Raw genomic sequence first — 72089 nt, 5'->3', positions numbered from 1 at the left:
ATTTGATCAGTAGCCTATAAATGTATTACTAACTTTATCCACTGTGGTACCGAAGCTTGGATCACCGCCAAAGACATGGCCGAGGGCAGCTGGCAGCTTTCAATATTTTTCATGTGCGATTCTAACGCTTTCAGAAAGTGAAACATACAGCATCATTTGAGAAAAATAAATCAAAATAAGCGTTATAAATGAACCCTACTTTTGTTTAGGACTCACTGTATTTTGCTACTCTCTAGGTCTGTGGGCCAAATCCAGATATGGGGGGGGGGGGGTTCTGTTAGAAGGTGCGACGGGGGAGGGGGGAGAGAGTTAGACGCTCGTGAATTGTCAACGGGGGGGGGCCTCTCTGCACGGAGGAGCCTCGGAGAAGTGAATCACAGTGATCTCATAAACATATGACCAATGTGCGAGGGTGATGACATCAGAGCATCGTCCTATGGGCTTAGCCCCGGACAGGTACAACAGGTATTCACTCAGAGGGGGGTAGTTACCCATTTACATGTCAAAAAGCAACAAACAGTGGGCGGGTGGGGGAAGTATACTGAGAAGTATATAATGAGAACTGCTACCAATGGTGGCCTATTTAGTTTATTAAGAAATACATATTTGTAGCTTTTTTTTTATCTGCAGTAGGAAATGCAGAGAGTAGCGACAGGGTTGGTCCAACCTGATCTGTAAAGTGATCTAACTAAGTGCTATTCATTTTCTTGACGGGGAAGTGCAGTGTAAATGCGGGGCTTATATGCATTTGAAAAGCAATATAAATCACACAGTTCGTATACAATAGGCATTAAAAGCACCGTCGATAACCATTGCCCTTCTCCTATTCAAACCAAAAGAGAAAATGCAGATATTACACTCTGAAAAGAAAGGGTAGACATATCTGTACTCTTAGTGCCAAGTAGCTAAATAAATTCTCCAAATCAAACCAAATCAAACCAAGATATCTTGGGTATTCACTCAGAGGGGGGTCGGTGAACCGGGCAGAGTTTTTCGCCGGTCAACGTGTGTGAAAGTTTAAAGTTTATCATCTAAATTTGCCGAAACAAGTTTAATATTCTGAAAGCCAAGACTTTGTTTATTTGAAATCAGATGAAAACAAACTGTAACGGACCCATTTTATTCATATTCCGAGTCATAAAGACTTTATTTAAAATAAACATTTATAACTAGTTTAGGTTGTTTGAGAGGTACAGCTACCATTCTTTAATTAGATGTTTGATAAGTGCATGCAGATCACATAAAACACGTACACAGATACATTATTTTGTATTTTTATTAAATTTGACAATCTCAATTTCACTTTCCACTATGTCCACCGTTGTTTTTCACAACCAATGGCAGAACTTTATTGAGGCCTGTAATTAGTCAACTACAGGTCTCTTGAAGTCTTTTTCTTCCAAAAAGCTTGTGACAAGATGTTATTGCTCTTGGGGCATTAAAAACAAGATTTTAACTTTAGTTTTTTATATAATATCTGCATTGTCTCTTGTGAAAAACTAAGTCTTACTTTGGCCATAGTTATTTAATATATAGCGCCATCTCCTGGTTAAACCCTGAAATTGGAGAATAGTGGGAGGGCCTAACATTCCTGAATACTGGTCTTTGGCAGGTCTTAGGCAGGTAACTGGCTGGCAGTAGGCAGGAAGCTGTATGCTGGGGTCCAAAATAAGAGGCTCCATCTGTAGTGCTAAATGCTGTCGGGAGTGCACCGGAACGAACGACATTATCATAATATCTTCTGAAAACAAATGCCAGGTTCACACACACACACACACACACACACACACACACACACACACACACACACACACACACACACACACACACACACACACACACACACACACACACACACACACACACACACACACACACACACACACACACACACACACACACACACACACACACACACACACACACACACACACACACACACACACACACACACACACACACACACACACACACACACACACACACACACACACACACACACACACACACACACACACACCCCTCCTTCATAATGCGCCTTCTCCTCGTTTTCCCAGCATTCACTGGATTATCCGTAAATCATACAAACAAAACCAAAACGTTGATTTATCTGTTTTCCCGTTTTGGTTTAAAAACTGAATAACGTCATTTTTTTGGTTTTCCGAAAAACCAAAAAACAACACCGGTTCTTTTTTAAACTTTGTTAATATGTTTTGGATGCATATTGTTCTAGTATTTGTTCAGGCTGTTACATACAATTAGCCTCTGTTGCTACCTGCTGGTGGTGAGTAAATATTAAAATCAGTTAAAATTGACAACCGGTCCGCGATTTTTTTTTAATGTATCTACCGGTCCTTGGCACAATAAAGGTTGGGAACCCCTGCTCTAAGGTACATTTAGAACAGATAAAAAATTAATCGCGATTAACTATGGACAATCATGCGATTAATCGCGATGAAATATTTTAATCGACTGACAGCCCTAATCTTGTTGTTTTCATGTTACTAAAATGTGTAATAAAATGTTATTTTAGAAAAAATTCAACAACTTCTAAAACATAATTGAACCATAATTTAGCGGCCCCTTTACAGTAACTCTAAGGTCCCACTAGGGGTCACAGACCCGCTGTTGTAGACCCGTGGTGTGAAGTGAAGCAAAGGAGACTTCCACAGTTTAAAAGCCTTAGCCTACATTCGCTCTTATTTAAAGTGGACCTATCATGCTATATTTAAATGATATATTGTAGGGCCATACCTATATAAGGTATATTTATACGTTTCTGTTTTCAAAATACCAAACAGATCATGCATTTTAGCCATGCCTCATTTCGCTCTATGTGCTGTTTGCTGTCTACGGGTCTGATTCTGCTGACCACGCCCCCCTGCAGGAGAGGTGAGCCGTGCTCTGATCAGCTGCTGGGCTGTCAGAAGAGGGGGAGAAAAAGAGATCTCCGTCCTCCGTGTTTTATTATATAGAGTCGTTATTCATTTGTTTTAAAGCTCAATAAATAACAAAGAAGACCTTTGACCGGCACTTTTCTAATTTTGTCCGGAAGATTTAAACTTTAACGGACATCTTGACCGGCGAAACAAACTGAAACTGAAACTCTGCCGCACGGTCCCCTCGTTCCTTGGAAGAGGCGGAGAGGTGGGTGTTTGTCATCTGCTGGTGGACTAACCGGAGAGAATTACAGTGCTTGCCTCGACGGGGAGGGATAGCATTGCAGCAGGAGCAAACGCTTGCCTCGGGGAGGGAGAAAAAAAAGCCACAGCAGAGAATAAACAGAAGGGTAACCATGGTAACTATGGGCGGGAAGTCTTCTTCGCTGCTTTTGTGGCAGACTACAGCGCCACTTATGGCGCATTTCCACTACACAGCCTCGCTCGGCCTCGCTTGGCCTCGTTAGGACCAGCTCACTTTATGGCGCGTTTCCATTACAGTTTAGGAACTGGGGTAGTATCTATAGTAACGCAGTGTAGGCGGAGCGACGCTGCTTAAAACTGCCGTGACGTCATCTTCAATGCGACACGACACACAACAATGGAGGATGTGGAGATGTGGAAGCGATCGTTTGCTTGTTTCTTGCTGTGTGGTTTATTATCACAAGAAATAGGCAAGAGTTGTTTCGAAAGAGGCGACTTATAGCAAGACGAGGTATAGAAGAAGCTGGCGCGAGAGTTCGGGCAGTCCTACGCCGCAGAGACTACAGGACGACTCGAATCACTACTACTAACTACAATGCTACTTGGTAAGCTAACGTTCGCTAACTAGCAATGTGTTTAGGCTCACGCTCCCTATACGACCAAAGTATTTCAAGTATTTAATTAATTGTAGCTACCACTTTTACGTATTAAAATATGTATGCTTTTGTTTGTGTATATCAGAAGTTGCGTGTATTTCAGAAGTTACGTCGCCGCCTTAGACCATGTGTTTGGATGCTCGACCGAGCTACCGAGTGGTGGAATGTGATTGTTCCATCTTTCACACACACTCAGTGGGTGGAGAACTTCAGGATGCCTGAGGAAACCTACGTCTACCAGGGGTAGCAGTGGCACAAGGTGCAGAGGAGGGCAGGGACATACGAGAGGGTCTGATGCGCTACCTGAATACCTAGAATGTATAATGTAATACCTAAATATTCATTTTATTGTATTGAACATTGTTACGCCCCCACTAAGGTCTAGGGGACCTGGAGACAATAACACACAACAACCAATAAAATGAGAGTCAGCGTAAAGGTTTGACAAAAAGTTTATTCTTGTAAACCTAGAAAACTGAACAGAAAACCTTACAGAAATACTCTGTGTGTGAGGAGGAGGAGTCGAAGGATTGTGCCAAACAAAAGAAACAAGCATAACAAAACCAGGCCTATCTCTAAGTCTATCCTTTGAAACCAAAACTCAAACAAAAACCCTCACTACCTAAACTACTCAGAATTGGACAAAAACAGAATACAGGGGTGGCAACAATCCGCTAACCTAGTGTGTCTTAACATTAGTTATCTACGTGATGAGAAGTGTACAGGGTACCCCAGACTTACCTAACTACTCCACCTCTCAACACACACACTTTCAACAAAGGTCATACAAAATAAAGAGAAATGTTTTCTCTACAAGGCAGTCAATTTCAGGCTCCTCCATCAGCAATCTACCCAGAGTGAGAGAGAGAGAAGACTTCCTGGGTGCCTCCTTTATGGTCGGCCCTGGCTGCTGATAGGCCAGCTTAGGGTGAGAGGATCCAATCAGCCATCAGACTCTGGTGCACAGGCAGGTCCTGATCAGCTGCTGATTAGCTGTGCAGAAGACAGGAGCCTCGTCTCAATACCCCTCCTCGACTCCTCCTTTCCCTTACTCGCGTCCCTTCCTTGCGTCTTAGCTCCGCCTCCGTAAGATGCGAGCGAGAGACACGAGGAGGTGACGCGAGGACAGAGGAGTCCTCAGGTATTAATTGGGATGTCCTCGTTCACTCAAACGTCACTCTTAAACGACGTCTGTTAATGATGACATGTGCACAGCTGTATCCCCTCTCATTGGGTTTAACTGAATAACCTTTAGAACCGGCCCATTTGTTGTTAAATATGTATTTAAATGATGAATCTTTCTCTTTTTAGTCAAGGAATTCAATGTATGATGGTTGGTCCTGCTTTTGTGCTCCGTTTTGGTGTAAAATGTACATTTCAATAAAATTATAATTATAATAATGTGAAAGCCTTTACTCTGAAAATGTGTGTCCTGTAGATCCCCACATTCACCAGAAACCCACATTCAGGACTGTGCATTTTAAATAATTTAACTCCTGAATATCTTAACACAAAACAAAACAAATAATTGTTATTTATCAAGATCTAGCCATTTATGAAATAGCTTTCTTAATAGCTATGTTTTAGTGACATTCAAGATCATTAAACATGACTTAAATTGTTAGTATAACCTTAAGAAATGAATTGCACATAATAATTCCCACGGAGCTGTGAGCACTTATACATTTATGTGACGCTTTCCCACTCATTCTTCCAGTTCTCCGTTTTCCTGTGTTGAAATCGACCAGTTGTGAAGGTGGGGGCGGGGCTTTTATACGCGAGTAGTGAAAACACTTCCGCGTAGTCTGCTCTCGTGTATCCTCCCTTTCGTCTCCTCCTGCACCCCTCCTCCCTCACCCCTCCTCGACTCCTCCGTGTGCATTTCAGCTATTGGGACGTCCTTCAAAATGGCGTGTCTTGATCGATTTCCGGGTCAAGTCCCGGAGGAGGGGAAGAGAGGAGTCGAGGAGGGGTATTGGGATGAGGCTAGGGAGAAGAGAAAAACAGGAGGGAAGGAGAACCACACAAGTACAGCCTGCCTGGCACGTAACAAACATAAATAAATCTTTTTTTTTTCACATACATGTGTTTGTCAAATTATTTAAACCAAATTTTTTTTATCAGAATTGACTATTTAGTAAATATTTGAATTTCAAGCACCAGTACTTACTGCCCCATAATAATAATAATCTAATAAATTAAGCAAATATCAAAGCAAACTATAAACATAAATACAAAAGTGTAAAACACAGCAGAACTATATTTATAAATGCAATTGTAAAAAATTGTTAACATGGATGGAGGCTAAAGTATCCACAGCATAAAATAATATGATTATGATGGTTTGTCTGAAAGACACAGCCTCAAGGTTCAAGGTTTTTTATTTTGTCATACGAACATAGCTAGTGTAGTTATGACAATGAAAATCTTAGGTCACAGGCTCCTCCAACAGTGCAACACAATAACCCAGATAAACAGAAATATAGTGCAAGTAAATATTAAGCGCTGTGCACCGCTCTCTTTGTATAGGTGTTTTCTTTTGTTCTCTTCTCTTTGAAATATATAAGCAATGTGTTTGAGTCTAGCACAACGAGGGTATTACAATTGAGTAACTTTTACTACATGTATTTATTTATCATGTATTCTTAATACCATTACAAAATATGTAATGTTATGTTTTAGAGGACCTCAAGCGAGCAAACTCAATTTCAAACAGTATGCAGAGTTGTCCTGCTAAAGACTTAAAATGTATTATTTAACCAAGTATTTATTCTCTTATTTGCTTTAATTGCAACAGATGATAAAGGTTTCACTGTGATAAGTATTCTCTTAAATCCATAAACCCCTGTACAGTGCTTTGTGGACGATGATGGTGTTTATGATATTTCTGACTGCAGAGGGACGCCTAGATGATGCCATCTTTCTGTGTGATCGCTGTTGGGTGCAATTATTTATCAACAAGCAATAAGATAAGTCAAAGAAGTACTTTATTTAACACAATTTGGGAAGTGTTTTCTTGCAGCAGCATAAAAAAGGCATGGCATTGTAACTTACAAATAAAAAAATAAGAAATGTTGGTTGCAGCTGTTGGAGCAGAACACCTATTGTGGTGGCTGATAGCCACCCCCTCTGCTACGCGCCGTTCGTTGGATGAGGCTGAAATCTCTATTAAATAAAGAAAGGAATTGAAAACACCGGAATCAAAAGTTATAACAATTATCTGAGTTTACTTCTGGTAGGAAACCAAACACATATACAAGTTTTACAGAGTACTCCGGGCTTCAGGCTTGTGATGCGGTTTTACAGGTAGACAGACCAGCTTTCAGAAAACGAGAAGTATGGACTCCAGGTTTGTGATGCGGTTTACCGTCTTCTAGCACCAGCTTTCAACAAACCAGAAGCATTTTTACATACAAAAACACCAGTATTCATACTCATATTTTGGGGCGGAGATGTGTTGACTTTTCCCTTCCCCTTTTACTCCAAAGCGAATGAGAGAGTCCGTGAGGAGGAGCTGTATGAGCTGCTCACCTCCCCCAAGTGTTTTTACTGGCTGGATTCACTTCTGGTCGGGTTCAATAGTTCTGACCAGAACGTGAGATTCCAAAGTTTCACAAGGTCAAAAGTCAATCCTTATCTCTGCACCGGTATTCACTCCCTTACTTTGCCATGGGAGTTTTTCACATAAACTATTCCTTCTCAGACATTTAAACCTTTGTGCACAAATTTAATGATGTCTTTAACGACCTTAAAAAGAACATCTGTGTGTAGGGGTGATAAGGAGAGGTGTGTGTGTGAAACAGGATCCCTGGGTCGGTGAGTTGTAAGAGAGAATATCATTTCTATATATGTGATTACCCAAAACCGTTGTGATTACTTAAAACAGTTCAAACAATACATGTTCACTAAAATACAATTCAAAATAATACATGTTTACTTCAATACAGTGTAGAATCATATCTTTTTACTTCACAGCGCAGCAGCATAAAAAAGGCATGGCATTGTACAATACAAATAAAGAAAAATGTTTGTATTGCAGCAGCATAAAAAGACATGGCATTGATTGTAAAAAATAAACATTTTAAAGATAAAAAATAAACATTTTAAAGATAAAAAATAAACAAGAAAGTACAAATGTAAATAAACAATATAATCTCAGCCAGAGGTTATTTGTTCGATCACAGGCGGAGGAGACGGGGCACGTCGGCTGCCCGTTCCCCCTAGCACCTGGCCAAGACAACCTGAGGCCTGTACTACGAAGCTGGTTCAACCTAACCTGGATATGTTTGAGTTAGCCGGTTGGCCCAATCCAAAACATACGTGCTCTGGCTAAACTGTACTACGACGCTGGTTATCAACTCGATCGCTCAAGCCAGCCGTGTCCTATCTAGTTAGGTGCGCGTTCACATGAAAGGGGTGGTATTTGGAGCATTCGACCAATCTCAAACACGGACAAGCGTACTGACAGCGCAGCATCATACTTCCTGAATGAAAAGTGAACTTTAATATTAGTCAAATATGAAGAAGTTGAACTTTAAACATCCATGACTTAAACACTTTATCCAGGATAAAAGCCACATAGCTGCACCTGCAATGTGAATACAGCTGGTAACAGAAAAAGTGTTTGAATGCGTACATTAACAGGTTTATGATATCACTGCCCCGTCCAAGACACGAGTGGATCTGACTTTAATTAGGAGAATTTGACTCGAGTGTTTCGTCAACTTAATGTGTTGCTTAAAATAATACTTCTGCATACAGTATGTGACACTGTGAGTGTTGCACGGCCAGATACGGCTCAAGAAGCTGACTCAAATAAGGAAATATATGATACATTATGATGTGATATGATATGAATGATAATGGGACACATCGACGTCTGCACTCACAGTGCCGTGGACTGTACTTAATGTTACTCTGATCCGGTTACTTATGTCGTGGCAGATATTTAAGTAAGCTTTCTTAACGCTAATATTATAATAGTCAGATTGCTCTGAAGATGGGAGGGGATATTCTATTAATTTTCACGTTCACACAGTCAGTTGATTTTGGCCGGCCGTCTTTCCTGCAACGGCAGTTTTTCTGTATTTCCTCTATCCTGTAATATGAATTGATCGCTTTAAACTCCGCACACGGAGCTCTGATTGGTCAGCAGGCAGTGCTTTCACTGAGTTGATCTCTTAGCCTGCCACCTAACCTGCTCCGGAGCAGGTTTGCCGCTCAGCATAAGTTACCATGGAAATCTAGCCTGCTAAAAAGAGAACCAGCGTCGTAGGACCGGAAAGCCCGAGATTTCCCTGAAGTTAGCCGGCTAAGCGAAAATCCAGCTTCGTAGTACAGGCCTCTGGTCTCACCAGAATGCGTGACTCCACCATGACTCCTTAACACCGCATTGCGTGGTGGAGTCACGAACTTTGCTACATTTACGTGTCTGCACCACGCAAACAACCCCAATGTAAAGTGAATGAGGCTCCTTTGTCGTGGTGCACACACGCATTTCTACAACGTCCCGCAGTGATTCTGTTATTCTATAAAACGTTTTTAAAATCTACTTCATAGCTTGTAGTAACTCACGGGAGGCTTCTTTTATTTTATTTGTATTCATAATCATTTTTATTTTTCGTCAGAATGTATTATGGTGCATTAGTTACGATTTTTTGTTCTCAAAAAACAGTGCATTGTGTGTAATACAACTGTGATTTTTATTAAATGAGTTAGTTTTTAAGGAAGGCCAGAGCTTCAGCTGTGTCAAATAGATTGTTCCCTTTAGTTAACGTTATTTAAAAGATAATTATATTCCTATTTGATCATGTCCCCTTTATTGTATTACGGACCCAAAGAGCGATGAGCGTCCATTCCCATTGGATAACAGAGGATTTTACACCCGGAAGTAAGTATTCTCCTTACTGTCGATTGATTTTATTTACAGTGATATCTGCACTACTCATCAACTCAAAAACACCAGATTATCCTTGTTAATTACACAACATTGATTGGTTTAAATTGTGTGCAATGCTTTTGTATTTTCCCCTTTCGATTCGGAGAAACAAATATTTGTTCGTCGTGTGTGGATGGCAGAAGACACTACACTACCCAGAATCCTCAGCTATGGGACTACACCATGTGCTTCGAACGTGTCCCCCCTTAGGTCACAGGCTCCTCCAACAGTGCAACACAATAAAACAGATACACAGACAAAATAGTGCAGTAAATACAAAAATAAAAATAGTAAAAAGTGAAATAGTGCAATAAGAGTCTATATACAAGTGATTGGAATATGATATATTAGATAAATAATTTCTAAGTAGCAGCCAGATGAATGTTATGGATGTTGTTTCTAAGTTCAGGTGTTTAATAGTCTTCTGGCCTGTGGGATGAAACTGTCCCTGAGTCTGGTGGTTTTAGTCCGGATGCTGCGGTACCGCCTGCCAGACGGCAGCAGACAGAACAGTTTGTGGCTGGGGTGATGGGGGTCTTTTATAATCCTGAGGGCTTTCTTTAAGGTTAACCTGGTATTTTTACTCCACTACATTTATTTTAGTTACTTTACAGATTTGGATTAATGATGTGAAATATAAACAACCCTTAAATCAGACTTTAGTTACACCTGAGTAAAATTCAGTGAAGGTGATTGTCAAGTGCCAACAATCAGGCGAGATATTTGGTAGTGGGTGCTTGAGAAGGCTAAATATTTATCTGCAGATCCCTATAAAGTATATTCATTACTCGTTATTCTCTACTTATAGTTAATTAAAAACTGTATATAATGGCTATTTTGCACATCCCTTTAAAGATTTCAAGATTTTCTAAGGTTCATTGACATATCATATACACAACTACGGTGTAGTTATGCAATGAATGAAAAACTTGGGTCACAGGTTCATCAACAGTGCATTACAAGACATCTATCGATATCTGTGTACCTCCACCATTAAACATATTCTGCACATTTCTTATACTATCTACATACATCTTATAAGAGTATAATTAATATGTATAATATCAGTTAAAATAAGTGCTTCAACATAGTTAACATTGCAGGAAAGTTGATTGTCAAGTTCCAAAACAAACCATGCAATATATTAGACGTTAAGTACTTTGTCAGGCTTAATATCTGTAGATACCCCCAAAGCTTTTTTCTTATTTAAAAGAAGACCTTAACCTAAAGTATTCTTTAATGTTTAAATAAAGCCTTATTAGTTTGTCTGTTTTGCAAATCCTCCTATCAGGCACTAAACTGTTTTATTGTAGAGATCACTTACAGTATCTTCTTGATATTTTCTATTCTATGTTATTTATATCATTGACCTTCCACTTTCCCACTATATTAAGAGTATGTACTCTTAATATTTAAATGTTTTCATCAAATATAACACATTCAAAAGTGCTTTACAAAAATGAAAGACATTAAGAAAAAGGCATTTTAAAACAGTCATTAAAAAGCAACACAATCTACCTGCATTGCAATTACTCTAAACGTGTAATAACGTGCTTTAACCAGTAGGAGGTGCGGGTTAAAAAGCTGTCAAGTTTACAGTGTTAACAAAATAAAATATACTGCTGTTTCTGGTTTAGTTTACGACGGATATATTCTGTTATTGTTTTGATATTTGTAACACAAAAGCGATGTAAAAAACCCACAGCAACACAGAAAAGATGGTCTTAACATGACCCAGCGGTCTAGTAGTTAATAAAAAACAATAATATCAAAACAAATTATTACTCAGTGGCGAGCCGTCAGGGCCCTCTAGGCCCTCTGTGAGGGCCTAAGATATTCCAAAAAATAATATTTAAAAACATTAAAAAAAAATATATTTTTTTTAAATATATATTTTTTTAATATTATTTTTGTTATATTTTTCATTAGTTTTACCGAAAAAAAACTTGATTTAATAAAATAACATTTCCAAAGAAATAAATCCTTCGAATCTGCCTGTTCAGTCTCTGTTTGAATGTCAGTTACTATAGCGGGCCTCTCTGCGATTCACAGAGGGCCCGCTATAGTAACTGAACGAGAGAGTAATGTCAAATGACAGTACAATTGACCAATCATATCTTCCCTCTAAATGGGTGGGTTTTATTGTCGCGGACTTTATGACGAGTTCCGCCCGCTGTGAAACTTTTCTTGTTTCCATAGCAACAACAACTTCCTGTCAACAGCGTGAACTCGCCTTCAAAATAAAAGCATGCCAAATTACACTTAAGACATACAACTGCAATGAAAGTAACAAACACAATGCAATATCATTTTCAATGTCAAAGAACACAAATTGGGTTCACAGGTGTTGTTTTGTGTGGTAGAGGGTCGCTGTCATTGATGCGTTTTGCACCCTGGGCCGTTGTATTGATATTCCGCTGAAGTATACGCTGTGACGTAATAACGTCTTTTTTTCGAGGGAAGGGGTGGGGGTCAGAGGGCCTAGGTATAAAGCTCACGGCTCGCCACTGTTATTACTACTAACTTTATTGTGAAATTAAAACCGAACGGTAAAAGAATAGTTTCCGGTCTATTCTGAGGCCCGATCTCTGTAGATAAATAAAGAACTACGACAGATGTGTAATGTTTAATGCAGCCAAACCATTCATTACAATGCATTCATGTGATGACTTTCAAAGAGTAAACCAAGCACTGCTGAATAAAGTATGATTTTATCTTTTACGAAACTTTTTTTTCCATATGGAATGCAGTTGAAGGTCAACCAATCACAGAGCTTGAGGCAAAGCGGAAAAATAGCTGAGGATTCTGGGTAGTGTAGTGTCTTCGGCCATCCTAAACTCTGAACACATATTTGTTTCTCCGAATCGAAGGGGAAAATTACAAAAGCATTGCACACAATTTAAACCAATCAATGTTGTGTAATTAACAAGGATAATCTGGTGTTTTTGGGTTGATGAGTAGTGCAGATATCACTGTAAAATCAATCGACAGTAAGGAGAATACTTACTTCCGGGTGTAAAATGAATGGGAATGGACGCTCACATTGCTCTCTGTGTCCGTAATACAATAAAGGGGACATGATCAAATAGGAATATAATTATCTTTTAAATAACGTTAACTAAAGGGAACAATCTATTTGACACAGCTGAAGCTCTGGCCTTCCTTAAAAACTAACTCATTTAATAAAAATCACAGTTGTATTACACACAATGCACTGTTTTTTGAGAACAAAAATTGGTAAATAATGCACCATAATACATTCTGACGAAAAATAAAAATGATTATGAATACAAATAAAATAAAAGAAGCCTCCCGTGAGTTACTACAAGCTATAAAGTAGATTTTAAAAACGTTTTATAGAATAAAAGCTCACTGCGGGACGTTGTAGAAACGCGTGTGTGCACCACGACAAAGGAGCCTCAATCACTTTACATTGGGGTTGTTTGCGTGGTGCAGTCACGTAAATGTAGCAAAGTTCGTGACTCCACCACGCACTGCGGTGTTAAGGAGTCGTGGTGGAGTCACGCATTCTGGTGAGACCAGGTTGAGATCTATACTTATACCACCTCTGTTTATAGCCTATGAAAAAAACTATTAGAAAACGAAGGCTAAAGCTAACGTTAGCAGATAGTGACAATGTATGCTAGTTAGCTAGCTCAACGATAATATTGCGACAGAAAATCTTTTCAGTGCACATCACGCTCTGCCGCTCCGACAGGGAGCTCTGCTCTGAACACCTGAACGGCCCGTTCTAACAGCTGTTCACCAGCTGTTCACCAGCTGTTCACCAGCGGTCCAGTCTGTGCCACAGTGACTCCAGACCGCACAGTTAATATTAACGAACGCACCCGTAGGTAATGTAGCTGCTGAAGCTAGACCATCATCAGCAGCAGAGCCTTATTATACATCCATGAGCAGAGCCGACAGGCAGGAAGCCTCGAGCACATTACAATATATACAAAAAGAACACCATGCGTGTCATGATGGCACATAACAGCTCGCGGCCGCAGATTACTCCGGGTCCCAGACCCCCCCCATACCCCCAAAATATTTTTATTGCAGATCTACATGAATCACACAAACGACCTATTTTGGATTCAAAACGGCGAATTTCGCCGAAAGGTGACAAGTTTGCATCCCTGACTAGCCAATCAGAAGCAAGGAGGCGCTGGAGACACACCCACTTATGGAAACGAAACATTGAGTGGTATACTTGTTTTAACAGTAAGAACAGAAAAACGAAAAAACAAGCTGAATTTCCGTTTTTTTGTTTTGGGGCAAAATTGAAAAACAAAAAAATTACCCGTTTCTGCTCTTTTTTTAGTTTCAATTTGAACTAAAAAACAAACGTTTAAAACGGACTCGACACCCTCCAAAAAAACGGGAAACCAAAGCCGTTTTCCCTTTGTTGTTGTCTGAATAAAAAAACGGATAACAAGAAGACCTAATTAAAAAAACGGTCCGATTTTGGTTTTTGATAACAACTTCATTCAATTTTCCGTTTTGTATTGAAGAATGAAGAAAAGCCGGAAGTTAAAGAACATATTTCAAAATAAAAGACACAAGGATATAATGGCAATGCTGTAAAAGTTCAATCCTGGAAGGTTAAGGTTAAGTTTATTTCTGCATTCACATGCAGATATGCGTTTATAGAGATTAATACAAGTATGCAACCTCTTTGCATAACTTTATTTAGCTGACTTCCGGTTTGTACGACTTCCGGTTTGTATTGTGTCGGCAAATCTAGTGTCCAGCTTGTCGCTGTGTGACAACCATAGACTGGTGACAACGTCATGTTTATTGCATACCTGCAAGATTTACCTGTGACAAATGTCAGCGATGTGAACAGAACTGTCGCCCTACTTTCACCTGCACCCAGCAGCAAGCGGGAGAAATGTTTCAAGTTGTACTTATGAAGTTACGTCTACAATTAGGAGGGTGAGTAATTAAGCTTTTATTTCTGTAACATTAAACTTATTGTTTTTCTTCAACAAGGGCCTAGGTATAAAAGTCACGGCTCGCCACTGGTATGGGCGGTTCATCCACACGAGGCCGTAACGGAACTGCGGAAACGGAGCCCTCAAACGATAACGGCTCCCAAGGTGGGTAGATCTGCGGACGAAACGCTCTGGGGGGGCAAGCGGCTATGTGTGTACGTTAGGGCTGTGCGATTATGGCAAAAATCATAATCACGATTATTTGGGTCAATAATTGATATCACGATTATTAAATACGATTATTCATTGACTTTGAAAAAATCAATTTATTGAACTTTAAAACAAATAATAATTTGAACAGTATCTTTTTAACTGTTGATTACCCTGAACGTATAATTCAACTGAAAAACCAATACAAAAATAAATAAAATAAATTATACATTTAAATAAATAATATTAAAATAATAAATACCAATAAACAAGATCAACAAATATTTTGGAGCGCACTTCCACAAGCTACTAAACATATATAAATATGATAAATACAAATAAATTAGACTAAAATTAATTAGATCAAATATGTTGCACTGTCACAACCAAGCAAAGCAAAATAATTGTTTTTTTCGATTATGTTGTTTTCGTAATTGTGGCAGGCCAAAATCGTAATTGCGATTAAAATACGATTAATTGCACAGCCCTAGTGTACGTCCTATACGATCATTTCCTGATAACGATGACGCCATAGCCCCACCTCTGCTGCTCACCCCCGCGTCACCCGCGTCATTGCTGATGTGTTTCGCCAACAACGACAGCAATGGCGGATCACAGCGTTGCTTTCGTGCTCCAGACGCTACTGACCATGCTACAGATGTTAGTGCAAAATCTACAGCTCCTCTACCACAACCATCAGCAACAAGTGGACATGGAGAACTACATGAACTACATGTTGCTAAATCCACCACGGAGAATAAACAGAAGGGCAACCAGGCAACCATGGCAACCATGCTCGGGGGGTCTTCTTCGCTTCTTTTGGTGTATTTTGTGGCGGAAGTACAGCGCCACTTACAGGCCTGGCATATGTACTACAGCTTCTCCAGCGGGTCGAGCGGTCTCGTGTGGACGGACACGTTTCATGAGCCGATTCCGTGTGGACCAGGGGTGCCCAACCAGTCGATCGCGATCGACCGGAGATTCCCAGTCGATCGCAAGATGTGTCTAAAAATAGAACAACAATATTCTGTTTTATCGTTAATGTCCTATAACATAATCTTCCTGTGCCAGAATAATGCACTTGAACGCATCAAAGCTTTGTGATTGGCGTGACCCCATGTGTCGGGGCGTGGCTGGTGGGCAGTGGGCACTAGTTCGCTGACATTGTCCGTGGCAACAGGGGTGACAGTCCGCACACACACAAGACCACAATTATGGCCAACCCTGTCTCCTAAAAATTACGTTCCCACAGAACTAAACTGCATTCTCAATTACGTTTAGCTAGAAACGTATTTTCTCCCACGGTACGTTTGTTATGAACGTATCTCAAATACGTTTATTTTCTACATATCTTCTAGAAACATATTTTCTCCCACGTTACGTTTGTTATGAACGTAATCTCAAATACGTTTATTTTCTACATATTGTAGCGACCCTGCATAGGGTGCTGGGTGTGTCACTCAAGCGTCCCCCGTCTCTCTGCCAATCACAGAGCTGCACAGTAATGCTGGTCAGTGTGCGGGCCTGTGGTTGGGGGAGCAGAGGGGGAGGGCTGGGGAGTCGTGACGTTGACCCTGTTTGTGTCTGGGAGTGAGGGAGTAGAGCTCAGAGTGATGATGAACCTGCAACCTGTAACATGTAACATGTGACCGTGTGCGAACAAAGGAGCTATTAAACACCAAGAACTTGAAGCCTGTTTCCGACTCCCTAGGTCGAACGTTACAATATCTTCTAGAAACATATTTTCTCCCACGTTACGTTTGTTATGAATGTATCTCAAATACGGTTATTTTCTACATATCTTTGCCATTTATTGTCTTGCTTATAATAATGATAATAGTCATTTATAAATATCATTTTAGAGCACACATTTGAAATCGACGATCGGGCTCGATATATGGTTAAATTAAAATCAGTAGGCGAGGCTGTAATTTCGCCAGCTGTTACTCTCATGAGCGAGGCAGAAAATAATAGTTTTAACATGCCAAAAAGCTGCTGTGTCGTTTATTGCACCTCAAACACCTCAAACTTCCTCTAAGAAGAAAGGACAGTAACAGAAGAGCTCTGTGGCTTCAGGCTTGATCGCCGTTCAAATGACACCGTTGGTTTCCCCAAAAGTGGGCGGGGCTGTAAAGTGACGTAGATTTTACTCTCATCTATTATTCAAAACCATTCTATTTATTCTAACGTAAATTACATGCCAGTGTTTTATCTTTTTATTTAGCGATTTGTTTTTGCACTGGGAATGTTTTCATGTGGAACCGGAAGTACGTCACTTCACTTTGTCTTCTTCGTCTCTTTTACGTTCCAGACAATGCATGGCTCAGCGTAACAGACTGAACAGCGACCCCAGGTGTGTCTACATTGGAATTACATCTTCATTACTGAAGGAAAAATACTTTACCTAGTGTTTGTTAACTGGGTTTTTAATGCAGTTGGCTTTTCTTAATGGTTACAATATTGCTATGAGTTATATCTGAAGCAAATTATGTTTCTGAAGATGTGTAGTCAATTCCACCCTTCAATGTAGCATAAATGTGAACTCTCATTACAGGAACAATACCGGAAACAGATGTAGGAAAGATCCTCAGCTCGCTGATTGGATGTTTTAGCCGCAATGCACGTTTGGATATGGTGTTTATGCGATGTGAAATCCGAAAACATTTAAAAATAAAATAATACTTTATTCCGAGTGTTCTTGCTTTTCTTTTTGGAAGTCATCACATAGCGGCATTGTAATACACGGTTCGGCTGCATTACATATTGCACATCTGCCGTAGTTCTTTATTTATAGAGCCCTGATGAGAAGACTTCTGGACAAACAGGAAGAAGTGCCGCTGAAACTGAATATGTGACGTGGATCATAAATATATCAACAATTAAACAACATCTTACATTTATTTTCACAAAATACGTCTCCTTGCAGTATCAATAGTAATTCGGCTGACTTTTATATTTGATCCAATTGGTAGATAGGTTATATTTACACCATAACGGTGCACAGCTGATTGAAAAGGACTTGTCGTTTTTAAAGATATTACTGATTTCCTTTGAATATAAGAACGTAAATACTGAGTTGAGAGAATAGTCAGGGGATTTGGGTGATGGTAGACACATCTATGGAATCACAATTTCAATAGCTTACCATTAAATGACGGATATACCTTTCTGTCTGTGATGTTTTACAAATCAGATATTAATGTGTAGAAGTAAAACATGAGAAATAGTATAGCAATATCCTGTAAAATTATGTAAAAACATGAATAAAACTACACATCTTCAGATGTTATACATACATAAGTGTCCTACACTAATAATACAAAGTTATTATTAGTATGCTGTGTGTACCTTGTGTGCACCGCCTAGTGGTTAAAGCACGTTATTGAATTATTTTTGTTGAATAATGTTATTTTTGTTGAATAATGTTATTTGATGAAAAAAATATTAAGAGTACATACTTTCATAGGGTGAAAGTAGAAGGTCAATGATAGAAATATAGAATATAAAAAATCAAGAAGATACTGTAAGTGATCTCTACAATAAAACAGTTTAGTGCCGGATGTACAAAGATATTAATATGAGGATGTGCAAAACAGACTAACTAATTAACCTTTATTAACACATTAAAGAATACTTTAGGTTAAGGTCTTCTTTCAAATAAGAAAAAAGCTTTGGGAGTATTTACAGATAAATATTAAGCCTGACAAAGTACTTCACGTCTAATATATTGCTTTCCTGCAATGTTAACTATGTTGAAGCACTTATTTTAACTGATATTATACACATTAATTATACTCTTATGTATGTAGATAGTATAAGAAATGTGCAGAATTTGACAGTTTAATGGTGGAAGTATACACACATATTGATAGATGTCTTGTAATGCACTGTTGAGGAACCTGTGACCCAAGTTTTTCATTCATTGCATAACTACACCGGAGTTGTGTATATGATATGTCAATAAACCTTAGAAAATCATGAAATCTTGAAAGGGATGTGCAAAATAGCCATTATATACAGTCTTTAATTAACTATTAGTAGAGAATAACGAGTAATGAATATGCTTTATAGGGATCTGCAGATAAATGTTTAGTCTTCTCAAGCACCAACTACCAAATATCTCGCCTGATTGTTGGCACTTGACAATCACCTTCACTGAATTTTACTCAGGTGTAACTAAAGTCTGATTTAAGGGTTGTTTATATTTCACATCATTAATCAGAATCTGCAAAGTAACTAAAATAAATGTAGTGGAGTAAAAATACCAGGTTAACCTTAAAGAAAGCCCTCAGGATTATAAAAGACCCCCATCACTCCAGCCACAAACTGTTCTGTCTGCTGCCGTCTGGCAGGCGGTACCGCAGCATCCGGACTAAAACCACCAGACTCACGGTACGTCCACACAGCAGCGTTAAAAAAATCTTGGAGGTGGGCGTATCTGAAGCTTGGGGATTTTTTGCGAGCAAGGCACCAACAACCAATCACCCAGGGTGCAAAACGCATCAATGACCCTCTACCCGGTAGAGGGTCGCTGGGTTCACAGGTGTTGTTTTGCAAAACAACACCTGTGAACTCAATTTGTGTTCTTTGACATTGAAAATGATATTGCATTGTGTTTGTTACTTTCGTTGCAGTTGTATGTCTTAAGTGTAATTTGGCATGCTTTTATTTTGAAGGCGAGTTCACGCTGTTGACAGTAAGTTGTTGTTGCTATGGAAACAAGAAAAGTTTCACAGCGGGCGGAACTTGTCATAAAGTCCGCGATAATAAAACCCACCCATTTAGAGGGAAGATATGATTGGTCAATTGTACTGTCATTTGACATTACTCTCTCGTTCAGTTACTATAGCGGGCCCTCTGTGAATCGCAGAGAGGGCCAGACGAGCTTCTTTCGTAACCCTTCACATTCAACAGAGACTGAACAGGCAGATTCGAAGGATTTATTTCTTTGGAAATGTTATTTTAAATACAATTAAATCAAGTTTTTTTTTCTGTAAAACTAATGAAAAATATAACAAAAATAATATTTAAAAAATATATATTTAAAAAAGAATATATTTTTTTTAAATGTTTTTAAATATTATTTTTTAGAATATCTTAGGCCCTCCCAGAGGGCCTAGAGGGCCCTGACGGCTCGCCACTGGTCTCTCCCAGCATACACGCGGTTTGATTGGCTAGCGCTTGAACTGTCAGATTTGCATACACAGGATTTGATTGGCTGACTCTTCCACCTCAGCTTCAAAAGTTGAACATTGCTCAACTTTGAATCCTGAAAATCCTGAAAATCTCCGCTCTGCTTCCCACAATGCAGTTCGGCGAAAAGTGAGGCAAAGTGACGTCACCAATATATCATATTCCAATCACTTGTATATAGACTCTTATTGCACTATTTCACTTTTTACTATTTTACTATTTTTCTTTTTGTATTTACTTGCACTATTTTTCTGTGTATCTGTTTTATGGTGTTGCACTGTTGGAGGAGCCTGTGACCTAAGGGGGGGGGGGTATGACACGTTCGATTCCTGTTTTGAATAGTGTGCCATCGATGGGTTTCATTCCATTTCAAACTGCTGTTTGACGCTCGGTGTAAACTTCGCGCACTGCACAGAGCTTGAAGATAGAGATGGGCGAGTCCTGATTCATCCGGATCATTAACCCGGATCCTAGAAATGAGCTGGTCGTGACGAGTCTCCCCTCTCCATTAACCCGAGTCCTTGAGTCCCACACTTGGTGTGACGTACAAATTAAAACTATAAATTGCGTCACTCGCTACTCTCTTTATAACATGTAAAATCACATTACAACGTACCCCAGTCCATCTGCCTACCCTTTAGCAAGTATACAGGATAGCTGCCTGCCAGAAGTTATCGTTTGGCTCAGGGGAGGGGACGCGGATCAGTGAAACTTCCTGCAGACTCGTGGGGACTCAGAGGAGCCGACGGCTCCTAACCGTAATAGCATAGCAGATCCAGAGATCCATACTCGTCATGTGCACGAGCATAGCCCCTCCTCCAGCACCCGGCTCCCGCGCTATCAACAGCAGACTCGCAGATTCGCAAATCCTGACTCGCTGTGCAACACACAGCAGAGCAGACTCGTGCGGACTCGGAGCCGTAACCATATAGCAGCAGATCCAGAGATCCAGCAGACTCGTCCTCATGTACGAGTCAACAGCAGACTCAGATTCGCAAATCCTGACTCACTGTTCTGCAACACACAGCAGAGCGGACTCGGAGCCGTATATAGCAGCAGATCCAGAGATCCAGCAGACTCGTCCTCATGCACGAGTCAACAGCAGACTCAGATTTGCCAAATCGCAAAATAACCCTTTTTTTTGTGATCAACATTTTTTATTAAAGCAAAATACACTGTGTAGCGGAGGTTAATATAACGTCAGTTTAATAGATAGATAGATAGATAGTACTTTATTGATCCCAAATTGGGAAATTGTTGTTGTTACAGCAGCATAAGGCATTTTACAATAAAACAAAACTACAAAATATACAAGAATAGAAAGAAAAATAAAATAAAATATAAAATATATATGTCGAAATAGAAAATATACATGCAGATATTACATATATACAAATATATATATATTCAAAATATATGGAATAATAATATGCTCGTGAAATGCAACAACTTTTCGGTTTCACCGATAGGATTTCTACGGTCTTGGTGATGCTGACTCATATGACTCAAATGACTCGTATGATCCGGATCTCTTCAATGACTGACTCAGAAGACCCTGAGTCCGTAAAAGGATCCGGATTTGCCATCTCTACTTGAAGACTAATCACAGGGTTTGTCAAGCAAAGCACATGGTGTAGTCCCAAACGATAGCTGAGGATTCTGGGTAGTGTAGTGTCTTCTGCCATCCTAAACTCCGAACAAATATTTGTTTCTCCGAATCGAAGGGGAAAAATACAAAAGTATTGAACACAATTTAAACCAATCAATGTTGTGTAATTAACAAGGATAATCTGGTGTTTTTGAGTTGATGAGTAGTGCAGATATCACTGTAAAATCAATCGACAGTAAAGAGAATACTTACTTCCGGGTGTAAAATCCTCCGTTATCCAATGGGAATGGACGCTCACATTGCCTTTGAGACGGTGTTGAAATTACACCCTCGCCTAGTGATTTTAATTTAACCATATATCGAGCCTGATCGTCGATTTCAAATGTGTGCTCTAAAATGATATTTATAAATGACTATTATCATTATTATAAGCAAGACAATAAATGGCAAAGATATGTAGAAAATAACCGTATTTGAGATACGTTCATAACAAACATAACGTGGGAGAAAATACATTTCTAGAAGATATGTAGAATATAAACGTATTTGAGATACGTTCATAACTAACGTAACGTGGGAGAAAATACGTTTCTTGCTAAACGTAATAGAGTGGCGAAGTCACGCCCATCTACTTCCGCCCCATGGGACCTTATTTCGGAAAAATAATGTATTGAAGTCAATGGAGAGAGAAAACGTATCTTTCGATCCCGTTTGAATTGTGCCATGAATTACACATATGATGTTTGTCAATCTTAAAAAATCATTTCCATGTCAAAAAAGTCACAGTTTGTCGTAAAACTGTTGAAATATAAGACTATGAAAAATACGCAACTGGAAAGACTACAAATCCCAGAGTCGCGTAAGTGATGTCACAATTGTTTTCCTCCACCCCATTCACACCAACGGTGTAAGAGATAGCTAAGATCAGCGCCATATAGATAGAATCTATCTATATGGCGCTGGCTAAGATAAGATAACTTTAACAAGATGCCTGTGTGCTTAGTACCAGGTTGTTCATACCAGCAATGGGTCTTGCTCGTTCTTTCGCTTCCCGTCTGATGAAAGGACCAGGAGTGTCTGGATCAAGCTAGCTAGTAGCTAGCACGTTAGTTAGCATTACAGCCTTGTCATTTGTATTAGCCTTAACATGAAGTAACATTAAGTAACCCAAAATGTTAAACAGTAAGAGTAGTAGTCATATTTCGTGAACCCTTTGAAGAGTACTGTCACACCGGTGTGATCATTCTCTAATACACAATGTAAGCCCGGGGGAGAAATGCTAACGCTAACGCTAGCGATCTTCTCTACTTCATGCTATCTGCACAAATGGTTGACATTAAACATTAAAACGACCAGGCAGTTCAGAGAGAATCAAAGGAAGGCAGGCAGGCAGCTTTGCATGACTTTCTTCAGGACGTGTTTCATTGTGGTGATAGTGAGGGTAGTCAATCGTTTTGTTGACAAGACAGTAGTGACGGCCATCTTGGTGACGTGTGTTGTTCTGTGAGACCAGAGATGTAGTTCATTGAGCGTTTCACACAAACAAATGTGTTACTTCACAGTTTTAGAACACATTTTATTTTTTTTTACTTGCAAAATTATCTTTTAAATTGACAAACATCATATGTGTAATTCGTGGCACAATTCAAACGGGATCGAAAGATAATCTTTCTCTCTCCATTGACTTCAATACATAATTTTTCCGAAATAAGGTCCCATGGAGGTCCACCGGAAGGGGAGGGACTTCGCCACTCTATAGAATGCAGTTTAGTTCTGTGGGAACGTAATTTTTAGGAGACAGGGTCGTTATGGCAGAAGCAAAAAAGCCCAAAATCTATAATTTTCACTCCGAGTGGGAGGATGATTATTTCTGCAAAACAAAAACACTATTTTTATATAATGGCAAAGAAAGGGTTCAGTGTCTTTTCTTTTTTTCCTGTGTCATATGTGGCAGCACTGTTCAATGTTTCTTGAAAACATTACTGTAGTATGTGACGTGTGAATAAACTCCAACTCTGTATCAACAACACTGTTGTGTAACTTCAGTTAAATACTTGTATGATTAGAAAGAGGTAAGATAAAGGATCTGCAGTATTTTATGGAGTATTAATCGTACAAAGGTCAGTTTTATACAAGTAGAAGTGTGTATTTACCTGGTAGTAGGCTGTCAGTAATGGCTACGCCTCTCTATTTGGACTGGTAGATCTCGGACTGGCAACTTTAAAAGTAGCTCTCGGTTCAAAAAAGGTTGGGCACCCCTGGTGTGGACGGAAGACTTTTTTGATATCGACTAAGGTTCGTTTTTGAAATATTTTTAATTAAATCAGTGAAAAAGATTGTTGGATAGGACAACTACAGCATTCAGTTTCAGAAACAGCTGATAATCCTGAACTATTGGCCTTGTACTTTTACTGTAGGTTTCACACAAGAATCCCTTAAACAGATGAAACCACGGCTGTGATGTCATAGAAGGTCCCTCGGTGGAGTATATAGATGAGAGGAGGGTGCAAACACAGCAGAGTCAGAGCCAGCGTCAGAGACAGAGATGGAAGTGAAGCTGCGGTTCAGCGTCTTCCTGTTACTTATACAGGGTGAGTCTTTTACTTTCAATACTAGCTAACTGGCATATGTTGTTGCTAAAAAATATATGATCCTGAATTGACCCTAACCCGAATAAACTGAATGTGACTATTAAAAAAACGGCAGATGACTGAAGTGATGACTTTGCTTATGACTTCATATGACAGAATCGCCTGTGCATCGCAATGTGTGGGGTAGGGTAAGGGAGAAATTACAAACTCTGATGTTTCAGACAACTAAGATGGATACACTTTCTATAATGCATTATAAACATAGTAATAACAGATTGAAATATATGTATAGCACTTTATTATAACTGTAGCACTCTGATTACTAATAACTCACACTTATTCTAATTATAGTTATGAAAAAGTACACATATTCATAATACTTTATAAAAATAATCCTAGCACATCGTATTATAAAGCGTTTATGCATGATTAAGAGGCCATGTGTCATAAAACTTAATGTAGTGTTCACTCACTAACACAGTGGTTGTTGCTGGGATTAAAGTGTATTATAATTCCCCATTACAGCGGTGATTATTATGCATTATAATGTGCTTTGAAGTTATGGTGGTCGTTGTTTGCTTCAGGAAAGGAACACATTCATTTTACCACGTTTAGCATTTGTTCAAATGTTAAGATGAAGAAATGTAATATCTACACAACCCACACTTGTGAAAAAGGTGTGCTCACTGGTGGTGTTGATGGTGTCAACATGCCCCCACAGATGTGTTTTCCAAACAGCTCGTCATCTTACCCCATAGGAAAGGAAAAGCCCCCAGAACCCCGTGATCAACCTACAGCCTTTCTCTTCCACCACCACTGCTTTCTCTTTTACCTTAAAAGAACTGACCACATGACTTCCTGTCACATCTGAAATACAGTAAACAGTGTGTGACACGGGGGCTGCGCAAACACACACAGACAGGATGAGATGAGTCAAACTGTGGGAAACAGTGTTTACACCTCGGACACGTCTGTGTGCGAGGGAGGGATCACACGTCGACTGCTCTTGACTTTAATTCCATTAGAAGTTGTAATTTTATGAAATGTTACACTTTTCAAACTGTATGGGGTAGAAATGACATTGTGCTCTCAGTGTGAAATTGTTGTCCTATTTATGTAATTGCAGTTTCACTTGCGGTGTGGCAGCATGTGACTGTTCAGGAAGGTGACACACTCAGTTTAAGCTGCCCAGTTACTGATACTCACAAGACCAAAGTGGAATGGAAGAACCCTGAAGGATATGTTATGTTCTTCAATAAAATACAAGGTAAAAATGACAAGGGTAAAAGCACCAACACAAGCTGTCAAATGTTTAGGCAAAAATTGCAAGAATCTCTGACTATTTAATTGGGCCTATTAAACATATTTTTCATCACTCGCTGCCAGCTTTAGGAGACAAACGCTACAGCATCAACAAACTGTCGGAGTCAGAATTCACCGTCAGTATTTCCGATGTTACCTTCAAAGATGGAGGCATCTACACATGCTCTCAGTATGGTGATCACACGACAGAGAAGAAAGTGGAGGTCACAGTGTTAGGTGAGAATATTGTTTCCATTGACTGCTCACAGACTGTTGGAGCCAGCAACAACATGAGGTTGACTGTGGTTTTTACCCTTCACCTCCCCAGGACCATTGCACTGATCGTTTGATGAACATTTTTGTAATAATGTAATAACATTTGCTGTTTTGATTCATTCGAAGGCCTTCCTACATGTATAGTGAAAAAGGAGTGGCGTGAAGGGAGGTTTTGTATAGAATGCACTGCTGAGGGGAACCACTCTCCTCCACAGATCTCCTGGGTATTGGATGGTGGACCGGAAATTCTTGGTAAGTTTGTTATAATTGAAGATGCAAAAAAATACTCTACATTGTTATGAAGAAGTTAACTCATGTGAGGAATAAAAGGTAACATTCATTTGGATCACCTGCCATCTGTAGCTGCATGTCTGTGGTTTTGTATCTTGCACACTGCTATTCTTAAACTCTCAGATTATCATGTACCAGTATGACCTTCTGATTAGGGGTTCACTGTGTCCAATAGTTCGGTTCCTAGTCAAATGCATCTATGTACACAAATAGCAGATATGCCTGGACTCTTGTACCAAGCCCTGTACCGGCCACTGCGATTGGCCTTGAGGTGTATTAAAATGAGATCATCCACCATGGACTGGGTTCATCTCGCTCACTAATCTCGACCCCTGGTGCTGGGTTAGTGGGTTGTCAGATTTTATTTAAAGTTGAAAGATGGCCCTAACCTTTGAAGAGTATTATTGTCTTTTCATGACAGAATAAAAAACTTGAAAAGTCGGTTACTCATCTTTTTTGGTTATTTTGAATGCCACAGATTGTAGTTTTAACTCTCTTTAGAATTTTAGGGGCTAATTTACAACAAGTGTTACAATAATAAACCAAATCTCATGACATGGACTTTTCTTAAACATTCAATATCCTTTTAATAGACAGAATGCTAAAAGTATTAATTTTTCAAGAGACTCAATCCTCACAATTGGAAGGTATTCAACTCAAAGGGGACTGGGTTGGTGTGTTGATTTCAGTAATTAAAAGATTGATGTGATTGGTTATGTCCTTTTGTATCTTTTTTGAAATGTCTGTACAGTTGTATTATGTTTACTGTTGCTTCCTTGCTAGTTTGTTTGCTGGCTCTTGGAATCCCCTGAAATACAAACGATTTCTTTACAAAAGATAATATTAATAAATGATGAGCTCTAAGCATATTTTGAGTACTACTGATTACAGCTGGTACCAGTTTAAAATGGATACTAATGACGTCTGTCCCATTCCACAGCTGTTACCCGAGTCCTGCATGAAGATAAAAAATATGTCTCAACGGATATGTTGTGTGTTCAGTCGGTGATGAACAGAGTAACTGTGAAATGCATTGTTCGCCATCCAGCTCTGCACTCAAAAACTCTAATGAAACGTGTCAAAATTGGAAGAAACTGTGAGTAGAATTACTTTTTATTTGAAATCTGTCTCCTCTCCCCAGATACAATGTGAGTGGCAATAAAGAATCCCCAGCAGAGAACATCGGTGAAAACAATGGCCCTAGCATTAACCAAAACGTGTTTACTTTAAATGAATACTGAGAAAAGCGTTGTATTAGAGGAACCGTACAACTTTAGCTACATCGTCAGAAAACAGGGAAAGCACAAAAGAGGGAATTTTTTCACAAGAGAGTCCATGACAAAGTCCACTTCACCAGAGTGTGAAACTTAACAGACCAAAATAAAGAAACAGTCCCTGTTTAATTTCCTCTTTTTATATGTTGCAAATAGTCTGGTTTCTTCTTTTCAATTGAACCAAAACAGAAGTGTGATTTGTAAGTTGTTTAAATGTCAGCAGGGATTTTTACTTTTCATGATGCAATGCCTTTTCTGCTTAATAATAACATAAAGCTCCTCTCTGTCACAGCAAGAAAGTCCCAGCACACAACCACGACCCGTTCTCCAACAGCCCGGCCCCCCGGCTCACCAGAGGCCCAGAGAACAACACGGCACATTACAACCAGAGATCTGAAAGGGCCTTCATCCAGTGAGCCACAGACGGTCACATCAGCACAGAACTCTTCATCCACACACTCACATCTCAGCGGTGAGTCAAACTGTTTTCATGTGTATATGTCATCTGATGTCAGATTGACGTTCACCGACAGAACATCAGATGACATATGCAGACACGACATGAGGGACACAAAGGAAACAATCCTAAAGAAACATCCTAACGCAACAACAGTTAGTTTATTTTTGTGTTTTAGAGTAGCAGAGAGACAGAGCATATACATCAGAGTCAAGTTGGGATTTTTGATGCCTAAAAGACTCAAAATTAAAAAACCTAACAATAGTGTCAACATGAACATTAAAATGTGCAGTATCTTAAAAACGAAAGTACAAATAATGATGTGGATAAAGGAACCTTAAATGGGTTTACCCTTTGCTTTATTAATTATTGCTCTGTACAAAACAAGTATAATAAGTTAAACAACTGTCAGCCCATGGGTATGTAAACTACATATATCTCAACTCCCTCGATTCATTTAGTTCAAAAGCACCACTGTAGGTGTGAAACCACGAGATGTGTTTCCTGTGACGGAGGGCTCAGAGCAGTGTGTGAAACTGGGGGCTGTTTGAACTTATGGAGGTGTTTTATTAATTCTGAAGATGGAACACTGAGGCCTCACCATTTTTCGATTTAGCGTTACACATAACATTTCAGTTTCCAGCTTCTTAAATAACATTTATTAATTAATCTGCTTGTTTTATGCATGACGAAAATGTATTTCCTTAAACAAATTAAGAAGATTGTAAATAAACCGTGATTTCTATTTTCTCATAAGATAACTCAACCAGGAGGAGGAATGACACCATCAGTAATGCAACAAGTGCTACAGGTATGATACGTATGATCTAGCATTTCTAGACAAATGGCAGTCTGATCCCACCTAGTGGTAATTCTGAATAACCACAATTGTTTAATAAGAATTAATAACATAAACCTCCTCTCTGTTACAGCAACAATGTCCCAGCACACAACCTCGACCCGTTCTCCAACAGCCTGGCCCCCAGGCTCAACAGAGGCCCAGAGAACACGGATTACAACCAGAGATCTGAAAGGGCCTTCATCAAAGGGCCCTGCAGAGTTAGGGCCCTCTACTCAGCTGTTTTCCTCCAGTGAGCCAGAGACGGTCACATCAGCACTGAACCTTGCTTCATCCAAACACTCAACTCTCAGCAATACCAGTGAGTCAAACTGTTTTTGTGTGTATATGATGTGATGTCACATTCAAGTGACAATACTCTGAACAACCATTATTGAGTTGTTCTATTTAGAAAACAGGGTTTATTCAGCATGCAGCACGCAGATCTAGACCTGTTATTAATTGTACCTCCATTCTTCATAATTCCTTAAAGGCTGGACATCTGTCTCTGAGACAACAGAGGAGATCACATCCTATAACCACACAGAGGGAAACAAAACAGGTGAATTCACACTTTTAACAGTGCAGTGTCTGCATGGCGGAGACTAAACTTCTGTTGCTTTGGTTTGAAAATTATAATGAGTCAACAGTCTTGCCTTACACATACAAAGGGGATAAAGCCTTTATGGCAATTGCTGGACTAACTACCAACCTTCTGTAAATTCCCAGATATCTTAAATGACCCGAGGATGCGGACTGGAGGAAGTTCACTACTGGTCTTCCTGGTTACTTGTCTGATCTTCGGTCTTCTCGTTGTAGTCATTTTTTTCGCCATTAAGCTCAGGAGAGCGCACATCACTTGGAAGAGAGGTAAGCAGACCTATTTTTGTTCTTCTACATATTGTCTTGTAGTTAAACCACAAAGCAGCAAGTACTTTAAATTAAAAAAAAAAAAAAAAAAACATATGATAGTTTTTATTGTTACAGAAAATGAGGACTCTGATCCATCAGAGGAGAGCAGTAAATCAAAATCAAGCCAGGAAGAGAGGAACTCTCAAGGACAAAGGCGGAGAGGTAAGCAAATGGTTCAGCAATTCTTTTAAAGACTCTTTTCAGAAGAAGTATGGACATTAACTGAAAAACATTTGTGCCTGCTTAGACTGTAATCTAACTGCAAACTTTTGAATTCCACATATTCCTAGGCCTTGTGAAGACAGATAATTTACAGAAATGTTGTGCAATGGGTTGAACTTTAATGTGATTATTAGATCCAGCTTTTAGCCATAGGGAATGAAAGGCTTGGTGGAGAGGAACAGGAAATAAAGTTGTGGCCATCACTGGTGACTCATCTTTCTTTCCAACAGGGCAGTATGAGTCACTGATTGTAAAATACTCTCTCTTTCAAACAGGGTTCTTCAACACAGCATTCACACAGTACGTCGTTGAGAAACCAACAGTGATAACCTCGGTGACAAACACTGCTGCGATGGCAGAAGCTGAGGGTGCATCTAAAGAGAAGAATTCTCAACATCCAACCCCGGGACAAACATCAACCAAGTGTGACATAAAGGAGACGGAGCTTTAACAATCTGTCAAATACAGCATTCATAACTTCAGCAATATCATGAGCAACATTATAATGCCCACATTTTTTGTTATTGCACTTGTAAAAAAGGATGTAGGACTATTTTTACACAGAAAATAATATGGTAACTTACTTTTAACTGAAGTATGCTACTGTACTTATTGTAAATATTCTATCAATGTTACATTAACATGTCACAATAAATTGTCATTTTTGCTATAATATAATAGCATGCTTTTGAACATGAATGAGTTCTGTGGAAAGTAGCTGGTGATGTTGCCTAATGTAACTTCTCATCTATATCCTGCTTGTTCCTCAAGGTATGGTTTCTGGTGAACAAAATGTGACTGTATCACCACTCAAAAAATGTATTTCTCTCCAATCTGAACACCTTTCATTAGTTGCTTTCCCCAAGCAGACATTTACCATTAGTGATGTGTCGGTCGCGAACGAGCCGGCTCAAAGAGCCGGCTCTTTTAAGTGAACGACGGGAGCCGGCTCGCGCCTGCGAACGAGACGTTTTTTTGTTTTTGTTATATTTTGTTAAGTAATACAAGACAGAATGATATGATGATCTCCGCGCTACAGCTGCTCCGTGCATGCATGCAGTGGCATGTAATATCCAAGGATTAGAGACTGTTGGATGCTGCTGTTTTGAGCATTGCAATACATTTATTTGTATTATGTTTTTTTATGATTAGAGACGGTTGGATGCTGTTGTACTGAGCATTGCAATATATTTATTTTCACTATGTTATTTATTTATGATTATCCTTGGGCTCAGCAAAGATTTGATGTCAGCTGTTGCTGTCTTTTTTTCTATAGTTAATACTGAAATAGAGCCCTGCTGTTTTGTCAGGGCCTTTTCTTTAAATATAATTTTAAAATGTCGATACAGTAGCCCCTTTTTTTAAATGTCTATGCTTAACTTTTTATAGGTGTTGCTATCTGCTTTGTGTAGCGTGGTTCTACAAGCAAGTCTGTGCATTCATTGGGTGGTATCGTATCAGAGAGATACAAGGGTCTGTAAATGCAATGAAAACAATTGGCCACAACAAATAATTGATATTAAACATGTAATTTTTACTTTTGAATACTTCAGTACAAAGGATGTATTGAATAATTTAAGTGATATGTGTACACATATAAATCATTAGTCAAAACAGGGCTACATTTGATTGAATTATAAAAGGTATAATATGTGGTAAACTGAAGAGCCGTTTGGGAGCCGAAAGAGCTGGCTCTTCTTGGTGAGCCGAGCCAAATGATCCGGCTCACCAAGAAGAGCCGGAATTCCCATCACTATTTACCATTAAACCTTTAGTTAGTTATATTTAAGAAAACGTCCAATTTCCCATATCAAAGCTGTGAATGAACAAACATGTTCGGCAAATGGCGGCTTTCAGATCAGATGGCCTCATTCAGTTGGAGTTACTTTTAATGTTTGTGTTATTATAAAAATTAAGTTCATTATTGACGACAGTTTGTTTTAGTGAGGTTTGACTTAGCAGTGTATATACTAGGCACTGAGGTACATCTGGTTCGTTGTGGTGGATGCGGGTGAAGGGCCTATTGTCTACTCTACGCCTACGGCCTATCTCATAATTAAATCGCCGCTGCTTGCCTCTACTTGCGTATTCCTCAATAACTCCTCACTAAAATAACACGGCTTCAATATCATTATACACATGAATACTTTGGAAATAAAATATATCTGAAAATGGTCGTTTGTTACCTAACTACATCTTGTATCACCACACAAAGCTACAGTATAGTCTTGGGCCATGCGGTCTTTCACAGCGATTATGAAATAAAACAGGAAGTCAGCTGGATCGTTATTAGCGTCACCAACGACTCTAAGCCTCATTGGTGGACCGTTGAGGAAAGACTCCAAGACTCGACATCTGATTGGCTGTTTTGCCGGATATATATACAGGCCGGACAGCAGTCATTCTTTCCTTTCCCCTCTCATACCGGCAAGTCACCCTCGCCGCTGTCCATTCCAACCCAACACACAATTCATCTACGGTTCAACAATTCGGTAAGTTACTCTGTGATTCGCAAACAACATGTTTATGTTTGAGTTATATTCAACGAAATTGTCCTGGGTTGCTTCAATTGAGTTAACTGACGATAGCGATAGCATTTTGCTAATGCTTACTCACCCTCGGCAATGTTAACGTTATGTAATGCCATACGACATGTAATGCGTTTGTTTGATTACTATTGCCAAGTATAACGAATTTGGACGTATACACATGTAGATAGGTACTTCTATGGGATGTAGAGGCTGAATTCACGGGCATTGGCATAGCTAACATTAGCTTCTTAGCCAAGCAGAAATGGTGGGGGCAGGGATTCTGAGACGTTCCAGAATGTTCTCGAACAAACTGTCAAGCTAGCGAACTTGATCGTACTTCCGGTGTTTTCCCCCTTCATAAATATCAAGTCCTTGTATCGCGATGCATCTTTTAATTGTTTGTAGGCAGTCTTTTAATCAGCCCACCCTTTTCTAAAAATGTTTTCGCCTTATAGGTTAATTTCGTTTTATTAGCTTGAATATTTAAAAGTTGCCCTTTCCATTTCCGGTCTCAACTCTGGCCTAACTGTTGTGCACTTGACGCATTGTCACATGGCTGGGACTAGCGAAATGCTCTCTGCAGCAATGATATGCTTGTAAATGAATGGCGAAACGTTAATGAATATTATATATAATTTTGTTCAAGATAATGCGGAAGGATATCATTGTCCATTGGTGACTAAAACATTTAATTCAGCCAACATTGAGTTTAACTAGTGTTCATTGTGAACACTAGTTAAACTCACACGTTTGTGTCTTTTTTAAAACTTCCCCATGGGACAATTTTTTTTATTAAGTTTGTCGCAGTGAAGTCATGACTGATTGCCTTTCTTTGCAAATGATCATTTAAGTTCTATCTGGTATTTGTGTCCCGTGTATTTGGTGGAAATTCTTCTCTTTAATCTAAGGTTAACCAATATTTTTCCTTTTGTCTTTAGGAAATATGTCTAAGGGACCAGCAGTTGGTATCGACCTTGGGACCACCTACTCCTGTGTTGGTGTGTTCCAGCATGGCAAAGTTGAAATCATTGCCAACGACCAGGGTAACAGGACCACACCCAGCTATGTGGCCTTCACAGATTCTGAGAGGCTGATTGGAGATGCAGCCAAGAATCAAGTGGCCATGAACCCCACCAACACAGTTTTTGGTAAAAAACAAATTTGTTTCGAATGGTGTGGTTGTCATGTTTTAAAATAAATAAATCCTCTTCATTGAATCGTCAGATTTTGCACACATATCCTACCCTGGTCATAAAATGACTTCTATGTTCCCTATATTGCCCCTATGCCCTGTAAGGTGTCCTTTGGTGTTTTGAAAGGCGCCCCCCAAATAAATGTATTATTGAAATGAAACGAGAATAACTAAAGACATAATATTTTGTATAGTCTTTTAAATAAAGCACTTCCTCACTGTGATGACGATTATTCCTGCCATTCGTAGTTTCCACCAGAGGTTGAAAGACCAAAGATGGCACAAACCTTCCTTGGATGTCTGAAATCTTAATGGAAGCTTGCATTAGAGACGATGTAATTTCTTTATTTTGTTAAACTAATGACAAGCTCTTTTGCAGATGCTAAACGACTGATCGGTCGCAGGTTTGACGATGCAGTTGTGCAGTCCGACATGAAGCACTGGCCCTTTAATGTCATCAATGACAACACTCGCCCCAAGCTTCAAGTTGAGTACAAAGGCGAGTCAAAGTCCTTCTACCCAGAGGAGGTCTCGTCTATGGTGCTTACTAAGATGAAGGAGATTGCTGAAGCCTACCTCGGAAAGGTATGTCATTTGTCATTGCTTAGGAAATTACCTGCAAGCTATGATGTACAATATGCTAACATTACTTTTGTTTAGACTGTCAACAATGCTGTGATCACAGTACCTGCCTACTTCAACGACTCCCAGCGCCAGGCCACTAAGGATGCAGGCACAATCTCCGGCCTTAACGTTCTGCGTATCATCAACGAACCAACTGCCGCTGCCATCGCCTATGGGTTGGACAAGAAGGTAAAAAACGTAACTATAACTATTTTGATTATCAGCGTTATACTTGAATGATGTCTAATGTGTACGAGTTAATTCAGGAAGCCTCTTACACTATAAATGTTAATACTAATTTCAGGTTGGGGCTGAAAGGAACGTCCTCATCTTTGATCTTGGTGGTGGCACCTTTGATGTATCCATCTTGACCATTGAGGATGGAATCTTTGAGGTCAAATCTACTGCTGGAGATACACATCTTGGTGGGGAAGATTTCGACAATCGCATGGTCAACCACTTCATTGCTGAGTTCAAGAGAAAGTACAAGAAAGACATCAGCGACAACAAAAGAGCTGTCCGCCGTCTGCGCACAGCTTGTGAGCGGGCAAAGCGCACCCTGTCTTCCAGCACCCAGGCCAGCATAGAAATCGACTCTCTGTACGAGGGAGTTGATTTCTACACCTCAATCACCAGGGCTCGTTTCGAGGAGCTGAATGCTGACCTCTTCCGTGGCACCTTGGACCCCGTGGAGAAGTCACTCCGTGATGCCAAGATGGACAAAGGGCAGATCCATGACATTGTGTTGGTTGGTGGCTCAACCCGTATCCCCAAGATTCAGAAGCTGCTCCAAGATTTCTTCAATGGAAAGGAGCTCAACAAGAGCATCAATCCAGATGAAGCTGTGGCTTACGGGGCTGGTAAGTGTCTTGAGCTAGACAGTGCCACACCATTTTATTCCCATCTAAGCTGCATTGTGAGAGCAGCACAACTGTAGCAGTTGGATGTCATGGGCATTAATGACATAAACAGGATTTTTCTAACAAATTGTCTCTTTTTGTTTCCTCCTTAAAGCTGTCCAGGCTGCCATCCTGTCTGGTGACAAGTCTGAGAATGTCCAGGACTTGTTGCTTCTTGACGTCACCCCTCTCTCCCTGGGTATTGAGACCGCTGGAGGTGTCATGACTGTCCTGATCAAAAGAAACACAACCATTCCAACCAAGCAGACTCAGACCTTCACAACCTACTCTGACAACCAGCCTGGTGTGCTCATCCAAGTAAGCGCAACACCAGTCATTCGCATACAACATTTCGCAGTGATGACGATTATTCCTGCCATTCGTAGTTTCCACCAGAGGTTGCAAGACCAAAGATGGCACAAACCTTCCTTGGATGTCTGAGCGAAATAAAGTTGACTAGAACTGAGTACTACTTAAAATCCTGTACTTAACCCTTCATGCTTCAAACAGGTTTATGAGGGTGAGCGTGCTATGACCAGGGACAACAACCTGCTGGGCAAGTTTGAGCTGACGGGCATCCCTCCTGCTCCCCGTGGTGTTCCCCAGATTGAGGTGACATTTGATATTGATGCCAATGGCATCATGAATGTTTCTGCGGTCGACAAGAGCACTGGCAAGGAGAACAAGATCACCATCACCAATGACAAGGGTGAGTTTCAGATTTTTATATTTTTACTCTTAACATTATCTCAAATGTTCCCCGTCAAACATTTTTGACAATTTGCAATTTACTCCCAGGGCGACTCAGCAAAGAGGACATTGAACGCATGGTCCAGGAAGCTGAGAAGTACAAGGCAGAGGATGACTCCCAGCGTGACAAGGTGTCTTCCAAGAATGGCCTTGAGTCATATGCTTTCAACATGAAGTCAACTGTGGAGGATGAAAAACTTGCTGGTAAGATCAGTGAGGACGACAAGCAGAAGATTCTGGACAAGTGCAATGAGGTCATCAGCTGGCTAGACAAGAACCAGGTACTTATTCTATCTTTTGTAGTCTTTTAGCCACAATATGAATTGGTATTAAAACACTAACATTTGTTTTTTTGTTGCAGACTGCCGAGAAGGAGGAGTATGAACATCAACAGAAGGAACTGGAGAAGGTGTGCAACCCCATCATCACCAAGCTGTACCAGAGTGCTGGTGGAATGCCCGGGGGAATGCCAGAGGGCATGCCTGGTGGTTTCCCTGGAGCTGGTGGTGCTGCACCTGGCAGCGGTGGGTCCTCCGGCCCCACCATTGAGGAGGTCGACTAAACACTCCTCGCTTCCGCTCCAACTTCTCTCCTGAGATGTTTTCTAAGAAAGTAACCCTCTTATAGCAAAAGTTACAACAAGCTAAAGAGTGCAATTGAACAAAAAACTGGGTTCAGGGATCACACTTATTGCATGGTTTGCGACACAACTGGGAACAACTTGTAGTTTGAACAAGCAGTCAGATCACATGTCTGGTAAAGTGTTTTGTATACAAGGATGTCACTGCCTTGATAATAAAAACAAATCTTAACCCTTTGCCTGATCTCTTCTTGGCTTTATGTTAACGTAGTTTAATTTAGCTAATGGTTGCACTATTATTGCGTAATGAAAAGTTTAACTTGACTTTTGTCTTCTCTACTTTTGCACTAAAGCAAAAGACAACAGTTTTATTTACAGCGATAGGGGAGTTAAGGGGGGGATAATTTTATATTTTGGTACCTTGGACTGAGATGTTTGTAAAGGGTAACTGAAGTCACACCAAAAGAGCAATGTCCACTTGGTTATAGTGCCATCTACTGGTTGATGCTGTCTTTTCCATCACAGCTGCATTTCAGGGACATGTATGTACAGTCCTAGTGATCAACGAAGCTTCAAATCATGGCCAGAAAGTGTAACACTGTTCAAGCTCTCCCACTGCATCACAGCCATCTTGTGTTTTCATGGAGCTGTGTCCGATGATGGCATTTAGCCAGTGTGAATGGACTAATTATAAATCACTGACATTTATTTTAATGGTGTTCAAGAATGTATGTTGCAGTAATGGTAGCTTTATACATGCCCTCACAAAGGAAGTCTGGTTCTGATAAAGGTTAAAACCTCGTATCTCTTGCTTGGCTGTAGAAAAGAAGCTGTATTGCTCATCTTTGTCTTGCCAAACAACTCATCTGAACATTATGAAGTGTGCGATGAATACAAAAACCCTGCCAGTATTCAAACACTTGATACAGTGCTGACGCAAGGTAAGTGACATTCAGGCACTTCAGGTACATGCACTCACTATTTTCCCTCACCAGTGTTTTTTTTATGCTATTGTCCACAGCTCTAAAGAATAACCTACACCGAGTTCTATATGAACACTAAGGGCACATTCTCATTACACAGGACCAAACAATACCTCATATTAATCAGCTGTGCCTATGAAAGTTCCATGAAGTTATAAATTGACCTAATAAATGAATAATATTTATCAGAATTAATTGTATTGTGGCAGATTAATTCTCCACAAGGATTAAAAATTAAAGGATACATCGATAACATTTTACAACTGTCAAGTGGTCCTGAACTTCTATTGGGTGGCTATTTCCTGGTTCAGATTTGTTGTTGGATTTGTAGTTCTAGGACTTTTAACATAACAAATCCTCCCGAATAATCCTGGGAGTTTTAGCCAGAGGGCAAATCCACGATGCTGCTGATCTGACAAATTGGTCAGACACAGTTGTCACACATTCATAAATGATCTTACTGCAAGTAGATACTGCAGTAGTTAAGTGTGATTGACTTTACATTATTTTAGTGAACACCCATCTCCAAAATATAAATTAAAATCCTTACTTTTAATATTCTCCTTCCTTACATACTGTTAAGTAGTTTGAAAGTGAATGTTAGAAGGTGTCAGGGTTAATCTTGGATGTGTCCCTCTAACTCCAGGATTATTGGGAGTGACCTGGGGGTAATTGTTTTTTATATAAGGTCCATAATAGTCAAACCAATGATCCATAACCAGAAAACAGAGGTTCTTGACTGTCTCTAGGTACTCAAATGAAAAAATCTGCAAAACGGTTATTTTTAGAATATCTCTCTTGCTGTTTGGAAGGAACTCCCCATACACCTATCAGATGAATACATTTGTTTTAATAACATTTTCACAGGTTTACAGAAATGTGCCCTTGTTAAATTCTGTGTCATTAAAATCTGACTGGTATATATATTATAGAACAGTTTTTACAATGATATTTGACAAATTATTTTGTACAGGTTACACTGAATCAGTCAAATGGTGAATACAAGTGGGAAAGAAGAGCGGTACCACAAAAGCTTCATTGCTGCAATGCATTTTCCAACATTAGTGACAGACTTAAAAAATCACTGTAAAACATCCCTCCATCTTGGTTCAACCAGCCCCTGGCCAATGGGCTGCTGGTAGTTGTGTATTCCTACTGGAAAGACTCCAATGGAACAGAGACATTCATTTGGATTTACACTTATTTTGGTTGTTGCTATCTGTCATCCATGAAGTGAAGTAGTAATGTGTGGCCTCTTATAGCTAGTTCAAAAAGGTCTGAGATTTATGAGGAGCACTTGAATGCACCATGTGTGCGACAGCGTTACTATGGAGTTCTGACATAAACGTCCCGTTTAAAGCTGTGAAATGTATACATGGATGATTGACATACTCCTGCTTTAAAGATACATCCTGCTGCCATCTTCCCTTTCACAGGTGACCTGTCACCTACTACAGTATGTTGATGTGAATTAAAGTCCTTCCATGACGTGTGGCCTCTTGTAGCCATTTAAAAAAAGTCTGAGCTTTTATAAGGAGCACTTGAATGCACCATGTGTGCGTTGGCGTTTCTATGGTTACTGTTGTGTGGAGTTGTGACAGAAAAACAGGTAAGTTCACTCCTTTCCTCTCTTTAGCACTGTTAACTCCAGAAATACAACTCGTATTTTTATTTCTGTTGGTTTGATCTGAACTTCCTATGGTTTAATCTAAATGCTACAGGATATCTGCTCAGCTAGCAGACGGCTGGTGGGTTTCATCCGATCTTAGCTATCATTATGAAATACGTGACAGACATAACGCTAACATGTTCCACAAACACCATCCCTCAGTGATCCTTTCTTTTTGAGTTTGAAAGCTTTACTTGGAGGAAATAATACACCTGTCTCTGTCTCTGCTCCACTCTGAAAAACATTGTTTGCTTGAATTTAGCCCCGTTGACATAATGTTACAATACCATACCCAATCAGTTTGAATGATCTACTTCATGAAGAGCGGAGTGTATCAGAGGAAAACACACATCCATGCAGACATTTGGCAGGTCTAATCACAAAGCTGATCCTGAGTCAGCTCTGCAGGTCATCATCATTTATTTGATGTCTTTACTAGAATGCTTTGATAGAACGGAGCCATGGTTAGTGTTAGAATTGCATGTAAATATAAAACTTTGTGCAATGTACACGCAAATGCAAAATACCCCCCCTCTTTGTTTATTTACAATTGGCATACAGTACCAGCTACCTCTTAATTCTATATGGTCACTTTTAAAAAGAAAACAAATATCCTGCTATTTCGGTTTTTACTTATTATGTGATGTAATGTAATTCATGCTATTTGAACATTAGATAATATTCACTTTGCATACATAGTCACATTCATCTTTTAATATGTAGGTCTATTCTCCTCCCTTTATCTGCTGTTGTAATAAGGTACATTTCCCCGTTGCGGGACAAATAAAGGAAGTCTGGTTCTGATAAAGGTTAAAACCTCGTATCTCTTGCTTGGCTGCAGAAAAGAAGCTGTATTGCTCATCTTTGTCTTGTCAAACAATTCATCTGAACATTATGAAGTGTGAGATGAATACAAAAACCCTGCCAGTATTCAAACACTTGATACAGTGCTGACACAAAGTAAGTGACTTTCAGGCACTTTGTGAGCTTGGTTTCTTTCTCACTTTTTCATGGAGTTGTCAGAAAGGGGGCATACTGTAATATCTGAGACACACTTTCTGTTGAATGTATACATGAATGCTCAACATACCTCCTTTTACAAACTAATGTTCATCTTGTACAATAAAGATATGTTTGTATTTGTTTTGTAGTTGCAGTGTTACCAGCCTGCTGCAACGGTCGTCAATATAGATGATCCATACTTCACAAAGCACACTGTCCACCTACAACATAACATGGATAAAGACCTGAAAAATGAACCGACATCTCAAGGGTGGAAGACGGAGCAAGAGAAGCTTCCTGCTCCGAGACAGCAGTGGGACTCAGTGGAGTCGGACACAGAGAGCCTGGCCCAGGAGAGAGCTTACCAGCAGCAGATACACATGGATCTGATCCGCCACCACCAAAACAAATACACACTGCCTCAAAAGAAAAAGGATGACAGCTTACAGCCGGGATATCAGGAGGGTGAAGATGCAAGTGATGATGAAGCTCTAGGTCTTCAAGTTGTTGATAGTCTTGACGTAGCAGCAAAGCACCGTGCCAAAAGGAGCCCTACCCTGACACAGACTGAGTATTTGGACACGCAACCGAATGAAAGAGGAGGAACAAGGTAGGTTACTCAAGTTCTGTTTTTCTGTTGCATTGAATAATGGTATTCAAAGTAAGATCAGAGAATGTACAAACACTTTACATCAGCTAGTTGTGATTAAGAGTGTTGGTTCTGTTCAGAATCAGAATCATAATTGGGGGGGGGGGGGGGGGGGGTCAGCCACAATCAATCTTCCTTACAGCCTCAGGGTCCTGGAGGCCTGCAGGTCGTGGAGGGAGGGCAGAGTGCAGCGGGTGCACATGAAACGGAAAGTAATGTTATCAGGCTATAATGAACACATGCCAAGAACACTTTTATATCACTGCAGCAAATGTAGAACTTCACTAAAACAAGTATTTACGATCGACAGGACAGGTACCATTCTATATTTCTCTTAACGTAAACAAACTCCATTAAAAAGACCAAAACCAACATTTAGTCACAGGTCTCGATGTGTTTTGCGCCACTAAAACTTTTCTGACTACATGGATTAAACATGGATGGATACATGGCTCTTTAGCCGCCATGTTACATGTAAACACTACCTTAACATTCATTTAAGATGGGTGTTATACTGTCTGAAAACAGGATGCTATATTGCACATCCTAGTTTATTAATTAACCACTCTTTTTGTTCTTTCTTAATGAAGAAACATTTTCTCTGGAAGGAGCCTCGAAGATGTTTACATGAAAATCACATGTTTTGTCCTTATTGGGGGACATGACATATCGCCGCAAAATGCTGTCCCATTTGTCCTTACACCATCTAAATCCCTTTCATTTTCTCACTCAAGCATCTACAAATACCTGAACAGTTCCAAAGACAGGGTTGTGTGTGTGATCCAACAAAATCAAAGTGTATTTTTGGGGAAAAGATGTTACAACAGTTTTCTACCCATTTCATTTTTATTTTATTGGTGCCAAATCTAGTACACTAGAGTGTAATTATATATTTAATATTTAGTGTTTCAACCCTGTTCAAATCGCGATTATTTAGGGAAATAAATAAAGCTTCCAAACTTTGGAAATGACAAATGTGATTGCTATGGAATACCTGGTTGTGGCCTTTCAATGGAATTCATTGACGTAAGAGAAATAAAGAAATAAAGAATGCACTTCAAGTAACTCTTGTAACTCTCCTGACTATTAGTTTAGCAGTATGGCCAGTAGATGGCATTAATGTATGTATTTGCACAATTGCTTATAAAACCTAAAACAATCAAAAAACAACAACCTCAGACTTGATTTGTTGAACAAATATATATAAAATAACCTTTTGTTGTGTTTTCATCACATATGTGGCCTTGTCTATCACAGAGTTCTATCAACGCGTCATTATAAGCTATTTACCATGATGAGATTTGTTCCTGACCTTGTTCAAATTGCCCATTGAACTGGACCGTCACTTTCACTGTCAGTGACAAATTAATTGAAATTAAGCAGATAATAGTGCTGCTGGAATACAGCAAGGAGAATGGAGGCGGCAATCAAACCTTTTACTTTCAAACAGAACATGGATGATAAAAGATAAATAACCCTCATTCTTCACTTAACAATGAAGTGGTGTCAGTTATTTAATGAGATGCAGCCATCAATGGCACATTGTAGTGAGAATGGCCTAATTCAGGTGCTTTCAGAATAACACCTTTCATGTGAGCTAAATTAGATTTTTGTTTTGTTTGGGTGGATCACAATAAGTGGTCACTCGTGGTCCATTAACAGGGATCATTGTGGCTGAAAAGGAGATCTCTCATTCTCTCTTTTGAAGGAGCAGAGGGAGAACAACACCACATCTGTTTCTGCACTCTTGTTAAACCGTACCGCTGTTTCCACTACTCCCTCCTGCAGACCCAGAATGATAGTCATTTCCCTCTGAAATAGAAAAGGGGCATTCTGCATTTTCCCATCATTAACCCACGCAGACTGATGTCCACCCAGTGTGGGTTCGCTTCAAAAGTACATTGTTTCAGGGTAAAATGAGCATGACAAATTCTCACAAAAGGCTCCATTTCATAGAGCATAAGCAGGGGACACAGTCCTATTGGCATCACCGTGTTCTCATAGTCCTCGCTGCTGCCCACTCAAAGCGGTAAGCCTTCTCACACATTGCCATTGCATAGTTTAAACCCAATGGAAATTCCCTTTTGTAGTAAAATATATCCTATTAAAGCAACTCCATTCATCCATCTTAACTATATTCTACATCATTCGAAATATTGCGACGGGATGTTTGAGTATAGTCCGTATGACTCGTTTTTTCATTTTCCTATTCAGTGTTTGTCACAATATTTCAATGGCTTTTGTATTTAGGTGTCAGTATCTTGGGCAAGAAATATCAGGCTGCGGTGTTCCTTCAGTGTGTGAGGCATCACGTCCAGCTGCATGTTGTCAATAATGCATTCTCCAACTTGTTTGAGTCATTAGAGAGACATCCCTTACCCTTTTGGCCTCATCGATGTGAAGGGCCCTACACCTAGGCAACCCTCCCCCCGACGCACAACATAACGGCAGGAGAATTAGGCTCCCCTCGTCCTCCCAGTAAGCACAACAAAGAGGCTCTCTGCTATTTATTTTAATGAGATCTTTTCATCACCATCAGAAAGAGCATTTTAGCCTGCAATTTTCAAGCCATTTCATAAGCTGAAAATTGCCGTTTGTGAACCATTCCCCCGCTAGTAGCTCTCAAATACACTGTCATTAGTGAGTCCGGAGGTGAAAACATGAAAATGATCTGTAAATACAGGCACCTAATCCCCCTCATCTGTTTCAATTTCACAAGTCTCTGATAAGGCGTAGCGCTCTTTGTTTGAGGACATCATCATTCTAATAATGGTCTAATGCCTCTTGTTCCTTTGACCTCTAAGTAAAGACCTATGTGAATGTGGAACACTTCCTTTAGATATGGAAATGTCATTAATAAAGCTGCGTAACAAGAATTAAATCAATTACTGATAATAGGATGAGACTACCAGACATATATTCCATTTAGTTTTATATCTCCCATCTGCCTATTTCATACAGCTCAGCAATAGAGCTGCTACATATGATACACATATCAGTTTTAGGCTTGTTGTATTGCACATGAGATCATTTTTAATATTGTCATTCTTCAACCCTGCAGCCAGCAGCCCACCCAGGATTCCTATTCTGACCTACGCTATGACCCCAACTGGAGGACCAACCTGAGGGGAGCCGGCCGCTTCGATGACAGTCCACATATTTCTGTTGAGGAATATTATCAAGCTCCTAAAGAGAAATCCAGTCAGCCATGTTGTGACAGACAAGGACTTGTAATGAAAGGAGGATACAGATACATCGTCAACTCATGTCCAGCTGTTGCAGTGACTCCTCATCTGGCTTGTGATGAGTCTGAGCCGTACTGCCTACACCCACAAAACGCTCAGACTGGCTCAGCTACACCTCCCCACCATGAGCTACAACCTCCATCACCTGAGGCGGACCATTCAAAGCCACCCTGTGGCAAAAATACACTGAAAGGATTCAGAAGGAAAAGTGTAAATAGTTGTGACAATGCAGGGGAAAATAGAACAACTCAAATACAGCAAATTAGCACTTCCAAATATCCAAAGGTTTCATTGAACAAAAAGCTAGAAAGTCTTGCAGAGGACATCGTGGAACGCAACAAAATGACCCTGGGGCGCAACAGCTCCAAACGTGGCTCCTATGTGAGTGTTCATGCACTTAAGCAGGAGAGGCCTCATAAAGTCAATAAGGTTTGTATAATCCCATCAATAATGTCTGCTAATGGTAAAAATTACGGAATGACAGTTAGATCTTTGATATGTGATAAAAAAAGAAAAAATACATTTTCCGCTCTGTAATAGGCTGCAGTTCCAGCAGCAGCCACCAGGAGCTGCCCTAACACTGACCATGGTTCCCGGGCTGCCCAGCTATTGTTACACTAACAGGATTTAAGATTGGCTCTCACTGGGGATAGACTACCGAAGAATATTGGAATACACTTTATTTTGAGTGTGTGGGGCTTGTTTGCTGATCAACTATCTATTGGACTTACTGTTTTTCTCCAGCGTAGGTTGTTTGTTTTGGAACTGAAGGAAGCAGATTCTGGTTGTAGTAGGCTAATTATTGAGGTATTATGCCCGCTTTTGGGTTAGGGTCAGCTTTTGGCAAGTGTGTGGTGTTTCATATTTTTAAGACATGTATTGTTTTGTTTTTTTTGCAAATGAACCTGATGTGATAGTGATGATTGTGCTTTGGTATTTATGGCAATGACTTAATCCATTGAACTCGGCTATACTAACAGTTTTAAACACAGAGGTCAGGGTTATGGCTTGTTAGTGCTCATGCACAAGTGCTATTGTGTCTTTACATCTTTCAGACGTCTGTATTTAGCGTGCACTTAGGTGATCAGTAGTCAAGTGTCAGTATATTACTCTTTGAAGCTTTTTCTGATCTGAGACAATATCAATGGGCGATTGCTTGAACGCATCTCTTTTTCCTGAGCTGAATATAGAGCAATATTGTTTTTTCCCTTCTGCATGAACCAATGTTATGCTCATTTAGTATTATCATTGCTTTCTATATGCCTTTTAGTCATCTCAGACAACTAAGAGAATATTGTATGATGTTTGCCCTGACCCAGTCTGGAAAATTAATTTGGCTGAGGAGCATAGCTGTTTTTATCTGCCTTCTTCTTCACCATATGAAAAGAACCATGTCTGGCTATGCAGTGCTTATTATGAGTTGATGTGTACAACATCAGAGACGCATGGTTACCAATAGGCTCTTAGACATCCCTGCACCTGGCACAGTGGCATAATTGGTCGGGATGGCCTGCATTCCCCATTTGTTGGGCCACAAGACTGTTTGCTTCCTATAATACCCCCAACCATCTGAGCCCCAGCCCTTCACAATGTCTCATATCATCACCATTTACATAGTCAAGAGCCGTTAGCTTTGTGCAATGGTAAACAGAGCCAGAGCCTTTCCCTCTCTGGACCCCTTGTGTTTTGTCATTTCCCTCTGAATTTGCTTATTAGTTTTCCATCGCCCTGTCTCCCCTAAGATGTGTCTTACTTAATGGGGGACATAGGGCACAAAAGAAGGGGCATTCATTTACACGTATCTATTTCCTGTTTCAAGATAGGATTCATCATTGTGTTGGGTTTTTCAAAGCAACATTATTTTGCATAAACAAAACTGAAAAGGCTTTAAAAAATGTTAAACCATATTTTAGAAGCAGAATAAAAAAATATAATAATAATGTCAGTAAAAGCTGCAGTTCATTGAAGCATTGAGATGACATACAGGTCATCACATGTTAAACATCCAATAGGTCTACAGAGGCACAGTTTCCACTATGCTCATAGATTAGAGTTTTGAATATATCGGTTTATTTTCACGCACACTAAATGAAATATTAAAAATCAAAGTAGACAAATATAATATTTTCTTCAATATTGGGAGATAAAATATTAAAGGTCAGATAAACTTGTAATAACTATGATAACCACACATCTTCTATAACAAAGCTTGTTGTGCTTCCTCCCACCTTCTCTGTCCAAAGCTCCTCACAAAAGAAAGCAACAGTCAGTACACAAATGGCATCAGTCTTACAAATCAAGCTTTTCACAAATCAGTCCAGAAAAGTCACTCGTTACGTGGGCCTTTTAAAACTCCCCATTTGGTCTTTTAAAGAGTGCGGCCATCTGACGGCAACTGATAATTAGACGTGTTATTAAATGTACACAATTTCCTAATGCAGCAAATGTTTAGCTGGGCCAAGTGGGAGAGTGGCAGCAGCAATGATTGGCTTCATCGGGGCCCGGGCCTCCTTTGATAAAGACAGAAGTAGCAGATCAATCTTCTGCTATTGCACTCACCCCTTAGAGTCCCTACTCCTCTCGCAGGCCCTCACTTCAAAGCCAGGGCAACATAATGTACAATCTTTTAATAGCTTTAGACCAAAGCTCTGGGGAGCTCTCTGCCACTGTATACCCTGCCTCAGTCTAAACACCTAATCAAGATTACCTGGGCCGGCCACAATAGCAGCTAAATGCAATTCAAGATCTACAGCCCCTTTGAAGTCTTCATTGGGAAAAGCAGATGTTTCCCGGGTACAGGAGGTAATACAGCTTGCTGCAATTGCCAGACTTTGTTGTGACATCGTCTCACAGAGAGGCAATTACGAGCCTCCCAATTTAGTAAAAAAGATATTACACAGCTTACCGTGCTCAAAATGCAATACAGGCTTGATCATTTGCTCCAACTGATTGGGATGTTTATAATGGGTGACAAAAGGCAGGGGGAATAGGTGATGGTTAGAGGTGCAGAGTGTGTGTGTGTGTGTGTGTGTGTGTGTGTGTGTGTGTGTGTGTGTGTGTGTGTGTGTGTGTGTGTGTGTGTGTGTGTGTGTGTGTGTGTGTGTGTGTGTGTGTGTGTGTGTGTGTGTGTGTGTGTGTGTGTGTGTGTGTGTGTGTGTGTGCGTGTGTGTTGTGTGTGCGCGTGCGTGCGTGACACTGCCTATTCTTATTGATCATCTGTAACAGCACCCAATGTATAACAGTATTTCTGTCATTTTGAAAAAACATTCTTCCATTTTGTCGGTCAGTTCACGTATGGTTCAGATAATAACCAAAAGCAAACCAATGTACCTGAAAGCTAGAGAAAAGGACCATACAGCTTCAATGATGAAACAGCATATGGTCCTGGAGGTTTGTCTGACAGTGCCCTGAATTCTTCCCAGTATAACAGTAACATGTCAGCGTATTATACACATTCACAAACACACTTATTGATGGATATGGTACAACTGGATCCACTCACTCCTTGTGACCTTCACCTATTCAAGCTCACAGAATTGGTGGCATTCAGTGAAAAAGTCTTCAGCCTGTCAATACCATTGATCCACTCAGATGGTCCTCTGCCGCTGAGGGGAGCCCTGAAGTTAACTAAATGATTTTCATTACAGCATTAGCAGAACACATTCTCATGGCTCAAATGGGTACATTAGGAACAACTGAAACAGGAAAATCGACGCAATATGATGTGGTGGAATAAGACAGGCACTGATAGTAATGGATGCAGTATTGATAACCCTGAGTAGCTGTTGTTGTGTATGTTTTAATTGGCCTTCCCAAAGGCTTTAGTTTCTAGTGTATATCTTTTATTTCAACATTTTCAGTATCAGTATTTTGCTTTCTCTTTCTGATCTGTCTAAAAGTGCTTAAGGAGTCAGCTAGCAGAGTAAATCAGGTTTAGGAACATCCTGGTCCTCTCCCTTGGTTAACATGGGAGCCCAGTGTAATGTGAACATGTAGTAAAACATACTTTTGTTTGTGTTTATGGAATCTCTGTTGCCAGTTCCAGCAATGGCCACATAGCTGCTGCACAGCTGAGACACCATCACTTAAGCTTTTAATTTCCTTTAGGGAATGTGCACACAATCATTGGTGGTGTTTCTGCACTAGGGTTTGCCAGAGATGATTTAAATAAAAAGAAAATAGGAGTCTGAGTAAAAAAGGAGAAGATTGGAGGAGCGTTATTATTGTGAGCACTTGAGCAGCCACCTTGACGCTGCCAAGCAGATGAGAATACATATTTTCCCTCTGGAATGGGCAAAGCTGATGTTTGCTAAATCAGTGGCATTAGATGCATGAGACACTCGCTCACAGGCCTCCTGCTAAATAATTTGGTGAGATCATGCGAAGAACAGCTCCAGCCCTTGTTACACTGGGAGAGAATTCAGCCTCTTATCCAGAGCTCATGTGTGTCTGCTGTTGTTTTGGGTGTGAGTGGTTGGTTCATGCTTTGTGCTCAACCCCATTTCAAAGCAAGAAAAAAACACCTAAGATCTTGAAAAAGCTACACTTTGCATGTTGGCATATCTTACAGAAATGCAGAGGATTTAAAATATCTAGATTCACAGCAGCAGTCTTTGAATATGAAAAGGCAGATTTAGTGAAGTGCTGTTGTGTAGTGTTTTGATGCGCGTCTCTTTGCCCTTCACAGCTCAGCACTCACCAAAGTCTGGCTGGGATTTTGCAGCTTTTCTACAGAACCGCTGATCCAAATAACATTACACTCAGCACTGCTCTCTTCCTGGTGCACGGCTAAACACATGCCATGTGTGAGATCATCAAAACTCAGATAAACACACATATACAAACACACAGACAACTGTCATTGTGTTATTACATTTACAAGGCAAGGCAATTTTATTTATATAGCACCTGTCAACACAAGGCAATTCAAAGTGCTTTACGAAATGAAAGACATTAAGAGCATTAAGAAATAGAGCAGTGGAAACACATTTTAAGATAATAAAAAAACATAAAACAAGCTCATATAGAATAAGACAGGTATAAAATACATGAATACAAGTTACAGTGCAGTGTAAGATATGAATAGTTCATTAAAAAGCAGCGGCAAAAATAACGTTTTTTTTGCTTTTGTTCAAACACAGTGTTTTATGAAAGTGTGTAGGTGACTATCTGTTATTTTCTATTTAGAATGGAGGTTAAACATGCTATATGCTGGGCCACCCATGCTAAGTCTTTCAATCAGTCTTGTCTATATCACTACCTTTTTGCTCTGACATTCTACATCAATGAAAAAATGTTGTTCTCAAACTGTTAATCCTATTATAACCCCAGTTCACCCAGATCAGTGAAGAAAAGAAAACCCAGCGGGAAGAATACCCCAACCGTCAGCAGCGGCAGCAGCAGCAGCCCCCCCCTGCCCCGGGGGTCACAGCTGAGTGGGGGGACTGTCTGAGCTCAACACTGGCCACACCAGCCTCTGTAACTCAGCCAAATCCTCAGAAGACATCTTCCTCACAGCCTCTGCTGCCCAGCATCCACCTGAACATCCACCTGAACACTTCCCATCTCCATCCTTTTATCCAGCGGGGTGGCCAGGATGACATCATCAATTTGACACCTCCTCACTGGAGCCCCCCATCTGAAGTTGAACTTGCCTTTTTCCCTGGATGTCAACAAACGAATCACCACCGAATCCTGAAGAGTAGTCCTGAACAATGGCAAAGGTGAGCCTTTTATATACGTATACATCTTTTTTCTGACCAAGATTAGAAAGATACTGCATTTGAAGCATTGGAGAAATGCTGCAGCAGGTAGTTCATAGAAAGAGAGACAGACATGGACTCATTAAAGCAAACACTACAGTGAACTGACATCCCAAATGAAAGCATAATGGTTTATGAAAAAGACTGCTAGCACTGAGGCAAGTACAACAATGAAAAGGAATAAGAATGTGCAATACATACAATTATAAAAAGGGAAAATACATTTTTGTTTAGTAGTCTATTACAATGGAAACTTCGTTTTTATCCACCAATTACTTTGCGTTCCAGGACAACTGCATTAAAGTGGCCCCTATCCTGTGAAGGGGAGCACCACAAGTGTCCAACTGAGACCCACACTAAGCCGTTTCCACAAAACCTCCCCGGGACCCCCAGCACCACTCTGTCCCCAGGCTCAGGCCTCGCAGTGCTGCCCCCTATAAGAGAGTGGATGACAGGGAGAGAGCCTGAGCCGAGCCCCGAGGACACAGAGTCTCACACTGACGGATACAGGAAGCTCAGGACCAGAGCAACGTACAAGGTGTGTGTGTGTGTGTGTGTGTGTGTGTGTGTGTGTGTGTGTGTGTGTGTGTGTGTGTGTGTGTGTGTGTGTGTGTGTGTGTGTGTGTGTGTGTGTGTGTGTGTGTGTGTGTGTGTGTGTGTGTGTGTGATCTTCATATGTGCCCTGAAAGGAGGGATAATGACTGTTCAAAGGTTTGATTCCTTGTCTTTGTGTATGCCATCTAATCTGGGATGTCTCCTATGAAAAGGATTTGTATAATTGTCTGAAATACATGCATTTTAAAACTGTGTTAAAAAAAGGCTCAAGGTCCACATAATTTACTCAAAACATACTGAATAATTGCGTTCAAGTTAGAAAAAGAAGATCTCATTATGCAGTTAACAAAAGTGACACATGAATTCTTCAATGGAGTGGCATTCCCCTTTAATCCCACGTACACAAGAGGTTACACAAATAAATGCCTCTTTGAAGTCCCAAATAATCCCATCAGCTGTCTCATGCAGGGACAGCTTAATCCAGCAGGAGTGTTCTGGTGAGTAAGGCACAAAACATCAGGTTAATTGTCTAGCTCCACTAAGCTACACTTAATTGCTATAAGATGATGACTATATAAACCACAAGGCTGCAGGCTCTGAAAAGCCGTTTAAAGATGTGTTAGAGGATAAGGTGATTAGAAGCAAGAGAGTCTGAGGCACAGGGCCACTAAAGATGCCCATTTGCATTTAATGATTTGGCTGTTTGTATTTTCCCCCCTCTCTGGTTTGCCAGGCTGAGATATTGAAATATTGAAATACAGGTGACTGTCATTGTCATAAAAACAATTGTCCATGATTAAAACTCACCTCAGCATTGATGCAAACTGACTATTGATATTTCATAGCTTTTTTTGCTTTCATGTTTTCAGTGTCTTTTACATGACATTACATTACGTTACTTGTTAGACGCTTCTATCCAAGCGACTTACATACTCAATACTGTGGACAATCCCCACAGGAGCAATTTGGGGTGAAGTGTCTCAGGGACACAACGACATGCTGACTGCAGAGGGGTTTGAACCTGTGACCCCCTGATCCAAACACCTACGCCACACGCCTCTTCTTCACACACAAAGCCTGTGTGATCTCTGTGTGTGCAGAGATAGTACCAGGTCTGCACATGGCTGGACATGCTCTCAGTGAATGATACACTTCTTACACAAAATGTCCCCAACAGGGACAAACAGAGAAATCCAGGCATGAACACAGACGATTGATTATGTATGATGTATATAGTGTGTCATATTTATTGTTACAATAACTAACAATTGAGTTAAGTAGACCCCAGCAAGGCCGCCGAGTGCTCCGAGTGGTATTCATACTGGAGCCTTCACATGTTCATCCTGTGGTGCCCAACACCACTCATCCCCTGACCTCCCCTCTCTCCCACCATGTTAGCCATCATGTCTGACGAGATTACTGACTCAATTTGTAAAGCAGTCTTGCTGTAGTGCCCCGGCATGAAAGCAGATGAGCGTGACTTAGGGGTTCTAGAAGGGAAGGGGGCCTGGAAAGAAAGAGACCCTGTTGTGTCCATGGCCGACGGAGAACAATTGAAATCCCCCCTCTGAAAAGCAGCCAGTACAATCTGGAATGATTAGCTCTATGTTGTCTGGGACAGCTTGTGGATTGCACACACACACACACACACACACACACACACACACACACACACACACACACACACACACACACACACACACACACACACACACACACACACACACACACACACACACACACACACACACACACACACACACACTCACACTCACACACACACACACACACACACACACACACACTCACACTCACACTCACACTCACACACACACACACACACACCACACACACACTCACCACTCACACACACACACCCACACTCACACACACACACACACACACACACACACCCACCTCACACTCACACACACACACACACACTCACACACACACACACACACACACACACACACACACTCACACACACACACACACACATACACATACACACACACACTCACACACACACACACCACACTCACACTCACACTCACACTCACGCTCACACTCTCAAATCATCATCATCATCACCAACTGCTGTGAATGAAGGGGAATACAGTTGTTCTCTTTGTGTCTCCCCTATCAGCCAAACACTGTTGCACACACACTAATGTGAAGTACTAATATGTTTCTGGTTTATTTGAAATAATAGTTTATTTAGTATGACCAAGACAACCACTATCATTAAACACCACTGCAGAGACACACATTTATCCTAATCCACAGAAGAAGACATCAACACATTTTTTTGATTAAGAGCTGATCTTACCACAATGTGAAAGCAACGATCCATGTGTCATCACTTTAACGTTAAAATACAATTAAACAATACTCTAATAAAGCGTTCTGATAAGCATGTCTCTGTAGGGCTCTACTTGGCTCTGTGGTGCTTTGAGCTAAATGCTAACACCATCATTGCAGAGCTCACAGTGATGGCAGTTATTAGGTCAATACGGTGTATGACGTTGCTGCGCTGTGTGGATTTGTATATGTGTGTTTTACACTTTTACGGCCAAGAACAGGCGTGAACCAACGTGTGGCTGGGTGGACTGGGTTTTTTCAGCTTTCCACAGAACTACTGAATCAAATAACTTAAAGCACCACTCTTCTTTGAGTCCTCAGCTCGAACACCCCACTTTACGTAAGTTGTTCCTATTGGCCAGATAATATACGTGTGTATACATTTACACAAACACAGACCTGTCTCTCTTTATAGTATGATGGGGAAAAGACAAAGTGACAACGTGGTTATTATACATTGGAAATATTTCACATATGTGCAAACTTTGGTCTGTTGGTGTCGCTAGATGGATTAGTCAGAGGTTGTTAGAAGTAGTGTCACAAGTCATTAGGATCCTTCTCTGGAAACCATCGGTACTAAATTGTATGACCCCAATCCAATAGTTGTTAAGACATTTCAACTAAATTGTCATCTGCATGGTGGCAGGAGATCATTATAGTGGGCTTCCTCACCTGGGAATGTTGAATGTCTGTACCAAATAACATGGCAATCCATTCAATAGTTCAATAGTTCAGTCTGTACTGTATCGCCATCTTTTGAGCCACGTGACGTCACAAGTGTGGCTGAAAGCATCAAAACAGTCTCCGGGTATGATGTGTATGGCTTAGCGTGAAACAATCAGTCTCGATCACTATGTGATCTTCTAAATGCATCATGTGAACCCAATGAGAGATGTCAAAGCTGGTCATAATTGAAGTCAGGATTTTATTTTTTGACCCATTGTGCCGTTTTGACCGCCATCAAAGCAAATGGAGTTCAGTTCAACAAAGGTCATCTCCAAATGAAGTATTCAAAAGCTTCACTGTTTGACACAGATTCAAACTATACTCTCTCTCCCTCCCTCTCTCAGGCATACAGTCTTAAAGACTACAAGCAGCTGAAGTCAGATATACATCTGCGAGGCCTGGGCCCTGACTACACAGCAGCTGAACAGACAGTAAGTATTAGCAGGGGTTCATTTACCTCCTTTTCAAACATTTCTTATTCCCATCACATAAAGAAAAGTTTAGGGGGACTTTACCGCAGATATATTTCAGATATATAACTAAAATAATTTGTAGAATTGACAGAGCAAGAGAAACGGTAATCGTTCCAAAAGTAGCTGACAAGCCGTGAGATGCACATCTGCCTCTGTTGCCTCCATTTCAGATGTCTGCTATATCATTATCCACATGTAACCATTTGATCAGAGGACAAGAAATAAATGATGACACAGAAGAACTAAATACAAAAGCTCTCTTACGTACCATGAAGTTATCGTTTGCTGTAAAGCCATATTACCTTGAGGAGTGACTCGCAGATAGGATTTAGTTTGGACAAACATGTTCAGCTGTCCCCAAACTGATGTCCAAAAGTGTCATTGTGTATCCACTAACCCTCTTCCAATGGTCCGAGTTCATCATTTAAAGGCTCCCATGCTGTTTCACAGATAAAATGACATTTACAAAGCAAATGAGAGCACTCCTAAGAAGCTAAGTGCTCTGGGCTGTGATGTATCTGTTGTTAATCCTCTGTTGTAAAAAGTGAGCATGTTTGACCAATTTCCACAAGATTGAGCCCTGGGCATCTCCAGGTCCGAGCCTATTAGTGAGTGATATGTCTAAATGTTGATCGGCCCGCTGAAAGGCCCGCTGTGTTTGGTATTGTTGGGCTACGTGGAGAGGCTCTGTCGGAGGGGGAGCACAAAGAGAAGAGCCTTAAGAGAGAACTGACTGAGTTAATTAAACCTCTCCTTCTCTCTTACCATCATCATGCTGAGAAAATGAAACGACAGAAGCTGTATTCAAATGTGATCCGTGAGCAGAACAAAAACATAAGTAGGATCCCCTTTCTACTGGCCAAGGACCCGGAAGGCAGCGACAAGAAAGTTCCCAGGATGAAGGTGTGTGTGTTAATCTTTTTGAGTGTGTGTGTCCTCGTGTGAAACCTAGCACATCCCTTTTTCAAAACAGTCTGTTTTTTAACTGAGACAAATTGTTACTTAGCAAAATGACAAATAAAGAGTGCAGGAGATTATGGAGAATGTCTCTGCAGGGCTCCTCTCCGGACTCACTGAGCAGGAATAACTGGTGTCGCGCCGCTGCTTAGCAATTACTCATAAAATACTGTGTACTGAACACTAAATAACCTTTAAATTACAGTTGTGTTTTAAGTGACATATTCTTGTTATGAATGAATATAATCAAAACAAAACATCATGATGATTGAAAGTCATCAAGTTGTTTTACTACAGAAGGGGGTACTGCAGATAGAGTTCAGATGAATGCTCATATACATACTGTGTACATATATTACACCTGACTTATAACTAGGTTTGATTGAATAACTATGGTCAACTAACCTGTTACTTATTGGTAATCCAACTGAAGCGTTGACTTTCATTTCACGTTTTATGTCAACACATTTCACATAACAGTACGAGGTTAGTTGAAAGCAATAACAGTAGGTAAACAAATGATATTTGTATTAATATTAGGTTCAACTTAATATTATTGCTTTCAACTAACCTAATACAGTTATGTGAAATGTGTTGACATAAAACATGTAAATAAAGTCAACGTTTCAGTTTTCCAGTGCAGACAGAAGGTGGTCATGTGATGATGTCATGTGGTCATGTGATACTAAAACACAACCAAGGCTCTGAGCTCTCTCCGGGTTTTACTGCATGTCAGCATCCTGTGGGACTGTTCCCATCTTTCCACACAGATGATAGCTAAATACACTATTTTACCTTGAGTTTTGAAATGTTTTATAACAAGAAAACAATTGAAGCTATACTGAGAGTCATAGCATCTACTGTAATATATGTTTTATTTATCAGGAGAGTTTCACAACCATGTACTATGTACTTTACATGAGAGAAACACAACATGACATTGTTTGAGGTCACAGTGAACAGTTTTTACAGACATTTCTGAGTAGCATTTCTATCATTAGTAACTACATTAACATCTGATGATCTCTCTCTCCCTCTCTTTCAATCTTAGGCCTTGGAATATGCCAAGACCATAGCCAAACCTGTGGCGTCTCAAACCCCCAAACAGAGAGAGCAGCGGTCCGAGGGCTCCACTGAGCGCGCTCCGTACCTGGAGGGCCTGGACCACCCCCCCACCGGACACACTGGAAGTCCTTAGACAGCGGCATGAAGAAGAAAAGCAGGCTGTGGCACTCTTCAGGAGGGTTCATGCTGTCTGAAGCAAGGAGGCCGTCTATTTGATATGAGACCTTATATCTACACACTATGATATTTGCATTCATTTACTAGGGCTAGTTTCAAATCTATATTAACTACCAGAAACATATTGGCACGTTTTTCAAAATATTTATCAAAAGATAGATAAATATCATTTCTGAAAAGATTGGCCGCCTTAGCTAGCTTCTGTGTTGCTCTCAGTACTGGGTATACCATGTCTGATTTGACAAGAAATGCATTGTATGACTTATTGGTGTTTGTTTTAACCATAGATGCTAGAATGTAGTTCTACAATGGTAATTCTAAAGCTTGTGAGCCTAGATTTTGGGAGTCAATGTAGCCACAACATTTTTTAAATTAAACAAAGACAAAGCACATAGAATGAACTACTGGGACCTTCTTCTTGAAGTGTACTGTAAAAAAAGGAAGGAGCAGTTTATGTAGAACTGTGTCTGACCGTTAAAGGAACTGCAGTGTAAAGCACTGTGATATTAGATTAGGCTGCGTTCTGCCTTCTGAATTACAATTCTCTTGGACCCATTGTTGCAATGCTTGTATCATTAGCTACCTACAGCTTAGTAATGTATACATTCAAGTCTGGGTCAGCCTGGTGTTTTGTTGTAGCGGCATGTTGACACGTTCTCATGGTAAAGCAGTGTGATTCCTCTTTAATGACGTCTCACTGACAGTGGCACAGTCCCAGGGAGGACTTTGGAACTTGGAATATCTATGCTAATGTATGTTCCAAAATACTAAACAAAACATATCTTTATATTATTTTCTTTGTACCCAAACATGTATAGCACCTGTGACACATGTTCCAGTGACTGCAGTCTCTGTGATCACGTGGTAGATGAAACAGTTGATATTTTATAAAGCTGCACGTCAATGAAAATACATTTTTGGCACTCATTATATTTATCAAATCCTTATTAACTTGGCACCCCAAAGAGCAGCTTTGCACGAATAAATGTTCACACTGTGGGATGAACACTGTCTGACATATCCAACCTGCTAGAATGATTCTTCAGTGTACTGAGAATGAATGATGAAGCACACACACACACACACACACACACACACACACACACACACACACACACACACACACACACACACACACACACACACACACACACACACACACACACACACACACACACACACACCACACACACACACACACACCACACACACACACACACACACACACACACACACACACACACACACACACAATAACAATATATAAAACGCAATATTGATGTGATATTATTGAATATGCTAAATGATCAGACACATAATGGCACAATAGACTTTGTCCTTTTGCTGAAGGAGAGGTAAATGTCCCTGGGGACTCATGTCTTTAACGACATTAAGTGATAGAACGTCATAGTCCAATCCCAACCATCCCAGACCACTGATGCCCACACTACATCTTTCATGGAAGAGACAGGTGATCAAATATAGATATCATTACCCCATTACACCTGCATTACACCGTTTCATCTAGAATACTCCACACACCAATTGTTGGTGTTCCCACTTTTACAGTGTAGAACGTCCTGCTCAAATCACAGATGACACTCTGAAGGTCCCCTCATGTGGTCTCAGTCCTGGTTCTGTAGCCATGTTCTAATATAAACTCCACCCCAATACGAAACACTCAAGCAGCTCATTTTACTAATTGAACCCTCAGATCATTATCAAAGCACTATTTACCTCTGTGCAATATTTTAATTAGATTATAGTCTCTATTTAACCCATCATGGGCTCTTTGAAGCTCTGTGTTTTTAGTGTTAAGTCCTCAGACAGAGCCCTTTTTAATTTAATGAGAAACGCTGCCTATCCAGACTGAGTCACTGCATCTTTTTTAGGTCCCACCTACTCATTTTTCGCCATTGAAATCCAGTTAATTGAAGGAGTCTTTCGCTGCTATACATGAAGGGGGCCAAATTAGCATCCCTTTTTGCCCATTGGGAAGCCCGGGGAGACGAGGGTCTTTGATGTGAGGAGCTTTCAGCCGCGGCAGGCTTCCTGTGAGTGAGCTGATGGCCCTGCTATTAGGGCCAAATGCAGATGCGTCCATGTGTTGCAAAACGCTTAATCTTTTAATTGATCACCTTCTGCATGGCCTATTCTCCACATCGTTTTTTTCCTCACTGACCTAATCACATTTTGAAGAAGGGATGAATTGCTTTTCAAAAACCCAGGAAAGAACGGCAAGTCCTGTACGAAGGTGAAAAGAGCACGGCATGAATTTGTGCAAATGCCTAAGAGATGATCTCTTATCACATTATTGATTAGACAGTATAACCCCTTCACCCTACATATGTTAAAATAAATAGTTGACTATACACTCAGAGACGGTTCATTCATGCCTCTCACCGCAGCGTTGGTCTGTGGACCAAAGGGAACAGACTCCCATGAGGCAGGTGACTTTTCTGTTTGTTGATATGAAATCTGTTGAACAAGATTATTTGAATGAAATATTCTGGACCACTGGTAAAGTACTCATTAGTGAACTAATGAAATATCACTGAAAAAGTGTAAACACTTTCTTTTCCTCCACCATATTGATGAGGACAATACTGATGCACGGAATTCCAAATCCAAATCATAACCTTACTAAATCAAATAGATAATAAAAACAATATTCACTGACAGTGAATTGCCTAAATCTGATTAAAATGATATTAAATATTTCTTAGATTTTTCTTTTTGTTCCATTCCATCCTCAAAAACAGTAGCATAATAAAATGTCTACAAAAATATTATTTTTGGAAAACTTTTTTTTCTATGACCATATTGTGCACAAACCCCCAGAATAATGTGGTTAAGCTGCATTTATACACACATTTATTCTTTGCCGTAATACATTCTCATATTGCACATTTGGGTTGACTTTTGACTTTAATTTGAGTAGATATCATTGTTTAAATATATTAACATTGGTAACCATATTGACTGAATTCCAAATATCCTTTCTATCTCTAGAGCTGAGCTGGACTCATCTTTTTTTTAATTAGTCTAAAGAAATAATACTTTTTACATCTTAATATGTTGACTGTTCTTACACTGAAAAAAAGGACTTTTTGGCTTTGTAAATATTACTTTGATTATATGTTTAAATTCTACAATACATTAGTATTTCAGTAATTTTACTCCAAATGTCTCCTTTTATTTAATGTGTTACTTGTGTTTCTATGTAATTTTGAATCTTCATTTTGATAAGTGAATTTTAACAATAGCACCAAGTAAATATTACCTAAATTATTGTATTGACTGTACAACCTGTTAAAGCTATTAAAATGTACATGGGAAATGCAAGTTAACTGTGGGTGACGTCATAGGAGAGTATTTCCCGCACGTTGCCCCCGCAGACATGCACGGACAGTCTACTCAGAAGGTTGACATTTGAGTGGAACTTGAAGACTGCTTGGTCGACCATTTCATTTGAATATTCATCGATGTGGAGTCATGTGAGTATGTTTATGTGCTTGGTTAACTTGTTATATTCCTATTAGCTTGTCAGCTGAAGTCAGTATTTGGTTATTAAAAATGTAAGGCTAAGTTAGCTAACATTAGCTGGTTAACTAGCTCATTATCGTGCTAGCAAACTTAGCCCGGTTTCATGCAAGTTGCACACATCAGATATAATATATTTTTTTTAATGGCTTATTTGAAGCTTCAAAGTTGTCGGCTACGACAACATTCGCCGTTTATAATGGAAACTATGGCGCACTTTTAAAAATTTGAATAGTTTTTTATTTCGGGAGAGGGGGGTGTTCATGGCTCCAGCTCGACAAAAGAAATACTCAACAGTATGTGCGACGCTACGTGATGCGGTCAGTTTCACTGCAGCCTAGAGAAGGACAAAGTGGTCAAGGAATATTATATTTGCAATTAAATATGAACAGCGCGATTTAAAAGGTAAGTGTGTCTGTGTGTTTGCCTCGATGGATTCACTGTTGGCGCTTTTCCAGTGCAGCACTTAGCACAGTTTGGTTTGACCCGGCCCGTAACAACATACTGATACCGGTTAGTAAAAACCATGAATTAATGCTTTGACAAGTCTGCGTTTTGTACTTGTTTCACTTTTGTCTAGTTTCTGAACAAATATGAGGAGCTGTGAGCTCTGAGTGCTAACAGCTAACGGCTGATGTTCCGGTGTGAACGCGGCTATTGAAGATTCCTGCAGTACAGGAAGTGACGATCCTGAACACGTTTTTTTCCCGGCCCCCCGAAGGACTCATCACGGAGGTGATGAGTCCGCTCACCATGCACTTTGGGTCGGCCTTGGTCAAGCCCTTTTGACCCCCCCAGCCTGGTTCTCGTAAAAGCCATTTTTCGCTCAAATGATACCATGGAGGAATGTAACGGGAGTTGACAGGGGACTCTCCCCGCCTCACGAGTGCCTATTTTCGGACACTTTTTTTCACATTTTCCCCGGTTCTATTCATTTTTATTTTGTTGGCTATTTCACCCGGTTCCTTCTAACTGGGACACTGCCCGGTCCGGGTGTCCCCCCACGGCCAGTGTCCAGCCCCCCCTCCCACTCATCCATATATTAACAGATTTTGACATGTTTTGTTGCATTTTTCTCCTCTCCGCTCTGTGATCGAATGGCAAACGCGACCCACCATGCCCACGGCCTAGTTCTGCTGCTCTGGCGGTTGGTTCTTCCGAACTGCGGGTTCGACTCTGATGACCGGGAGGGTGTGCTGCGTTGGGGTGGGGGACTTCCCCCACTTTGCGTGTCTCTTCCTTCCCGGCCGGCCGACGACGCACGGTCTGACGGGTCCCACCACGGGTCCCGCAGCGGGGTAGAGGTTCAGGGCTGGAACCTCCCCACCTCCGCCGCGGTGCACCCGGCCAACACGGTTGTTTGTCGAACCCGCCACTGTTGTCTAGCGGGTGTAACTATACAAGATATCGTTATTTATTTATATAAAAAAAAAAATATATATATATATATATATATAATAAGTGTCATTGCGATTTTATTTTGTATTAGCGTGCATTTCCTGTTCGGAAAGTGGTGCTGTACTGAGAGTAAACAATACAATTGAAACAGTTGAGGGGAACGTGCACCTTTTGCACACAAACAAATTGCGTTTGTTTTGCTAATGTACCATTAGCTCCTGGGTTTTAGGCGGCGGAAGTGACGTAATCTGCCACCCAGGACAAGAGATAAAAATAACGCCATACTCAGAGAATGTATTCCTACGGTTTAAAACACATTATTGTACATTAAAGTTACATTCTGATGATTAGTGACATTTCATTTTATTTATTTCATTATTTGAAAAACAAAACACTTTCCACTAGGGAGGAAAAGGTCGGCGCCCTTTATTGACCAGCCGCCACTGATAACAATACTATTTCTGTGTCTCATATATATTCATCCTTTCATATATATATATATATATATATATATATATATATATTCATCCTTTTTTACTTTATATTAATTGCAATGTCTTCTATAGTAACAGTGACTTTAATGATATAGGGCTAACTAGATGTGCTTGCATTATGTTAGCTAATCATGCTTATCTGTTCCCTTCCCTTTTCAGTTTTGTTTTTGTTCTTAGGCAACATTTCATTTGATGGTTGGTGTTTTCCTCCAGCAGCCTGTTGAAATTACAGTGCCCTCTCACTGTACAACAGCATCAAGTTACAACAGCAAGACAAGACACCTGACCATGGAGGTAACTTTACAAATAATTGTATATTGTGTAGGGCTAGGTAAATTAAAAAAGTCGTCAAAACCAACATTCTTAATCTGTTACCGACCAAATTTCAGTCACATCGATAAGTTATGTGGTCACACTTAGTCTTCAGCCAACACCATACAAACAAAGCTAAATGTAAATACTGTCGAAAAATAGCAGATTAGCACAGCCTTTAAGTAGCGTTTAGTGTGCATTGGGTGGCGGAGGAAGGGAGATGGTGTGGCAGAGCTCAGAGAGGTATAAATTCTGCTGTCTGAGTAAATGTAGTGATACATTTACTCAAATTTGAAAAACACAAGGAGGTTAAGAAGCTATGGATAAAGCAGTTATGAAGAACCGGAGGTCTGTCATTGTATTGAAGGGTTGTATTTTGGATAAAAGTATTATTACGTTATTTTTACTTTGCGTATTGATTAGCCTTGAATGCAGTGACAAGTTGTATGTATACATGTGTGATAGAATTATTTTTTTAAATAACATTTTACATGATAAAAATGGCTCTGAATGTATATTGATGTGTTCATATTTAAGCAATAAATTGCAAGACAGTAAGTTCTGTAATTTACATAATTAATTTATAATGTACTTTCTATATATTTCACAGGTTACCAAGGGAAATTGAGTCATTCAGCAATTTTGTCTTCGACAGCTAATGCAGAGTAAGTTGATCAACTCAGTACTGTTAGAAGTTTAAGTTGACATAAATGTTTTTGTAACATGGTTTAGTTTCAAGAGGTTTAAAGATTGAATTAATTTGTGTTTTTTTCAGATTCCACTAGATGGGTGTGCAAAACATGTAGCTTTGAATCTAACAAAAGGACAGGATTGTTAAAGCACTACAGGCTAAAACATGTAAATGGTTTTAAGTTAAATGTTTATCAACTCATTTGTATGCACAGCTTGATCCTGCTTTGCATCCTTGCACCTAGTTGGTGCCTTCTTTTGTAGCAGGTTCAATTGACCATTACGCAACATCTTTTGCTTTCTCTCTACAATAATGTACTTGTCTGTTTTAACAGCTACATGTAGAAGATAGACGAGATGCCATCATCCGCTGCTTGATGGAGTTCCTTGGAGAGTCTACAGAGGAACTCATCAAAGACTACCAGGTAAATGTTCTGATGATTGTTGTATCCATAAACATGTTGTCTGTTCTTCAATATTTGTAAATGGATATCTCTACAGGTTAGTGACTCATGCTAGTATGTGGAAAAGGCATGTCTTTTTAATTAAGTTTAACATTTAGATGAAATAAATTGGTATTTAATATATTTAAAATAAAAGCAAACATTTTACTTTATTCCATTCATTCTTTTTTTCATTCTTTCTCTAATGATCTTTTTTTACATTCTGATTCATAATTTGGTTTTCAGTAGAATTGAAGATTTGAGCCTTTAAACCTCCGATCCCACCTCATTTTTGCTAAACTGAATCCAGTACTATACCAGCTTTTACTTCCTGCTTGGAACAGAGCAGCTTTTTTAAACCAAGAAATAAAAAGTGACTACAAATTCCCTACATAACTTACCTCGTCTTTATCTACAAAAGGAAAGGAACTATAAAATCAATAGTTAGTTAAATACTAGGGCTGAACGATTAAAAAAAAAAGATGTAATTGCAATTATTTTAACTGATATTGCAATTGCGATATCAGGAAATGATCATCATTATTCTCATTTTCATTGAAACCTTTTTAAATGATCATGGTGTGATTTTTGCGAGGATTTGTAGCAAACAAAAATGTTTTCTTTAGACTGTAGAATATGATGTGTAGGCATCTCTGCAGCACGACAATATTACATTTAAAATGCTACTTTGACACACATTTTTCCTTTTACAAATATCGCACCTGCTGCGATTTGAAAATTGTTGTAGGCAATATTGCAGTTTCGATAACATTTTGATTGATTGTCCAGCACTTTAACCTAATGAATCACCTTTTGCATATTCAGTCACTTAAAAGAAAACATGTACAGTATAGTGTATCTCAACACCAATTCACATGTTTTGACAGGATGTGAGCAAAGAAATCGTCAGAGAGGACTATGCTGAGCACGTCATGAAAATAGTTGTCCTCCGTGGAAGTGCAGCACACGAAGGCCCTGCCGATGTGTCCATCATCATCGAGGGAAGTGAGGTTCTTGATGACTGCAGATGTGTGTCAAAGGCTTGCCTTCTGCTCATGGGCTTCATATATGCAATGAACTTAAGTTATCCACCGAAGATGAAATACACTTTTGAGGTATTTCAGAAGCTCTTTCTTGAGCTAAATGTCCTGAAGATGTCTCCAAAAGTCCATGCATTGTGCAACAAACTTGTAGCCTAAGTGTATGCAAAGGTGTTTCTTCAACTTGCAGTTCAGAGGAAATACTTGGTATTTATGGTGTCTAGCAACAGTGACCTTTTTCATATGTTTTGCCTGAGCCCACTTTGTACAACTACATGTTTTGTATATTGTTAAGATAATGTTTCAAAACCTTGTTTAGGGGGTTCTTGACACAGCACTTTTTAGTTTCCCCTGGAAACAGTTTCATTTGTTGTGCTTTGAGTATTTGCAGCTCAATGAGGCACATGTCAAATTGGTGAAGATTTTTTCTTCATTTGATTGTGTTTTGTATGTTTTCTTGAGTGCGTTGAATTCTCAGGGCCACTGTACAACTTCATATTGTGTAATTATTCTCTATAACCAGGGGTGCACACAACTTTCTCAGTGAGGTACTCAGATGAGTACCTGGAGTCAGTGTTTGGTACTCCAACTTCTGGCGATTGTCAACGGGGGGGGGGGGGGGGGGGGGCGGGTAGTGGAGTACAGAGCTTCGGAGCTACAGAGTGTGCACGTTGTGATCAGCTGTTTTAGCGCAGGGCTGCTGTACAGACCGACGTTAACAGCAGCCCTGTCTGTGCACACGGAGACACGGTGATCTAACCGCCTTCTGGAAAAGCTTCACATGTACGTCGGTACGCAAATGCGCTTTGTGACACATGTGACGGTACGCATTTCAGATTGTTGCCGCGCATGCGTACCTGCGTACCAGTTATGTGCACCCCTGTCTATAACACTAAAAGCAAGGGATGTCAGGGATGAGTGATTGCACTTAGTTTTCTTGCAAAGTCATTGTACTGTATAGATGTGCTGAATATGATCAGGGCCACATGTGATTTTTTTTTTTAAGTCGGAATTCTGACTTGAAAACTAAAATAATTAATGTTTTGAGCATGGCCCTAATCCTATTCCATAAAAATGACACTTTTGTAAATGTCATTGGACATTTTATCTGAGATGTACTGAAATAGATCACTGTGAATTCTGTCCTCAGGATCAGCCAGAGAATGTTGTTTTAAGAATGTTTCATCTTCACTGAGACTATCGGTAAAAAGTGTTCTAACCATTCTGTTTAGCTGCACCGATGTAGGTGCTGTGTGCACCAGATTGCATATGTTTAAACCATTGTAAACTGTTGCTTAGTCCTGGCTGGTACCAGTGTTTCAAAACATAAAGTTGCTGTTTTAAAGAGTACATTGTTTCATGTTTTGTATGCCCATATTTAACAGGGTATTGCTGTTAAAGGTAGAATACATATTATGTAAATATTACTTATATATTTAAGTAAAAAATACTATGCAATAGTGAGTACACTTTTAAATAGAAGAAATATTATGTAAATATTACTTATATATTTAAGTAAAAAATACTATGCAATAGTGAGTACACTTAAATAGAAGACGAAATATTATGTAAATATTACTTATATATTTAAGTAAAAAATACTATGCAATAGTGAGTAAAATTAAATAGAAGAAGAAATATTATGTAAATATTACTTATATATTTAAGTAAAAAATACTATGCAATAGTGAGTACACTTAAATAACAAAAACAGAAAGCACAGTAAAGTTTACTTGTGTACCTGTTGTTAGAAACACTTCTGAACTGTAAGTAGAATTTACTTGAAATATAGGTTGTTAAATTTACTTACAATTTCTGCGTGGAATATTGTTACAGAGGTTTTTCTAAGTAAATGTCACTCCACTTTTTTTTCAGTGTATACGTTTTTTGCACATCTACCCTCAAGCGTTTACCACTGGGAAAGGCATTTATTTCCCCTGCTCTTTATTAAAGATCATGTAACTGTGTACCTGAAACAACTTCACCAAACAAACTGCTGCTTTCTCCTGAATTTCATTCGTAAATATCCGCATCGTTTGATTAGAAATATCCGTGTTAGTGGACTTGTCTGGTAATGAACATAGAGTGGTTTATCTTAGGGAGGAATATAAAAGTATCTTATTACCACATGCGGCTGGAATAATAATAATGCTACATTCATTTTATATTTATGTGGTTCAATTTGAGACTTTTCCACATGATTCCTTGTTAATTGAGGTATAACAATACAGTATATACAACAAAGACAAATGAGCTTTAAAAATGTATAGCAGAAGCCGATAATCGATGTATCATTTATATACTATATATATACATGTCAATTTACACACAAATATAAATCACAGAATTGTCATCGACCAAAAATGGATTTAAAAAAAATGTTCAACAATATGGTAACGGAAAATTAAATATAAAAAGTAGTCTGATTGAGGAGCAAAATGATAGCTATAAAAGAGAAGCTTGGACAACTTTGTTTGCGATAAAAGTGCAAAAAGATGGGGGTAGCATGCGGCTCGTTCATAATCATCTGTAGCCTGTGTGTCCGTCCCAAAATAAAAAAGACATTGGTTTGACATTTTACAATACACACATGTCTACACGATTGAAAATAAAAATAATAATAATAACAATAATAATAATAATAATAATAATAATAATAATAATAATAATAATAATAATAATAATAGTAAGCCTAATAATAATACTTATTAGTACTATTATTATTATTATTATTATTATTATTATTATTATTATTATTATTATTATTATTATTATTATTATTATTATTATTATAATAATAGGTAGGCCTATATTCCGCGTTTTGTCAGACGTCACAACACGAAAATGCTCATAAAAATCTAAAAACCAATGGGCCCACCTCTGGGTTTAAATACATATTAACATTGTGTTGCAGGCAGCCGTTCCCCGTTAAACGGTAACGCGCGTATCAAATGAAAGGGAGCGGCCGGTGTTATCTACAGTGATTTACAGTGTGGCGTTGCCCGGTACAAACCGACCTCTACTATAGTAGATGGTCCGGGGAGCAAATGTCCTCCTCAATGTCCACATCGTCCTCGTCCTCGTGCAGCAGGTAGTCCGGCTGCGGCGCGCGCTCCTCCGCGCTCCTCTCCTCGCTCTCGCTGGAGTTCTCCCGCGGACCTCTCCCCGGACCTCTCCCCGGACCTCTCCCCGGGGCTCTTCCGCTCGTCCTGCACCTTCCTCAGCTGCTTCTTGTGCTTCATCCGCCGGTTCTGGAACCACGTTTTCACCTGCAGGGGGAAGTGTCAGAGAGTGTGTGTCAGAAAAAAGTCCCATATTTATTGTTTTGCAATCTAAAGAAATACCAAAAAGCATCAATAAAAACGACCTTTTCGTTTTTTAGAAAAACATTAACGATTAAAGAGGTGCTCCTGAATTTATTTCCTGGTTGTATTATTTATGTAACCTAATATAGAATATAGCCTACTCAATTACTCAGAATTACACTACAGCAATTCTTAGAAAATATTAGAATTAGAAATAGCCAGTTAACTAAATTAATTAATTTTGATCTTATAATAAATAGACTATACACGTTATGCCAATGCCGTTCTCTGTTGTTTGTTTTTCAGACAGCCTATCATTTATTTGATATGATAATATAATTAATGTTCTCTCTGTAGCCTATCTCCCGCAGTCGGGGCTTCAAGTGTGTGTGTGTGTGTGTGTGTGTGTGTGTGTGTGTGTGTGTGTGTGTGTGTGTGTGTGTGTGTGTGTGTGTGTGTGTGTGTGTGTGTGTGTGTGTGTGTGTGTGTGTGTGTGTGTGTGTGTGTGTGTGTGTGTGTGTGTGTGTGTGTGTGTGTGTGTGTGTGTGTACCTGTGTCTCGGACAGGCTGAGCGCAGTGGGCCAGCTCCACTCTCTCCGGGGTGGACAGGTACCTCTGGATCTCGAACCTCTTCTCCAGGCCGGACAGCTGAGAGTCGGAGAACACGGTGCGGGCCTTCCGGCGCCGGCAGTGTTTCCCCGGTAGCTCCGCGTGGTGCTGGAACAGGGCCGGCATCTGCAATCCCTGCAGGACAGGACCAGGGTTAGAGGTCTCACATTTCATCAAAAATAAATATATAGTCTGAGAAACTAAGTTCACTGTGTGTAATGAATTAGCTTCGGGTTCATTCTAGTTTCATAATGACTTATCGATGGCTTTTAGTGAATGTAAAATCATAACTTAGTTTGTATAATCAGAAGCAAACATTATACACATATCAGAAAATATCAATTATACACATTTTACTGCAGAAAAAAAACAACATAACAACGATCCTTAAAGAAATAATAATGACTAAGTATCGACAAATCTGAATAAATCTTCAGATGCTCCACCAGCCAACCATTATAATACATTTCAACCTGTCTGTCACGGAGTGGTGTTAGATCCCACTCTCAGTATTGAATATCAATCTCTATATTCCTGACTTTCATTGATAAAATGAGCAGATAAGGAGTTTATAAATATAGGAAGGAACTTCTTTAGTCCAGGCAGGCCTGTCTGACAGGAGGCTTCTGTCTGTCGGGTCTCTCACGGCCGTGTATGCTTACCGGAAGTGAAGAAGTACTGGTGGTGCTCCGGCTTGTGGAGGTGGTGGTGCGGATGTGGTGCCAGTATTGGGGTTGGCATCAGGGGGTAGCCATAATCCAGGATGGGCATCCGGGAGGCCAGGGAGCTGCAGAAGGGCGAGGGGATGACCTCTCTCAGCGGCTTGGGTTTGTGCAGCAGGATGTCCTCAATGAAAAACGACGTGGACCTGTGCGCGGGCGCCGCGGACAGGTAGTTCATGCTCATGGTGCTGGTGGTTATTAAAGAAGCTTCTGAAGCTGCATCAACATCTGCTCTGCTTCCAGCTTCAGCTCCTGTTATCACTGAACTCACACAGATATCAGTGGGAGGGCAGATTTCCAGCAGGCATTTATTCAGACAGATAGCGGATTGGGGAAATTGATTTACGCACCAGCCAATAAGAGCTCTGGATGGGCGGAGGGGAGATGTGAGGGGCCTGTGTCTCCTTCTGATTGGCTAAGACTTGTTCAGGCTCTATGAATCAGGTCGGTCGCTCACCGTGGTGCTGAAACACTTTATTGGTATTGTCGCAGTTTTACTTTTTTGGAAGGAACATCTATTTTCCATTTCAAGACAGTTCTGATCTGTTTTAAATATGTCACAGTGTTATACTCCATGGTTAAACATTTGAATAACTATATTCCCAGTAGTCTGGTGATGTAAAAGATGAAAAGCTTCATTCTGCCGAAGGAATATGCAGCTTTTGTGTTATTGTTGTTGTCTGCTACGCTCCGACGTGTCTGGTTAAGCACGTGCTATTTGCACGTATGCAGGCTATTTGTGTGTATTTCACCGAATCGAAAATTGTGTTTTTATCGGTGGGATATTTATTTAATATCGCTATAAGATGAGAGCTGAACCATTTAATGTAATTTATAATTCATATCTTTCTATAATAATACACGAGGGACCTCGACACCAAACTTTAAAATGATTTAGGCCTATATTGAAGTTTGAACATGTGACCACAGAGTGTTTTTTAATTGTCTGGTAAATTCACTCGGGTACTTCATTTTTCCTTCATGTTAGTTTTTGAATGAAGTCATGTCGCCTGTGTCACATGAGGATTGTTCTGATTCAGGTCTGCCTAGTAATTCCGCCCAAATTGGCTGTAATTGTCGGTATTAAAAACTGGGAGAGTACAAGTGCCGCTCCTGTGCCCATTTGCAAAAGAAAGCTGCGCTATAATTTGTTGATATGGTGTTGTCATCACATTTCCAATCAGGCCGCTTAATGTGAAAGTGTCTTAATGTAGGCAGAATTCACGCTGCAATGCTATTAGGCAATTAAGGGAGATGTTAGAGCGGAAGTTGTAATCCTTGGGCTAGAGGACAGGATTTCCATTTGATCAGATGGAGGGAGAACAAATTAATTATTGGGAATCAGTTGCTGTGGAAAAGTGCTCTGCGGCATTAGTTTGCATATTGTGTTCAATTGACGCGTGTGCTCAGTATGTAAATTGGCATAGTTGGCTGGTTGCAATAAAACACCTTTTGGGTTAAAGGCGACTAACGCTGATGCAAAATGCGCACCATTTTCAAAAAGTTATGAGACATCCTTCCTCTGCAAAATACATATTGTGTAATTTAAAAAAAAAAATGCATGCAAGTTGAAAGGAGGCCGCATGAGCCATTTCAAACACCCGGCCGCAGCAGATGGAGGTAACGCGCGCACCTGACTGCGTCAATCCCTTTATGGAGCGCACCAGGATAACAAGTGGCTTTTAGGGGGAAATTAGAAAGTAAATGGAACAAATGGTGATGAAATCGTCTTAAGAAGCCGTTCTCGAGGCGCAGGTAAGCGGCTTTCTGTGGCCATTTCATTAAGTAAAATGTTGAGCCGGTCAGTGCGTCACTGCTTTAAGTGACACGTTTGGATGAGAGGGGGTTTACTGAGCTGACAGTGTGATGGTGAGAGACGGAGCAAGAGGTTACTTCATCCGAATACATATTTGGGGCTTTCATAACAAATAATACAAATCCATTTGACATACAGAGTCAAATCAATGTCCTCTGGTCCTTTTTATTCTGATAGTATAGGCTATTTAAATAAATAGTTTAAGACATAAAACAACGACTTTCTGGCAACGAAATTATGCTTTTAGGTATTTTATATTTATATATTTGTTTACGTTGCTCTAAAATGTATTCATGTCAATTGTAATATTTTGTTCAGAGTAATGCAGCATGCTCTTTGTAATTACATGAGTACAGTTTTTATAGACATGCACGCATGTGACTTTCGCTTTCTGTGACTCCATTGGTCCACAAGGGTTTTGGAAAAATGATATTTGTTGTACTTTTGGATGCAGACGGATTCTATTATAATACATAATAACCTCTCTGTGGTTATGGACACCCGTTATTATAACGCTAAAGGCGGGCCCGGATCGGACTCTCAGTCACATATTTCCAGCTTCCAAGCCTCCAAAAAATGCTCTCAGATACATTTAAAAATAATACAAATACATCTGCAACCAAGCACAGTTAAATAAATCAAGAACATGATAAAGAGAGTGAGCTAAAGATGCACAGCGCCTGTGGATGAAAATAAAGAGTCGTATTCTCCCAAATCTTTTTATTGAACTGGTTCAACTTTGATCCTACATGGTCCAGAGGTAAGCTCTGCACCGTGTTGATGGTGAGAGTCCACACACAGCCTGGCTCATTTCTGATGATGGAATAAGAAGTGTTCTAATGAGAGTTGGAGCTCCTGGGGCATTCATGCATCCGGTAGGCACACAAATAGAATATACCTGAAAAGAAAGAGAGGGCAGGTCTTTGTTATTCATCAGGAAGTGTCAATTCCATGCAGTGGCTTATTTTAATTGTATTAGGTTTTTATTGACACAATACACTATGCTCAAATGTGTGGGAATTGTATCCCTTTATTTAATGAGCAGAAGCAGCAAAGTGTGGGGAAGTCTGTTTCAGGCCATGTTCAGGGACAATCTGAGAAAAGGGAATTCAAATGAGGTCTCTCTATTTTGTGTCTGGATCAGCTTTAATGTCAACATATATATGAAAGGTCCTGATACATTATCCATGGGCTGTTTATTTGACATCTTTAGTGCATGCAAATGATATGAATAACATTTTGATAAGAATTGTAAACCATAGTCTTGATGTTTATTCCATCACCTACTGGTTAGTTATTATATACCGTGATATATTGATATATATATATATACATCATATTTTCAGTCTTAACCAAACAGATGAGTATTTTCCTCATATGGATGCTGCTCATAATTATCTCTTCACATTGAGTAATGAGAAAAGCCTGCAGGTAGTGCATGCTGGGGGATTCAGAGGTAGTGCATGCTGGGGGATTCAGAGAGCAGCATTCACTACAGCATGTCAATCACAGCTTCAGCTGCAGGTCCACGTTAGCTTCAGGTTAGCTCAGTGACTCTTTGTGTAATGAGTCTCTATAGGTGTTGTCTTTATTACAAACACTACATGAATAATGAAGAATATTATTCGCTGAAATGCAGGTAGTAGTTGACGCCAATATGTGGGA

The 72089-nt window shown here is 39.9% G+C and overlaps 4 protein-coding genes, 1 non-coding gene and 1 pseudogene across 6 annotated transcripts; 4 read left to right on the top strand and 2 right to left on the bottom strand.

Annotated features, from left to right (window-relative positions):
- The first annotated feature begins 24205 nt into the window (after positions 1-24205).
- Positions 24206-30542, top strand: LOC117472189 (cytotoxic and regulatory T-cell molecule). The gene is made up of 12 exons (XM_034117354.1): positions 24206-24277; positions 25404-25544; positions 25664-25816; positions 25982-26107; positions 27087-27242; positions 27713-27892; positions 28635-28688; positions 28810-29037; positions 29209-29277; positions 29445-29585; positions 29703-29789; positions 30125-30542. Exons 1-12 carry the CDS (start codon positions 24232-24234, stop codon positions 30298-30300), a joined length of 1557 nt encoding a protein of 518 aa, XP_033973245.1. The 5' UTR covers positions 24206-24231; the 3' UTR covers positions 30301-30542.
- Positions 30543-32188: 1646 nt separating this feature from the next.
- Positions 32189-36662, top strand: hspa8 (heat shock protein 8). Of its 2 annotated transcripts, none has more exons than XM_034117251.1 (9): positions 32189-32341; positions 33319-33528; positions 33952-34157; positions 34233-34385; positions 34501-35056; positions 35211-35413; positions 35606-35804; positions 35894-36126; positions 36207-36662. In XM_034117251.1, exons 2-9 carry the CDS (start codon positions 33324-33326, stop codon positions 36405-36407), a joined length of 1956 nt encoding a protein of 651 aa, XP_033973142.1. In that variant the 5' UTR covers positions 32189-32341; positions 33319-33323; the 3' UTR covers positions 36408-36662. The 2 variants fall into 2 exon arrangements, with proteins under 2 accessions (XP_033973142.1, XP_033973141.1); XM_034117250.1 differs by having other exon boundaries at positions 34233-34394.
- On the top strand, positions 35448-35540 carry LOC117472205. Its single transcript, XR_004554888.1, has one exon. It is a non-coding gene; the product is annotated as a small nucleolar RNA SNORD14 (small nucleolar RNA).
- Positions 36663-40312: 3650 nt separating the features above from the next.
- Positions 40313-56369, top strand: LOC117472147 (jhy protein homolog). Its single transcript, XM_034117281.1, is given in 8 exon segments — positions 40313-40689; positions 43790-44456; positions 49305-49696; positions 50024-50273; positions 53725-53810; positions 54627-54756; positions 55862-55990; positions 55992-56369. Coding segments are annotated over 8 exon segments (2109 nt in total). The 3' UTR covers positions 56070-56369.
- A 10625-nt stretch (positions 56370-66994) lies between these two features.
- Positions 66995-68792, bottom strand: LOC117472120 (brain-specific homeobox protein homolog). Its single transcript, XM_034117249.1, is given in 5 exon segments — positions 66995-67123; positions 67125-67241; positions 67829-67855; positions 67857-68017; positions 68546-68792. Coding segments are annotated over 5 exon segments (681 nt in total).
- Positions 68793-71260: 2468 nt separating this feature from the next.
- The window catches only part of LOC117472145, a 10969-nt pseudogene continuing 10140 nt past the window's right edge, over positions 71261-72089 (bottom strand).

This window comes from Trematomus bernacchii, unplaced genomic scaffold (genome assembly GCF_902827165.1).
Source record: "Trematomus bernacchii unplaced genomic scaffold, fTreBer1.1, whole genome shotgun sequence".
In the NCBI taxonomy this organism is placed as follows: domain Eukaryota; kingdom Metazoa; phylum Chordata; class Actinopteri; order Perciformes; family Nototheniidae; genus Trematomus; species Trematomus bernacchii.
This window is presented reverse-complemented; position numbering and strand designations above follow the sequence as displayed.

Coding starts and splice junctions, on each gene's coding strand:
- hspa8 (XM_034117250.1), top strand. CDS start 33,324: ATGTCTAAGGGACCAGCAGTTGGTATCGACCTTGGGACCACCTACTCC. Junction 34,395..34,500: donor TGGACAAGAAGGTAAAAAAC/GTAACTATAACT, acceptor TACTAATTTCAG/GTTGGGGCTGAAAGGAACGT. Junction 36,127..36,206: donor GCTGGCTAGACAAGAACCAG/GTACTTATTCTA, acceptor TTTTTGTTGCAG/ACTGCCGAGAAGGAGGAGTA.
- LOC117472189 (XM_034117354.1), top strand. CDS start 24,232: ATGGAAGTGAAGCTGCGGTTCAGCGTCTTCCTGTTACTTATACAGG. Junction 25,817..25,981: donor AGTGGAGGTCACAGTGTTAG/GTGAGAATATTG, acceptor ATTCATTCGAAG/GCCTTCCTACATGTATAGTG. Junction 29,278..29,444: donor CACAGAGGGAAACAAAACAG/GTGAATTCACAC, acceptor GTAAATTCCCAG/ATATCTTAAATGACCCGAGG.